Below are 55,321 nucleotides of genomic sequence, written 5' to 3'. Positions count from 1 at the left end.
ACCCCTAAAACCAGCCCCCTGCTCCTGCCCCTGTCCCACCATCATCCCATGAGAGGCAGGGAGGTTAAAACCACCCCACGAGGGGTAAAAATGGATCAGTGCGGTGACGAGGCGGGGTGGAGGTTCTGCTGTTGTATTTTATTTAAACCAAGCTGTTACAAAACCCAAGAGTGGAGCCCAAGAGGGCCCAGCTGGCAGGGTGATGTTTCCTCGCCGGCACGCGCTGGCTCCACGCCGCTGCAGATCTCGAGGTATCCCCAGAGTCGCCCTTTAGAGATAACTCATCTCGGGGCCTCCACCACCCACACGGGAGAGGAGAGATTTCCTGGCGCGTGGGTGGGTGCCTCTGCCTTTTCTTCTGCAGAAAACCCAGGTTTTACTCATCTTTCACCCTCTCCCATCGAGCCGGGGCCCCCCCTGGGGTCTGAGGCTCTCTCCCAGCTCCTCCATCCCTTGCTGTTGCTGGCTCATCACCATTCAGCCCCGGCCAAGCCCTTTCTGCTGCCACCTCCCTGCAATTCCTGGCCAAAATTCTTAATTTTTACTTTGAAGGCATTAACAGAGATAAAGTGTGAGGTTGTTGAAAGCTGCAGCCGCCTCAGTAATTAGTCAGGTGCACACTAATGAAGCAGCAGTCCTGGTCCCCCTCCTTGGGGTCACCCGCAGCAATGTCACTTGCCCCATTAGGAACAATAAAAATAACTTTAAATATACAGTAACAGGTCCCAAATTCACTGGTGGTAGCAAGGAACCCAAGTGCCACCCCCCTGCCCAGCCCAGGGACCACTCAGGTCACAACAGGACCATTCTTGTCACTTGATTCACCCCCACATCACTGTCACTGCTGTGGATGTGTGGAGATCCCCCAGAGAGGGTTTGGGGGTTTCTTTAACTAAAATACACTTTTTTTTTAACAAAACCCACCTGTTCTTATCTCTATCCAACCTTTGCTGTTCAAGCACCCCCACGCTGATGACACAGGGTTTGATTTTGGGTTGGTGTTTGAAATTGGGAGCTCTGTAAAGGTCAGGCTCCAAGCCTGGCTCAGAAAAAGCCTCGTGCTTGAGGCTCAAACCTGATTTTATCTGGCAGCACGAGTGAAGTAACATTTGTCATGATGGGTGCAGGAGAAGGAGAACAAGGTGTCATTTTTTTCCGTTGGTGCTTTGTTCAGGTCAGAATGGGTTTGGTGAGCACCTGCTGGCTGGGGAGGAGGGCTTGGGGGTGGTTTTCCCTGGGGGTTTTCAGGGCACTGTGAGGAGTCTGTTCCCTCCAGCCAGGCTCCATCTTCTTTGCTCCAACCTCCTCCCTGCCTGCTTCCCAGTGGCAGGGATAGCCTGCTGGGATTGGACTGGGCTCCACGATCTGGGAGGTTGTTTCCAACCAAAGCGATTCTGTGATGGCACAGAGGGTTGGCTGGGTGGGAGATGCCACAACTGGAGTGCTGCAGCAGCATGGGATCCCTTCCATCCTCCTCCATCCCTCTCCCTTCTCCCTCCTCATTTCCATGTGGGACGTGGGAAAGCTCCCTGCCCATGGATGCTGATGGGTGCGCAGGAGGGCTGGGATGGGGCATTCCCAAACAGCATTCCCAGGGAGCTGGGGATGGATGCTGCAGGGCCTGAGGCAGTGTTGAGGGGCAGGTTTCAACTCCCCCTCCCTCAATCTGTGCCAAAATGAAGGACTTTGGGATGGGCTTCGGTGTGAATTCCTCCAAGATGGCTCACGACAAGAGGAACAAGGATAACATCGAAACGGGTTTCTTCCGTGAGGCTGGACCCATGATTCACAGTGGGAAAATGCACTTGGTGCCTGTCCTGGCTCTCCAAAATCCTGAGGGCAGGAGGAGAAGGGCCAGCTCAAGGCTGGGTGCTGGAAAGGCCAGGCTGCTCCCCATCCCCTTTCTGCTCGTGTGAGCCGCCCACGCAGAAACGAAAACGACCCAGGAGGAGAAAATAGACTCAACATCTGCTGGCTGGCCCCGTGTCCTGGCAGCCCAGGTGCCTCCAGAGTGTCCCCCTCGCTCTGCGCCACCACCACAGGATGCTCTGCAGGCCCCAGCCAAGGGGAAAAGCCTCGGGTGGCTCCTGGATCCAAGGGAAGCGGGGCCTTGTGGAGCCCCACCAGCACCATGCTGTGGGTACCACTGCTGGAGGGCTGGGAAAAGAGGAACAAGCCTGATTTTCAGCCCTGCTTCTCCCTCACTTTTCTGGTGTGGAAAGGTGATGGCCAGGCCTTTTTAGCCCTTCCCTTCTGCTGCTGGTCCCTGTCTTCAATTTTTTCCCTAATATGCCTTCCTAACAAGTTTCCCTAATTATTTTTGCCCACTCAAACACCCGCAGACACTTTTCCTTCCCCGCCCATTGGAGAGGCGTGAAGGGGGTGGGAACAGAGCCGGAGCAGCCAGGGATGCTCCAAGCGGTGTGTGAGACCATCCCTGGCTGAAGTGAGGGACACGGGGATGGGATGGAATGGGGGAGCTGTGGCCACCCCGGAATCTGCTCCAGCAGCACCGCTCAGCCCCTGTGGTGGATAGGCCAGGTTCTCCCTCTCCATAAGGCTTCTTCCACCCCGTGGTCCTTCCTACCCCTCCATGGTCTTCCCCTCCACAGCTGTGTTTCTCCACGGGCTGGAGATGCTGCTGCTGCTCGAGGGATGCACCAGTGCTGGGTGTGTGTGCACACGCATGTGCAAGGGGTGCAGCAGGAGGGGTTGTAGGGCGCAGGAGATGCCCTGTAGCAGGTGTGTGTGTGTAAAGTGCGTGTGAAGAGCAAGCACCTGGGTGTGAGGTGTGTGTGCACATGGGGGTGCAACAAGGCGCGCCTGGGGCGTGTAAGAGGTGTGCGGGTAAGGGGAGCACCCACAGTACACGGGGTGTGTGTAGGGGAGAACCCCGCGGGGTGAGTATTGTGTGTGCAAGGCGAGAGTGCGTGCTGCAGGGTGGGAAGGGTGAAGGTATCAGGACGCAGCTCTGGGCTGTGTTTGTGTGGGATGTGCGTGTGTGTGTGTGTTTGTGTGCGATGTGTGCGATGTGTGTGTGTGTGTGAGGCTGGCAATGCACGTGTGCGTGTGTAAGGCCGTGCCGTGCCCCGGGCTGTGTTTATCAGTCCCTGAGCGTGTGTAAGGCTGTACCCGAGCCCAGCCGGGCGCTCCCCGCGGGCGGGGCCGGGGCCGGGGCCGGGGCCGGGGCGGGCGCGGGGCGGCGCCGAGGCCGGGGCGGTGCCGGGGCCGGGGCGGTGCCGGGCCGGGGGAGGCCGGGGCGGTGCTGGCTCTGTAAACACGGGGCGGAGCGGGGCCGGGGCCGCTCCCGCGCACACCCGAGCGCAGCCGCGGCCGGGGCCGCTCCAGCGGCGGCAGCACCGTGAGCGGGGCCGGGGGCGCGGGGCGGGGGCCCGGGCCGGGGCCGGGGCCGGGGCGGGGGCGCGCTCGGCAGAACAATGGGGCGGGCGGACGGGCGGGGGCCGGGCCGGCCTGGGCGCGCTCGGCCGCTCACCGCGCTCCGCTCCCCGCAGGCAGCCCCGATGGCCAAGCAGCCCCCCGAGGTGAAGGCGCGACGCGACGGCGAGGGCGGGCGGCTGCCGGCGGCGGAGGGGCCGGGCCCGGGCGCGCAGCTGCGCCCCGGCGCTCCCGCTGCCCTGCCCGGGGCTGGCCCGGTGTCCGCGGCCGCCGCGGCGCGGGGCCCGCCCGCCAGCCCCGGCCCCTTCGCCACCCGCTCGCCGCTCTTCATCTTCGTGCGGAGGTCGCCGCTGCTGCCGCGCTCCTCCAGCGGGTACTTCTCGTTCGAAGCCGAGCGCAGCCCCGCGCCCCTGAGCTGCGACAAGGCCACGCAGACCCCCAGCCCGCCCTGCCAGGCGCTCAGCCACTGCCTCAGCGCCATGGGTAAGCTCTGGGGCGCGGCTCTCCATCCTCCTCCTCCTCGTCGTCGTCGCCTCCCCTCCCCGCCGGGCTCGGCTGCCCTCGCTCCCCCTCCTCACCTGGCGTGGCTTTCCTCAGAGCAGAGTTGCTGTGGGGGCGTGCGAAGGTGTGAAAGTGAAGTGCCGGGGGAGATGTGTGGAGGGAGAATACGCTGGTCAGGGGTAGCTTGAAAGTGCTGGAGCGCTTTTCCGACCCTTCACCTGGCTTGGCTTTCCTCGCCTTCCCCTCCTCACCTGGCTTGGCTTTCCTCGCCTTCCCCTCCTCACCTGGCTTGGCTTTCCTCAGAAGCGTGGAAAACACGGATTCTCGTGGGGTGTGTGAAGGGCCGGGGTTTGTGTACAGGTGTGGATGAAGAGGAGAGGGGTGTGAAAAGCTGTGAGCGCACAGTGCCAGGGGGTTGTCGAGGGGTGCGTGAGGGGTCCTGTCCTTTGGCTTCCCTTGGAAGGATGGAGAACGCAGGTAGCCACGCCAGGCACCTGCAGCAGCACCTCCCGCATCCCACCCACCCCGTGGATTTTGGGAGCAGCCGTGCCGCGGGCGGGAGGCTCTCCCGGCGCTCTGGGATTTGTGGAAGCTGGCCGGGGCCGCGGGCAAACACAGCGCCGGGGAACTCCCGCGCGTCCAGCGCCGGGGTTTTTATTACTATGATGTTTATTCTTTTCCGGGCTCGGTCAGTCGCTGCCAGGGGAGGAGGGGACAAGGGTTGTTGAGTCCAGTTTTCTGCTCAGGGCTCGCTGTCCCAGGATGTTTTGCCAAGCAAGTGGCTCCTGGCTCGTGTGCCGCTGCCGGCTCTCCCATCGATCGGTGGCGGAGGTGCTGGGGTCATGCATCCCGAAATCCCGCCGGGAAGCGGCCCGGAGGCGGGCGGGGGCGTGTTTACGAGTGGCTTTGCCAGGTGAAGCCTCTCCAGCAGGGAAAACCTGCCCGCGGGAGCTTGCATGAGTGTCCAGCATTCCCCTCTCCTGATGAATTCCCTGGTGAATTGGAGGAAACCTTTGAACTTGCACCAGGGCACGGTGGGAGTGAGGCATGGGGATAACAAACAGCAGCTCCGAGCTTTTTTGGGATCTCAGCACCATCTTTTTTGGTTGGTGGTGTTTTTGCTCCCTCCTGGCTCTGGCTGCAGAGGCCTGGCTGTAACGTGCCCTTAGGATAGATTTTGTGACATTATTGCAGTAATTACAGCTTAATTCGTGTTTCACAACCTCGCCCTGGCATGGCCAGGCAGGGATGCTCCCGGAATTCCTCACTGGGAGTGCCAAGGCTTCAATTTCTTTTATCTGGGAAGAAATTGAAGTTTTCCCTGATTTTTTTTTTTTTTTCCCCAAATTCCTGTGCTCTCATCAGCTGTTTTATTGGAGCCTTTGCTCTGTGAGTGTTGCTAGGGGCATCATCCTAAACAACTATAAGCAAATGGAAAATCCTCAGTGCTGTTTAACTGGGACTCTTGGATACTCCTGAACGGATTAAGCTGGGAACGTGGAGCTACAGAGCTGTTTTATCCCCAGGCTGTGACTTCCCATGCAGCTCTCCTTGGGAAATATCCATGCCTTTGCCCTGCACACCTCCTCCTCAATCCCTGTGCCTTGGCAGTGTCCAGCTGGATGCGTGCCGTGGAGTTTTCCACATGGAAGCGGGTCAGTCCCTCGGGAAGGAAGCAAAGGAGATATTTTTGTTGTGCTTTTACCCACTGATTTTATCTGTTGTGAGCAGAGGCTCACGAGGTGGAGAGTTTCTCTCGGAAGCATAAGCAATAATAATAATAATTATTATTTTTATTAAAATAAACAGGCGTTTCCTGCGAGCAGAAAGAAGCGACGGATGCTCCCGGCCTCTCCCATGGGCAGTGGGGAACTGCTCCAAGGCTGCTCCAGCACGGCGAGCTCATGCTCTGCCTCAAAAGTCCCTCTCTAAATCTTGCAAAACCTTCCCCAAAGGTTTTGATGAGGGCAAATAAAGGTGGAGGCAGCCCTTGGGAATGCCCGGGGTTGTGTAAGGAAGAGCTGTTGGTGTAGAGGTTTTGGGAAGTGATGCTTTGGGCTGTGCCGCCTTTCTGACAGTTCAGGGGATGCATCCAGCTGCCTCCAAAGCTGTTTCTTTTGGGAAATGAGACAAAAGCAGCGAGGGGATGCTCTGGGATGAAAGGGAACAAGGGCTGCAGTGCCAGCCTGGAATGTGCAGGATGATGCTTTTGGGGGTGGGACGGAGAGGAGCAAGGGTGAGTTGATTTGTTTGTTCTGGGGAAGAGGTTGGCAGGGATGGGGAATTCCCAGCTGGGAGTGTAAGTCACCCAAGGCAAACTCACTCTTTCTGGAGGGGTTGGGTGACTCTGTTCGTGGTATTTCGTGTCTCTCCTTCATTTCCTTCCATCGGATTTTTGGTCTGAAGGCAACGTGTTTGTTTGCATGCGGATTTTGGGAATGTGGCTGGAGCAGGTGCTCTGGAAATGGGCTTTCCCAGTGCTGGTTTGATCCCAGTGTATATTCCTATGAGGAGAGAAGCAGTATAAACCTGTTGCTCTCAAAGGAGATTCCAAATAGTTGGGTTTAAGAGGAAAACCTTGAGCTGGGAATCTGCTGGTGATGTCCTGATGCTCTTGTTTTGGAGTCGCTGCTGTTTTCTCCCGGCTCTCCAAGATTTCCTTCGGTGAGGGGTTGGATACCTAACCCAGGAGCTGACGTTGCAATTTGGGCTTGGTTTCTTTGCCCTTCCGAGCCGGAACCGCAGCAATTCCATCCTGGAGCATCCCACGGGCCGGAGCCAGGCGTGGCTTCCCGGCGGTGCCGGTGCCCCGGGCTTGTCACCCTCGGTGGTGGCTCACGCTATGACTGTGTCCCCCCGCCCCCGAAAGCGCCCGTGACTGGTTTGGGGACCCGGTTATGACTGGCCCCTTTCGCTCGGCAGCGCCGCAGAAAGTCCTTTCTGAAAACCTCAGCCCGATTTCGCTCTCAGCCACCGAGCCCAGCCCGAGTCTCTGGGGCGGGAGGGAGGATGGCACGCCGGGGAAAGGATGGAGCGGCAGCAGCAGCGGCAGCGCGGCTCCCTCGCGTGGTTCTCCTCACGTCCCCGGCGCTCCTCGCCTCTTCCTGCCCGGGCTGGCCGCGTGTTTTTGTTTGCCCGGCCGGGCCGGGGTGGGATTTGGGAAGCGGCTCCGCCCCGGCCGGTCCCGCCTGGCTCCGGCGGGATCGCGAGCGCCGCGCGTGGCGCGCCCGGCGGCGGGAGGGAGGGGGCGGGCGGCGGGCGCTGCTACTACAGCGTGAAAACAAAACACATCCCCCGGCCAAGCGGCGCTGCTTGGCTCGGAAACGCATTTTCCAATCAGGTTGGAGCCAGGCTTTTATTTAATTTCTTTCTTTTTTTTTTTCTTTCTTTTTTTTTTTTTTTTTCCCTAACTGCCCTACTAATCCTTTGAATGTTTGGAAGATTGGAAGCTATTCCTGTTCCCTTGTGATTCCTCCGAAGCTGTCGTGCCAAAACACTGCTTTGTTTTGTGCAGTGTTTTTTGGTTTTTTTGGTTGTTTTATTTTTATTTTTTTTAGTTTGGTTTTTCTTTTTTTTTTCTTTTTTTTTCTTTTTTTTTTTTTTAATATTCCTCAAGGCTGCAGTTCCTGCTTGGATCCTGAACTTTAAGGAAGGGGGTATGAGGTGGTGCTGGGTATCATACATATGTCCTGTTTCTTTTTTTTTTTTTTTTTTTTTTTTCCCTGGCTATTTGCAGGATTTATCACATGTTTAATAACTTTTTAAGATGGAGCTCTAAATAATTCTGTATCCTGCAGTATAATAAACACATTAACTCTTTCTTTTCTCTTTCAAGCCAGCACTTGGATTTGCTGGAAGTGTGGTTTCTCCACACATAAATCCAACTGTGGCTTTCTCCTCCCTATGACAAACCCATTGGTTTTCCTTGTTGGGCACTTGAGGATGATTTGGGGAAGAAATGTGAAAATTGAATGAGGCAGAGGGTTTTTAAGGTTAGGGAAGGAGTTGCTGGTGAAGGAAAAAAAGTGGGAAGAGGAGGTTTGGTGAGGGAAGAAAATTGGAGAGTGGCATCTTGGCTCTTATCCCTGTTTAATAAGAGTGACCAAAGCTTGGAGATGCTCCCATGGACAGCTTACAATTAATAAATAAAAGCCTAATAGCAGTAATAATAATAATAATACAGAAATAACCAGGAACAAAAGCCTGTTCATTGTACGCAGCGAGCCCCCACATGAGCCCCTGCGGTTTAAGAGAGTTAAAATATAATAGTGATAAAAAACAGGAATAAAATGGCAAGAGCTGATGGGTTACTGGAGAGTTTTATGTAGTAAATTCTGTACAATTTGTTTTCCTTCCTGGGTTTCCAACTCTCCTGTTCCATGCCCCGCAGCTTCCCGGTGGCAGTCCCACTCTCCGGCCGAAGAGGTGCAGCCAGAGATCTGGATCGCGCAGGAGCTGCGGCGCATCGGCGACGAGTTCAATGCCTCCTATTGTCCACGCAGGGTAACTTTCCCCTCTTCACCTCCCGTTTCTCTCGAAGGGAAGGGCTGAATCATTTCTGGAAACTCTCTCTGCGGTGAGCATTTCGCTCACTCAGACGAGAAAAGGCTGCGCGGGCGGGGGGTGGCCTGGACCAGGCAAATCAGCGGCGGCGGCCTCAAATCAATGAAAAATAACCTTTAAGTCAATTGAAAATAACCTTGAAATCAGGGCTGGAAGCTTTAGGGCACCAGGTTTGTGCAGGGGTTTTGGGGCAGAGGTGTTGGGTGCGGCCTGGACCTGATGGTGACGAGGAAACTTTTAGAAAGGAAGAGGCAGGGAAAGTTTGGGGATTTTGGGGGATGCACTGCCTGGCACCATTACTTTTAGGGAAGCTTTCAGTGGGATTCCCAGCCCAGCTCCCAAATCCCAGCTGCTGCAAAGAAGAAACTTGGTCCTAGAACTTACTTCTCTTGCAAAGACTGTTTTGAAAGAGTTTTTATAAGCCCATGAACTCGCTCACCTTGGGGTGTTGCAACCCGAATCGATGCAGTAATGCCCCAGAGGAGCCCAATCCCAAGCCCAAGGCAGCCCAGCCCGGGGGTGAAGCAGGATGGGCTCGCCAGGATGAGCTGCTGCATGTCCCTGCTTGTGGGTTCTGCTCCATCCACTCGGGCTCGGCTGTGGGAAGAGGGGCCAGGAGCAGTTTTGGCGATGGAATGCTGGCTGCTGGATCCTTATCCATCCTCTTCAGCTCCCAAATAGCTCCTGCAGTGTGTCCTTGCTGCTCCCAGGGTTGGCTTTCCCACAAAATGGGGATCAGGCTGCTATGATCCTGCTTTTTCCACATCATCTCCAGCTGCTCCACTTTTCCCAAATGCCCTGGCAGTCCTGACCTGCGACAAAATGGTGATAAGCTGATACCCTAATCCAGAACTCAAAATCCAGAATGCGCATCTTCAGACCTCCCCCACCCAGGCTGATCCCTTGTGATGCAGAGTGGCTGCTTTTTGGGATGAAAGGGCATCTTTTCAATGAAAGGGAGGGAGCAGGCTGTCCAGAAAGCTGGAGGCACCTGGTAGCAGCAGGCAGATCCAGAGGAGCTGGAAGAAATGCAGAGTGCCCTGGAATATCCTGAGCTGGAAGTGACCCACAAGGATAATCCAAGTCCAAACTCCTTGCCCTGCACAGCCCCAGCAATCCCACCCTGTTCCTGAGAGCATTGTCCACATATTCCTTGAACTCTGGCAGCCTCGGGGCTGTGACCATTCCCTGGGGAGCCTGTTCAGTGCTACCCATCTCCCACCTCCTCCCTGCCTCCCGGAGCAGTGCCTTAAATTTGGAGCACTTTGTGAGGAGCAGGAACATCCTCCCAGCATTATCCTGGCTCCTTTGGTGCTGGGAATCTCTGGGCACATCCTGCTGCTCCCTACAACCCTACAACAACTATGTGGTGGATAAGGGGGTGAATTTAATGGGATTGGGGGTGTTTCCCAGGCAGCAGCAGGGTGAGGTGCAGGGAGCATCCCCCAGGGTCGCACGAGGCTGTTTCCAGTGCCAAGGCTGCAATTCCAACCCAGGGCTGGCCCAGGGCGAGGAGTGGAACACAGGGGACACGTCCTGCCTGCTCAGGTGACGCGAGCAGGGGACGTCATGCGTGACCCTAAAAACACTTTGTACCTGGTGCAGCCAGCATGTGACAAATTCTCACTCCCTGCACCCAAAACTGGGGAGGTTTCGGAGCATTTCAGGCACTGTGTAATTATCATCCCTGAGGCACTTGGTGGAAAAGGTCCCTTTTCCTTCTGGAAGCGTTCTGGCTGCTCCTGAGCTGCCTGGGCTCCGGAGGGGAGGGTGGAAGGGCTCGTGCCTGCCGGCCCTGCCTGGCTCTGAGGTTTGCCCTTTCAGCCTGAGGTTAGAAATGGGGAACTGCAGCAGTGCCAGAGCTGCACTCGCCGGGCAGGTCGGGGCTGTCGGACGGGTCCCGGCGCCTTCCCTGTCACGTTCCCCAGGGCGTGGCCTCCCCCCGGGACCGTTTCTCGGACAGGGAAATCGGGCAATTCATCATCCAGCCGCTCCTTGTCCCAACAAGGCTCCTGGGTCCCAGGCTTTTCCTGGAAGAGGGGGCATCCCCTGACTGCCGTCACAAGCCCCAGGCTCTGCTGGCTGCAGTGTTAAACACTTTGTGCCTCTGGAATATTTTCCAGGCATTCATATAGCATGGGGGGCTTCATGCTGGGAATTAAAGTCACCACTTCGTTTTGGTTTTTCTCCTTTTTTTTTTTCCTTTTTTTTGTTTTCCCCTCCCCTCTCTGGGAAACCCCCAGGTCATGATCTTGCGCCTGCTGCGTTACATCATCAGCCGCATCTGGAGGCTCCAGTGAGAGCGCCCGGCGCATCCCGAGCCACCAGGACTGAATTCCTCGCTGGGAAAGCCCGGGAAGGACGGACTCATGGATGGATGTGGGGCTCCCACCCTGCCTCTCTCACCCCCAGGACACGTGGCAGGATGAGGGTGGACATCCCATTCCGACTGCGGCGTTCTTATGGCAGAGTGGTGTTTACTTGGTGTTTCTCTCCACTCTTTTTATTAATTTTTTTGCCTTTTTTTTTTCCCCCAAAAGAGTCTCAGCGAAAATGTGGAATCATGTTTTGTCATCGTTCCTGGAATTCTGTGGCATGAGCCCATGGCAGGAATGAGGGAAACCTGAGCCAGCTGATGGGCAGAGCCCTCGGAGTTTGCCTTGCAGAGGCTCAGATTCCTCCCCTCTCCCTTTGCCTCTGGGGCGTTTGTCCCCAAAAAAGGCTGGAAAAAGGGCAGAGGGATTTAATATCAGCACTTCTTTTACCTGTAAATACCTAATGCTACCCCAAATCCAACTTCATTTGCATAATGCAAATCAGCCTATTTCCTGCTGACTGATTTTTTAATTTTTTTTTTTTTGCGTTTTGATATCTCTATTTTTTTGATCCACTCTGAATTTCAAGACTTTGCTGTCGAACTCCAGGGTCCAAACCATCACAACCAACCAACCAACCAAACCCCAAGCCACCAGGTTGCCTTTTTTTAAAGAAATTCTTTCTATAAAACGTGTGAAAACGCTTCTGTAGTGTCTGCTATCAGATGTGGGGGACTGAGTAATCCAGCAATAAACCGTTCCGGAGGCAGGGAGCAGCTCCCGGAGCGCCGCAGCCGGAGGCGACGGCAGCAGGACCTGTTGGGAGTCGTGGCTGTCAAAAGAGGTTTCCAAGATTGTGTTTTCCTGGGATCCTCTCCGTGTTTGGACGGGGATGAGCACCCAGATGCAGATGGAAGGATGCCAGCCCGACACGGATCTATCCAGGACATTCCAAGGGGATCTGACTGCTCTGTGTCCTCCCAGAGAAGTTCCCAGGTGCTCCATGTCCCAGGGCCTCTCCCCTTCCCTCCCTGGAGTCATGGATCCACGGGTATTCCCCTTCCCAGCAGATGTTTTTGGGGGATTGGCTGCTCCAGCCATCCCATATCTATGCACAAACATCCCCCTTCCCTCAGGCTGGTGCAGGTGCTCCCCAAAAGCTGCGGGGTTGTTTCCGGTCTCACCAGCAGCATAGGAAAAGAAAAGAAGGAAAACCCCATCCCAAGCCCCCCTTGGAGTGGTTCTTCCCACAGGGAGAAGCTGCTGAGTGCCATGGATGGTAATTAGTGTTAATTAATGATGGACAGACCCCAGTGGGACCTCTCTGCCTGGCGGGTCGGAGCGGGGCCTCCCCTCCTGCTCCTGGAGGATCATGGAGGTGGTTTTAACCTCGATTGCCAATTTTATTCCCTTTTTTTCCTTGGAAGTGCAAGGTGAGCAGCGGTTGCAGGAGCAGGGAGTGTTTTGGGAAGGGCATTTTGGAGCCCTTTGTGGGGAACCTTTGCACTGGTGGAGAGTGAGCGGTTCAAATAACGAGAGAGCTTGGCCAGGGCAGATCCTGCTCCTCATCCCTTGGGATTTACCTCTGGCTTTGGCTCACCGTGGCTGTGCTGCCCCAGTCAGCCCTACCAGCTGCCACCAGGGATTTCCCATGGAATTCCACTGGTAAAATTAGAATTAAAGGATAAAACTTGGCAGCAGGGGCGGGGAGACCCAGTGAGATGATTTTTCTTTTTTCCTCCCAGTTGAGTTCCATCATTGCTGGTGGATGAAATGGTGCTTTGGGATCTCCCAGCTTTGGGCATCCCAGAATGTGTCCCTTGGAGTACACCAAAGAATCACCAAAGAGCACTTTACCCTGTCCTCCCATGGAGACAAATTCATTTTAATGAAAAAAAAAAAAATTCAATATATTGGCAAAGTCTCCCAGGGCCTTCTCCACAGGAGGAGTTCCCAGCCAAAAATCATAGGAAAAGGAACCCTCAAAAAATAGGATTCCTGTGGCATTGTGAGGTTTAGTGAGAAAAAGCCCCCAAAAAAGCCTCAAAACAGAAGAATGATACAAAACAGGGATTTATGCTCCTTTCAGCCATGTTGGCTGCCTGCTCTGGGTCGTGTTTAAGTGTAGCCTGTGCTCTGTGTTGCACCAAAAGGATGAAGAGTTTTCCTTGGAAACCAGATTGATCCTGTTCTTGCTTCTCCTCTTTTGCACCAAACTGTAAATACTCAAATATTTATTAGAGTAGAGTACCGTATTATTTTCATCATCTGAGCCAAATATCTGTGTGCAATGTACTCCCTCTCCTTTCTCTCCTGTAAGTTTTGTACAGCTTAGAAATACTTTAAAAAAAAACTAAAAAAATTTTTAAAAAAAGTTCCTGTTTTTTTCCTACACTTTTTTAGAGTGGAATTGGTAAATACTGTAGGTCCTTTTTTTGTTTGTTTTTTTTTCTTGGTTTTTTCCTTGTGTAATTAATGCACTCTACTGTTTAATGCTGTAACTTGTAGAAATGTTGTATATTTATTTCCTGCTTATTTAAGTTCCTGTGAAGATTCGGTTTCCTCCCTGCCAGAAGTGTTGGATCCCCTTCCAAAGCCATCGTGGTGTGGATAACAAGATTTTAATCTTATTTTTCTCCAAGTGCCTAAGTCTCCACTTCCCAGGAGTGATTTAGGCACATCAAAGACTTCAGCATTAGTGAAATTCAGTGGGAATTTGGAATTTGGTTCCTCCACCCCCCGGGATTGCTCCAGCCAGGTTTTCCTGGAGCAGCCATCCCATGGGATCCCGTGAATCACTAAATCGTGTCGCAGGACCCAGCTAATGTAGCATTTTTGACTGCAATTTCCCTGCCTTCCTTGTGTTTTGCACTGATGAATTTTGGACAGGGTAATTGCCACTTTACTTGTGCAATACTGCTGTAAATAATTGCAAGAGCCTTGTTTTTTGGGGGTTGTTTTTTGGTTTTGTTTTTAAGAATCTTTTATGTTCTTTAATATGAGTTTTATATGAATAAAAACTTTCAACTATTTGTCCTGAGTGCTGGTTCTTTGTGGGGATTGAGGTTCTCCTGAGAAGAGGATATTTATGGCTTTATCACCAATTTTCCCCATTTTTCACCCATTCTCCCTCCAGACCTGGTGTTCCCCTCTCCATTTTGGTGTCCTGGAGCTCCAAGATACTTCAGGCCACCCAGAATGCAGCTCTTGAATGAATTTGCTTTATCAGGTGCTGCCCTGAGTGTATCCAACCCCAAAAGCTGCTCCAGCTGGGAGTTATCTGGGGATTCCTTGGAAGTTTTTTGCTTTTCCTCACATTTCTGTGGTCATGGACTCAAGCCCAGCTGCTGGGCACCTTCCATGCACTTCTTGTCCCCAGCTGGTTTTCACTGGCATTGAAGAAGTTTTGGGGGTTATTTTATACTGTATGTCTTGTTTTATTTTTATTTTTTTATTTAATGCATTTATTAACATTATTTTGATTTTGTTATGGAACATCACTATTTCTTCTCTTTTATTATTTCACATGGCAGTTTTTATTTTGCAGTTTTAAATCTGCTCCTAAAAATTCCCATCCCACCTTCCTTCTGCCTGGACCCTCCATCCCATTTGTCCCTCCAGCCCTTCCTATCCCTCAGGAAGGGATATTATTCCTCAGCACTCACCACGTGGAAGGGATTTAAAAACAACCCCACCAGGTCCTACTTGATAAACAACCTAAAAAAATTCTGGATTTTTTTTTTTTTGTTTTGTTCTTGAGTGTGTTTCAAATTACAGAAGTTCCTGAAAGGGAAGTTTATTGGTTTCAGGTGCTATTTTGGGGGCTTCTTTAACTCACAAAAAAAAGGTTTAATTGCCCAGCCGAGCCTGTGGCAGCTGCTGGCTCTGCTCTCCCGGTGCCTCTGCGCTCCTGTTGGGATTTGGGAGCTCATGGATGTGTCCAGGTGAGTTGTCACACCTGGGAGGTGGCCCTGCTGTGACTCAGGCTGGGAGGAGCTCACGCCCTGCCTGAACCCGGTGACCTCGGTGGCGCCGCGGGAGGGAAGCGCTGCCCCTCATTGGGATCTGCCCTCGGCACCAGGTGCCAGGCCCAGCCTGGCCAAGGCCAGCTCCAAGGGGGTCATGGCCACCTCAGAGGTGTTCCCAGCCTGGTTTGGCCAGGGCCAGGCTCAGCTTGGCCTCAGCCCACGCTGGACATGGCCAAATCCAAGGTGGTCACGGTCCGGGTTGGCCAAGGCCGAGTCCAAGGGCGTCATGGCCACCTTGGAGGTGTTCACATCCCAGTTTGGCCATGACCAGGCTCAGCTTACCCACAGCCCATGCTGGCCATGGCCAAACCCAGGTGGTCATGGTTTAGGTGGGCCAAGGCCAAGGTGCTCCTGGCCAAGACAAGGTGGTCGTGGCCTGTTGGTCGTGGCCAAGCCCAAAATGGTCACGGATCCACCAAACTCAGCTTGGCCTCAGCCCATGCTGGCCATGGCCAAATCCAAGGTGGTCGTGGTTTAGGTTGGCCAAGGCCAACTCCAAGGTGTTCCTGGCCAAGACAAAGGTGGTAGTGGCCTGTTGGTCATGGCCAAGCCCAAAATGGTCCACCAAACTCAGGTTGGCCTCAGCCCACACTGGACATGGCCAAATCCAAGGTGGTCACGGTCCAGGTTGGCCAAGACTGAGTCCAAGGGGTTCATGGCCACCTTGGAGGTGTTCCCAGCCCAGCTTGGCCATGGCCAGGCTCAGCTTGGCCTCAGCCCACGCTGGACATGGCCAAATCCAAGGAGGTCACGGTTTAGGTTGGCCAAGGCAAACTCCAAGATGTTCCTGGCCCAAACAAGGTGGTTGTGGCCTGTTGGTCGTGGCCAAGCCCAAAGTGGTCACGGGTCCACCAAACTCAGCTTGGCCTCAGCCACGCTGGCCACGGCTCAGGCCCACCAAAGCCACATCACCAGCCAGGCCCTTTCCATGCTCTTAAATTCTAGGAGCTCATAAAACCCCCCACACAATTGTTTTAAGGATGACAAATGGCCGTTATTCCTTGAAAAGGAGCAAACTCCCAGATTTTATAAATGGAAAGAGCCACAGCTCCCTGTGTCCGTCAGAGCTGGACACTCGTGGCTGCCATGTGCTCATGCTGTTGGGGACACACAAAACTGGGACATTCCTGCACTCCCACACCCCTGCTGGCCTCAGGAATGCCGAGCAACCCAAGCTGAGGATGATTCCAGTCATCCAGAGCCACGGGAGCGACACCAGTCTCTCCCCACACACAGAAATAAATAGAAATTTTTTTTTCCAATGACTCGCCACTGACCTTTCAAACACCTGTGCAGCCTAAACCAGCTAAAAATACCCCCCGAGCTTTGCATTTGATTTTCATATTGCAACAAAGCTCACTCTTTCCAGCGGCTTTTCTGCCTTTCTGGCAGCTCCTTGGATGCTCAACCTCTCCTAGGGTAACACCCGGCGCAGACAGAGATGGGAACTATTGGATACCAGGGAGGTCCCTAAAAGCAATAAAAAGATGCTAAAAGTGTTCTAGCAGGGTTTTTATAGGGTGTAAGACAAGCTCAGGGATGGCTGGACCAAGGGGACCTTCCTGCTGCCCTTCCTGAGCATCCCAAACCTCTTTTCTGTGGAATTTTGAAAAATTAAACCCTGCAACCCAAGGAAAGGCAGACAATGAGGTTACCCCTGATGGAGACACTGCTGTTCCAACAAAAGCTGGTCCTGTGGAGCTCAGGGGGCCTCACACAGCCCTTGTGGGGATACAGGGCCTGTTCTTCCTGGATTTGATGGATTTCTCCTGGCTGGGTTTGTGACAGGCTCCTCCATCCCTTTTCCCAGGAGCACACACAGGTATCCAGTGCTTCCCGGCCTGGCAGGCTGCTCATTAACCCACACCTCAATTATGGGCAGAGCGGGCTGAGCCAACCCTGTTTTGACAATCCCACACTTCTCCTGGCTGGTAATTAATGAAAATCAGGCTGGAAGATGGCACAGAGGCCATTCCCTAAGGATGGAAGGGATGGTGAGTGCTGCAGCTCTGCCTGTCCACATCCTCACACCACGTGTGACCCCACGCTGAAAAAGTCAGGATTTTCAGAAATCCTTCTGGTTCTCACACAAATAATCCCCCTGAGATTTGAGGGGAGAGCCGTGGGATGCCCTCAGCCCACATTCCAATGCCTATCCCTCCTGGAGCCACCAGAGTCCCCCTGCCAGCCAGGGGCAGAGGGGACAGTCACACGCGCCTGCTATTACCATTCAAATGACTTATTGGCAGAAATGGGTTTAAAAATAGGGGTTTTATGATAAACAAGGTAACCTCATACAGGAAGTGAGCTGCAAATACTAAAACATGTTGTACAAAGGTGGTAGAGAACAGAGCTGCCCCACAGAACCGAAAAAACAACAACAAAACCCAAGCCCTGCAAGGGGGGAGTCCAACATTTTCTTGGGGTTTTTTTAAAATATGTTTTTTGAAGGAGGGAAAAGGGGTGAACTGAGGGGAGAAAAGGGCTGGGGACTGAGATAATTTCTCCTCCCCACATGGCCCTGAAATAAAGGTGATGCCAAGGCAGCTCCGCGATGCGAGCCCCGAGTCTGAGTGTGCCGGGACTTCAAAAAGTGTCGGGTGCTGCTGCTGCTGCAAAGGTTAAGAAGTTTTCCTCCCGAAACCCCAAGTGTGGGCTGTGAAAGAACATGGTAATGAAGAAAAATTTCCCCAGGGCTGCTCTTTGATTATCACCAAAGCCATCGAGTTTCAGTTTGAGTGATTTGTATTTATTTATAAAAACAAAGACGAAATAAGTAGAACGAAAACAAAAACCTCATCCTAATTTCTGAGCTGGAGCCTGATTTATTCGAGCAGAGACATTCAGGTAGAGCAGCCTGGGTTGAGAAAATGAGCTGAGTTACCCACGTGCTGCAGGGCACATTTTGAAGGTTAAAAAATGCCATAAACCTCCCCCAAAATGCATCCAACCACCCTCACCAGTGCCAAAATGCCGATTTGCGAGTCCCTGGGCTGGGCAGGAGCTCCGGCCATGGGGTTCAACCCTGGTTTGATGCCGGAGCATCTTAATTCAAGTGAGAGAACAAAAGACATTTCTCTTTTCATGTGTTTTCACTTCCATCGTGAGAGAGCTGGTTAAAAAAACACACAAAAAAGCCCTTCAGTGGTCTCTCAGCCTCCACCGTGTTGTTTTTCTACCTATTTTCTGTTGTTGGCTTTTGTTATCAGTCTCATCTGCAATTTGTGGCCGATTCTGACATGTTTCAGGCAGACAACGTGTTCCCAAAACTGCTTGCAGTACAGTGGCGAGGACAGGCGCAGCAGAACCACAGCACAACGAGAAAAAGGGCAGATTTAACCCCAAAATCAGCGTTTGCCCAAATCTGTGTCCCCCAGGCAGGGACGAGCCCCAGGGCAGTGCTGGGTGACACCAAACCAGCCCCTGCCCACCCCCTCAGTTTAATAGGAATTAATTCCATTCCCCCTCGCAGCAGAAGCCAAACTCAGCCCTGCGTGACACACTGGATTCTTCCTGATCCCAAACAGCGTTTCCCAGCATTTTCCCACCCGTGGGCACAACCCCATCCCAAATACCCCCAAATATCCCAAACACCCCGGGGCGAGCCCGGGTTTTGGCAGCAGAGCGTGGATTAAATCAGTGGGGCTGTGAATTACCACCGAAAGCCAACGCCGCCGACCTCGCAGCCCTTCAACATTAATAGCGAAACCAAAAAGCAAATTAATACCGCAGGAGCAAGCGGGAATTTGGCAATTTGGCTGAAATTCAAGCAGAGTCACCCCGGTGCACGCCACGCTCGGTGTGGGAGGCGATGCTGGCTGCCAGAACCAGCAGCTCGGGAGGAGCAGAGGGGATAACCCGAGGGTTTTTTGGGGAGCTGGGGCTGCAGGGGAAGGCTCGGGGCTGTCCCCCCGCAGGGCCGGGCTCGGGGATGCCGCAGCAGCCGCGGCTCCCCGGGCGCGCCGCCGAGGGAAGCGCCGCGCCGAGCGGCCCCTGCCTGGGCACGGAGAAAACCAATTTCGGGCTTTTTCAGGGCAAGGGGCGGCTCGGCTCGGGCTGCCCGGCCGGGGAAGGGCTGAGCCATTGTGAAACGCCGCTCCTTTTCCTGAGGCTGCGGCTGCCGGCGGGAGGGAGCCCGGGGGATCCCGGGCAGCGGCTCCAAACGGATTCCCGGAGCCGGGACACCCCCGGCCGCCCGCCCCGCCAGCCAAGCACGGCACAATTTCGGGCTCCCCCGAGCGGGGAGCAGCAGCCAGCAGCTCCCTCAGGAAGGGCTGCCTCCAGCCCACAAACCCCTCCAGCCCCACATCTCCCCATTCGGGTAACTGGGAATGGGGGGGGTCGCACCGCCCTGATCCTCCCATCCCGATCCCCCCCGGCTTCCACCGGGCACCGATCCACGCCATCGGCTCGGCCGGGAAAACGCTAAAATACAGAATTTCAAGTCAATGTCTCAGGGCTCTCCCAAAGCTCTCTCCACTTCCTGTGACAAAACAAAACACGCTTCGTTTGAAACTTATTCTTCCTCTATTTAGTGCCGAGAAACGATGACCAAAAGCGCCCTCAAAACCCTCCCGGGATGCTGCTCCCTTTCCCGAGCCACCCACAGCCCAGGCAGAGCACGGAGGGGGCTGGGGCAGCCTCAGCAAGGCGCGGAATCTTTCATTTCAAACGATTTCATTTCAAATCTCGAGCTGGGCTGAATTTCCACGTCGCTATTTTCGTCTCGAGTCAAACGCTCCCCCTCCTTCCCCCCTCCTTCCCCACGTCACTGATCTCAGACCTGAGCCAAAGGTGGCAAAAGGAGGGGACAGGGGAGAAATCTGGGGGTTGGCTCATCCACTTCCCTGCGCCGGGGTCAAACAGGCTGGGAATATTTGCAGAGAAGGAAAATCGAGGCAAATCTGCTTGCTTTGACTCGTGTGGGGAGAGTGGAGCACTGAGAGCCCCCCAAATCCTCAGGCTTTTCCCACTCCGTTCACCACGGGTGAAGAAAACAGATTTTTTGGGAAATTCAGCACCAGGAATTGGACTTTGATAATCCTTGTATGTCCATTTCAACTCGGGATATTCTATCAGTCACATTTCCAGCACTTCTGGGCTGCCCTCCTGCCAACACTGCTCCCTGAGCATCCCTTGGGCAGCTGAATGGGAAAATAAGGGAGAAAAGGGAATTTGTGGCTGATCTGATTTTGCTCCATCGTAATTTTTCAGTGGATGCTTGAGGGGGATCCCTCTGACCTGAGGGGGAATGGGTTTTATCCTGGGAAAAAGGTAACAGTTGGCTTAAAAATGTCCCACCCAGAAAATCGTACAGGATTTCCCCAGGGGCTGGGAAAATGCCTCTGAGATTTAAGCTGAAAAATTCAATATCATATCAAGAAACCCAGCTGGAAAATCAAACAGGCCTTTCCCAGAGACTGGGATTTGCCTCTAGGAATTAATCTGGAAAATTCAATACCCAGAAACCCACCTGCCATGATTCTCTCAGCAGTAGCCATTAAATCTGTGGGTGCTTCCATTTATTCCCAATCCTTGAATTTATTCCCAATCCTTGCATTTACTCCCAATGCTTCCATTTATTCCCAATCCTTTCCCATTATAAAAACAATCATTTTTTTACCTTTTTTTTTTTTAATTAACTCCACACTTGGCTTAATTTATACCATTAAGGACATAATTGCTATTATATGAATTATATTATTTTAATTATATTTATCACATTACATTAATTCTATCTCTTCTATCACACTCTGTTATTAAATTTAATTTAATAGATATATTTTAATATATTTTAACTTTATTTAAGAAACAAATATTTTGATGCATTAATAACCATATTATTCAATAAACATACAAACATGTGAGAATACATTTAATAATTTTATTTGAACAGAAATAAATGTCTTTGTATGCAATATGTAAATATATAAAAATAAATTCACGTATAAATAGAAATATATTTACATAAATTCAATTTTTATATGAATATACAAATATAGGATTTATTTAAATATAAAAAGCAGGGGAATGTTGGGAGCTGCTGGATTTTAATTAATTGCCCTGATAGATTTTAATTAATTGCCTTGCTGGATTTTAATTGCCTTTCCTGACTTAAATTCCCCTCCCTGATTTTAATGCCATGGAAAAGTGTGGAAGAGCTCCGAGAACCTGGGAAGGGGCACCTTCATGCCAGGACTTGGTCCCAAAAATTTGGCAAATATATTCAAAAGAAAATAAATCCCAAACATCTGGAAAGCCCCAAATCCCTAAAACATAGCCTGGGTGCCCTTGGAATCACAACACCACAGGAATGGGCTCCAGAGGGACCTGGCTTGGACCTGGGTGCTGGGATGGACATGGCAAAATCCCTGTATGGGATTCCTGGGAATTCCCAGCGGGGGAAAAGATCAGCTGCCCAAAAGTCCTGGAAATGGGCACAGGGAGAGGAGCAGCTGGGAGATGAGGAACCCCAGTATCCACACCGGCACCACCAGGACCAGCAGTAAAACCAGAACCAGCAGCACCAGCACCACAGCACCAGCATCACCAGTATAACCAGAACCAGCAAACCCAGGGAAACCAGAACCAGCAGCAAACCCAGGAAAACCAGAACCAGCAGCAAACCCAGTACAACCAGAACCAGCCCCAGCAAACCCCGCAGCCCCCACAGAACCAGCCCTGGCAGCCACCCAGTCACTGCTGACTCATTTTCAGCCGGAGCCTCCCGGCGCTGCTGCTCCGTGGGGTTTTCCCTTCCTCCTCTGCCACCAAATTACCCAACCCCCCCATGACGTGGGGCTGCAGTTCCAGGAACTGCTCAGCCCCCCACAGCCCAGTTTCCAGCCCAGGAGCCGAGCTGGTGCTGCTGGAAGTGCTGGTGGCACCCACAGCCTCGCTCCAGCAGCGGGATGCGGATCAGGCGCCCGGGATTCCCAGGCTGGGCCTCTCAGCTCGGTACTCTGCACCCCAAAAACTCATCCCAAAGCCACTCCCTGCCCTTCCCACAGAGACACTCATCCATCCCATGGAGGCACTCACCAGATCCACGGCTCCTTCCCCACATCCTCTGGAGCGTCTGAGACAGGAAGAGGGAACATCCAGAACTGGGTATGTTTTCATGGGAGTGGGTGGAAAAATCCCAGAGTGCTGACTGCACTTGTTTCCCACCATTAAATAATTGGGAAGGGGACAAGATCCCCCTTTCCAGTCTTAATCCCAGCAGGACAGCCATGCTTCTGCTGATTCCCTGGAGAAAAGTAAGGAAAAAAGGCTTTTTTTTAGTTTATGCTGCTCCAAAAACCTCCACTGCTTCTTCTGTTCCAGAAAGAGGGAATCACCTATGGAGGAAGCAGCACTGGGAATGCTGGAAGCAGGAGAAGAGCAGGATTTCTGCCCCTTGGCTCCCAGGTTTATGCCGGTGGGTTTTGGGCTGCAGGGTGGGAATGATCCCTGGCTTTGTGCCCCTGGGATCACAGGCAGGATGCTCCACCACAGGGATTCATCCCTGTGCTTCCCACACTTCTCCTTCCACAGCCATTTGATGGCAAGGGGTGAGGATCAGCTTCCCTGGAAAAGCCCAGCCCCATCCAGCACATGCTGGAATGTCATGAAGGGTTTGATATTGAGGATTAATGGGAATGATGGGGGGATGTTGGGATGAGAGCAGAAACCTTGGCTCCAGCCTCCTTCCCTGGGCTGCAGGAATTGTGCAGGCAGAGCAAAGGACAGATAAAAAATCCATCAGCCAGGGAAAACTGTAAGAATTCCACTAATTTCAGTCTCACTTTCCCTCTGCTCAGAGCCCCCACCTTCCCAAGCACAGGAGCATCCCCTGGAGCAAATTCCCCACACCCCAGTTCCCGAAGCCACCCATGGGATCCCTCCATGGATCCCAGAGCAGACCAGATCCATGCCCCATCCTACCTGGCCTCTCCTCGGTGCAGCTCCCAGCCCGGGATGTGCCGAGGGCTTTTATGGCCCTGTCCCTCCCGCCAGGATGTGGGGAAGGAGATTTTCCCATGGCCCAGGGGCTCTCCCACTTGCCCCATCGGGAGAGGATCAGGGAGTTTTTTCTCATCAGAAAGAGCTTTTGCTGGGAAAGGTCTCGTTTCCCAGGGCCTGGAGCCAAATCCATGGGGACTGTTGGCTGAGGAGCTTGGGAAGGGGATGAGACGTCCCAGAACAGGAGCGGGAGGCTCTTTCACCCAGGGAATGCATCCCTGAGCTCTCAGGCACCTTGGATATTCTTCCAGCCTGGAAAACCCCATTTTACCCCCATTCCCATCTAACAGAAGCCGTGACCTCCCAGCAAATCCCCCAGGAAAGGCTCTGGCTGCACGTGAGGGATGGAAACCATCCCCATTCCCCAGGGAACAGTTCCGGAGATGCTCACCCCACTCCAAGCCCTTTCCCTCCCAGCTAAGGGACCTTTTCCCTCTCTCCTGCAGCACGGGGGTGGCTGTCACCCTGCTGCTGTCCCCACTTTGGGTTTTTCCCACCACATTTCTGTTCCACGTGCTCTGGAGCTGCTGTACTTCGGGAAAACAACGCACCCCATGGTCAGCTTGGGGCAGGCCCGTGCTCCTGGGTCCAGCTGGAGTTTGGAGATGACTCAGGGGCACAAGCAGCCCTGAGAGCAGTGACACAGCAGGGAGGGGGAGCCCCGGGGGCTGGCAGAGGGAAGGGGGAGCTCTGGGAACCTTTAATCAGCCTTTTCCCAATCCACACTAATCACACTCGGATTTATGGCACCGGAGAGGCAGCTGGGATGCAGAGGGGTTTGGCACTGAGTGCTCCATGGCTATGCTATGGTCCAGCTGAGCATTCCAACCTCAATCCCTGTCTTCAGGACCTGCTGGAAGGGCTTTAACCCTTCCAGCACCATCACCGCAGTGCAAGGACAAACCCAGCAGTGCCTGAGGGAGCTGACATGGGACGAGCGATAGCCTGGCTCAGCTGAAGGAGGAAAACCACCCAAAACCATCCCCTTTTGTCCTCATCTGTGGCTTTCACCCATTTCCCATCCAGCTCCCTCGCCCGAGACTCCAGGGATCACAAACCTCCAAATGAACCCAGGAACTGTGGAATTTCGGAGGCGTTGGAGCACCACACTGGCTACAGTGGCACCAAATGCTTGGCTACTCCCCCCAAAAAACTGGGAGATGGATGGTCCTCTTTGTCCAGTGCTTCCCACCAACATCCCTGGAGCTCCTCCCAGCGCAGCACAAGCTGGTGGGAAATGCCCTTCCTGGAAGAAATAACATCACGAGCATCCTCTGGGAAGGAGGAACATGAGGATTGGGAGTATTTTCCACTGTGGTGGGAAAACACTCAGCCTGCTCCCTTTCCACTTTTTATTCCCCCCAATATTGCAACTAAACAGGAAAATGTCCTGGCAGTCATTAGCATCTCCCTGGAAAATGCCAGCCCAGCTTCCAGATCCAACTCTCCAGAAACGCCCCGGAGTGGCTGCAAGCTCTAGGGAATGCCAGAATCATCATCAAAAATCCCATTTTCCTTCTAAAAAACAGCGTGTGGAAACTGCTCCTGCTGGATATTCCCAGTGGGATGGAATATCTGCTGCAGGAGGCAGATCCCAAAAGAATCATGTCACACCACTGCCTGCACCACCCGTGGGGTTCAGCCACATCCACCTGGGCAGCACAGCACCCCAAAGTATCCCTCGGGATAGCTGGAATCCCACGGGATCCGGCTGCTTTGCCGGGCATGCCGGCACCTGCCATCCCGCAGAGCGAACAAACAAGTTGCTAAGTCACAGCAAAACCATGAAAGCAAAACCACAGAGCCCCAAAGCGCCTCTGAGTCACTCCCCGGCCGCCGCCACGGCCCCACAGCCCTCCCAAAATTCGCCGCCACCTGCAGCTGCTGATCCGTGCTCCAAAGGGCTGCTCCAGAGGTGCTGGGAAGCGTTTCCCGGCAGGGAAAGCCTCTCTGAGTGCGCACAGGATGGATGGAGGAGCCGAGGTGATGCCCAGACCAACCTGGCAGCCCCCACTCATCCCTTTTTTCCCGTAACCTCACCTGGATTTTTTATTTTGGTTGTTATTGGACGATGCCAAACGCTGGCGGGGACGGGGAAGGAACGGAGCCCCGGGCAGAGAGCGCTCCCGGGATTAGTCACCGGCGGCTGCAGCGCTGCTGACATGAGTCACGGAGGTTTGGCCGCCCAGTAAACCCGGGATTTTCGGGTTCCCGGCTCCGGGGTTGTCCTGGGGACACCTTTCGGTAAGCGGTGCCCCGCTCTCGCAGCCGCCTCCCGGCGCCGCTGCTTTGCCGTGGGATTCCGCAGCGGCTGGAGCGGCGGGAGCGGTCCCAAATGACCGCGTCCCGTTCGTGCCTGAGGTGGGAATTGCGATGGAGTTGTGGGATGCGGGCGGGTGACAGCGGGGCCGGTGGCCCCGGTGGCGATGCCGACAGAGGTCACTGTTGCCGAAAAGTTGCGAGCCCCAGCCAAAAAAAACCCCGAAGGGAACTCGGTGGGGAAGGCGGCGATGGGGCCGGGCTGGAACGGACAGCGCGTCCCAGCTGTGGGACCTTCCCGGGAATGCTGCACCGGGAAAAGCACCGCGATCCATGGGATGGGATGAGCTGGAGGAGCCGCGCTCTGCCCGCAGCCACCGCGGGACACCCCTGGACTAAAGAAGGATCAGGAGGATAATTCCCCCCTGGAGAGGGAATGTGCTGCCGCTGGATGATCCCGAGGGCGAAAGCGGAGCCAGAGCAGGAGAAGGAGGGAGCCCGGGGATGCGGAGCCCCTGGCAGAGTCCCTCAGCTCCGGGACAGCCCACGGGACACACAGGGAACCGCAGTTTGGGATGTACCGGGTGGCGGGAGAGGCAGGAGGGGAACTCGCTGCTCCCTTCCCCTGCCCAAATCCCAAAGGAGAGCACAGAACGGCGGGAGAGGGCGGCACAAAATGCCCCAAAAAGGTGACTAAGCACTGTGGGGGCAGCATGACGCCAGCGGAGCCCGGCCTCCGCTCCCAGCTGTGCCATTATCAACGGTACCAGGGAATGACTGGGGTGGGAATGTTCCATAAAGCCCATCCCGTTCCACCCCTTGCCATGGGCAGCGCCACCTTCCCCTCGCCGAGGTTGCTCCAAGCCCCGTCCAACCTGGCCTGGGACACTTCCAGGGATGGGGAATGGAGTTACCCGGGCGCAGGAGAACCTCCACATCCCACCTCCCCCTTCTCCGTGCCCGAGCAGCGCTGCTTCCCTCCCTAAATTCCTCCCAGCCCCACACCGCCTCCAGCAGATCCCTGCGGGGCGATGCACCCCGCGCCAAATCCCAAACCTTCCCGCTGCTTCCACGGGGTGTCTTTTTATCCCCCGCAATTCCCGGCAGCAGGCGAAGGGAGCAGCGCCTTACCGTGGGCGGTGTGCCCGGGCCGCCCCCGTGCCGGGGGTTCCCGGTGTTCCCGGTGTTCCCAGGCGGAGCCGGGAAGCGCCGCGGCGGGGCCGTAACGGGCGCGGGCGGCCCGGGCGCGCTGTGCCCCGATCATTGGTCCAGCTCACGGCAGCCGCTGCTTTCAAATTCTGCTCGGAAGGAAACAGGAAGCCCCAGAGCTCCTCGCCAGAGCCTCCCGCGCCCACCCCCGCCCACGAGCTCGCCTCCCTGGCCAAACGCTGGGAATGGGGCTTTTCCCGCATCCGGCGGAAACCGGGAGCATCCCGAGGCCGAGGTCCCGGCAGGGAGGTGCTGGAGATGCTGGGCTTTGTGTTGCTCGTCATTTTTCATCGTATCCGTGGTGAAATGAGTCGTCGCCTTTCAGCTTGCCCGGCCACAAGGCAGCATCACCCTGGGAACGCGGGATAAACCCTGTGGATCCATCGGGACAGTCAGAGGGTTTAGGACACCTCCAGGTTTCTCAGCTTTCCACCCCAAATCCAGCGTTTGGATTTTCGGCTCTTTGTCCAGCTGAGATAAACCCGGAGGTTCATTCTGGGGCTGGGGTAGAGGCTTGAGGAGGCAAAAAAAGTACCTGTCCTTGGAAAAGTCGTGGGGAATTTAATTCCCCATCCCTGGAAGTGTTTGAGGCCGGTGTTGGATGGGGCTTTAAGGAAGGTGTCCCTGCTCCTGGTCTTTAAGGTCCTTTCCAACCCAAACCATTCCAGGATGCCATGAAAGCCCAGTGTCATTCCCTCTGGAAAATCAGCACTTCATGCTTCCCATTTCCTCCGTTTAAAAGGAACTTCCCTAAGCTGCACCCAATTCCTAGGGGAAGGAACATCCAGGATTGCCCCATGAGACCTCCTGGCTCCTCTGATTTCCCATCTGCTCATGGGTTCATTGAATTCACATAAGGAAGGTGCTTGTGGAGGAGGTGTGATAAATTAATTAAACTGTTTTTATTAAATTAGAGAAGTTTCTGAACAGCTTAAAAAAAAAAAAAGGGATGAGGGTTGGAATTTGGCACAGGCTCTGCCTCCTTCAGGACACTTCAAGCAATCAGAAAACCTCAGTTAATACACAATAAATTTGTTTTTATAAGAATCAGGTTTGCATCATTTTCCTGCTTTTGCTCTCTTTTTAATCACTTGGTTGTCCTCCTCCCTCCATTTGACCCTTTGCAAAATCCTTGAGGATTTGGGAAAAAACAGAGAGAAATTGGCACAAATCCCACAGAACAGGATTAAATTTGGAACAACAATAATCAGAATCCAAGCCTTTTGCTCTGGCTGAGTAATCCCTCAACCTCTGGCTGCTTTTTATGGAGTAATTCCACGTGTTTGGTGACAAATTAAGGATCAGCTCTGCCTGGAACCAACAAGGAATGAGCCCTGCTCCAAGTTCATCCAGGGGGATACACAAGGAGGAAGGGAACACAAAGTGTTTAAACCAGGAATTATTTCCATTGTCTGGAAAAAAGATCCACCACAAGCAAAGGAGTTATACAGCCAAGGAAAAGCACCATTCCCAGCCAAGGTCTTTCCCAAATTCCCCACAGAAACCACACATTTACAAACAAGCCTTCGTTACAAAAGTAAATTTATTATGACCTCACTTTTATAGCTCTTTTTTTTAAATTCCTCATAACAATTTATAAATAACTCCTGGTCGTGGGTTGCCACAGCTGGGGGTGAGTCTGCTGTTTGGGAAGGTACAAAAAGAAGGAGAATTTTGGGAAGCTTGGTGGGACTAGAGCACCATGGCCTGGGGGTTCCCGAGGAGCAGCGGGGCCAGGCGCAGGAGCGCCCGCACGGGCACGTGCAGCCTCCTCAGCTTCAGCAGCAGCTCCGAGAAGTTCCTGCTCCCTAAAAACATCCAAAGCAAAGGAAAAGTGTAAAAACAAGAAAAGTTTTGTCAAAATTGGAGGGGGAAGCTCCAGAGAGCTCTGGAGGTGTCATCCCATGGATCCGTTTGTTGTGCGCTGGTTGGAAAGTGAAGTTCTACCAGAGATCTCAAATCTCTTTGAAAAGGGATCCCAAATCCAGGAAGAAGGAGAACACAGAGGAAAAGAACAGCCAGAAGAGAGTTGTGTAACAGGTAACTGGAATCTTCCATGCCCAGACACAGGAATTTGTGGCCCACACAAGATTCCTGGGATAGGCTCCCGATCCCTCATGGATGTGGTGACATTGCTGCCCCAGCCCTAAGCAAGGAACAGAGCTCCCAAAATTAAGGTCCAGCTGCCTTTCCTTTCCCTTAGTAACCTCAGGACTGGTGTATTCCCAGGCTGCTGGAGAGCAAGGAAAAGCTGCCCAGTGAAAGGATCCAGGATTTCCCCAAATTCCAGTTCCAGACTCACCTTCCAGGCCTCCAGCTGCCAGCTGCCCCGGTGTGGGCACAGAGTGGTAAATCAGGAAGCACGCCAGCATGCTCAGCTGGGATTCCTCTGGAGCCTGCCCGCTCAGGTAGGAATGCAGGGACACGTCCCCTCCGGCTGCAAGGGACAAGGAATATCTTTGGTGACATTTGGGAAGCAGGATTTCCACAGAGAGATCCCACTGAAGTCTCCATTGCCCACAGAAGGTGGGCTTGGGAGGTTGTTTTCTGACCTCCTTCCTTCTGCCATTATGACCCTGCTGTGGTCACCCTTTGCTTTTGCTCTGGGAAAATTCTCCCTGTGCAAGATGAGGAAGGAATTTTCCCTGGGAAACATCACCTTCCCTGCTAAAAACCCCCCATCACTCCAGGCAAACACAATTCTACAGGGAATGTTCCACACCACACTGAAAACACCCTCCCTTCCCTCATCAGGTTTCCACACTTTTGAGGCAAAAATCAAAATGGATTAGCAAGGCAAGAACCAGGTTAACAACAGGGGATGGAATGAGATGGTCTTTAAGGTCCCTTCCTACCCAAACCTTTCCAGGATTCCAACACTGGCTGGATTGAAATTCCTCCTTACCTTGAAGCCACTGATCCAAGGTGTTATCTATGGTGCACTTCATCACTGGCAGGAATTCCGAGTTCATGAAGAGCCCTCGGGTTGGATTCCTGCTCATCCTCTCCTGGTGGCTCCGGGAGCTGAAGAATTCCAGCACCAGCTTCATCTGCCACAGCTCAAAGGTCTCGGACATTTCCCGCCTTTCCAGCCTCCTCACGGCCTGGCAGCGGGAATTGGAGCAGGAATGAAACAAGCAAATTACTCCTCAACCCCTGCCCTCACTCCTCTGGAAAAGCACACGGAATGGCCACTATTGCCCCCCAAGAAGTGGGAAAAAGTGCTGTTTCCAACAGGAACAGGAGTTTCCTACCTGGTCGATGGCGATGTACGTGGGCAGCATCTCTGGATTCTCCTGGGTCACGCACTCGTAAAGGATGGAGGAGAAAAGATCCAGGATTTCCTGTTTCTGAAGAAAGACAGGTGTCAAGCACAATTTATTCCAGGTTCCTGCCTGGAATTAATTAACTGATTAATTAACTGAAGTTAATCCATGCAGTGGCATCACAGGAATTTGGGATAATTAATGACACCACTTGACTTCTTCCTTGGGATAATTAAACTGGGTTTTATGCCCTCCCTTAAATAATTTTAAAAGAAATTCCATAAAAATCACCTTCTGTGACTTCCCCTAAATGTTTCATGGCTCTCTGGGTTTGTTAACACATTCCTTAATGAATGGGACAAAAAAATCCCAGTATCAAACCAACGGGAATCAGAGGATCACCACTGTATTACACAACATCTTGCAGGATATTCCCTGCTCCTGCTGATTGCAGGGCTAAATTCTGCTCTAGAGTTTAAGGCAGGTTTTCCCTAGTTTTTAATCCATGGAATAAGTGTTGGTCCACACCAACACATCCTACCTGTCCCATGTCCATAGTCGGTTTGCAAAAATAATCAGCGAAGGAAAAGAGAGCGGGATCGGAAGTGAAAGCGGAAATTGCTTCTGGCTGGAAAAAAAAAGGGATCAAAATGAACTTTTTGAGTTTGTGCACAAAGGTAGCAACAACTGATTTCCAAAGTGTCCAGAACACGAGGGAGAAAACTGGAACCCACGCCAAAGGTTGGAATCCATGCCTAAAGGTTGGATTCAATGATCTAAAAGCTGGACTCAATTTAAAGGCTAGACTAGATGATCTAAAGGCTGGACTCAGTGATCTAAAATTTTGATTCAATGACCTAAAGGTTGGACTCCATGATCTAAAGGCTGGATGCAATCTAAAAGTTGGATTCCACGATCTAAAGGCTGGACTCCATGATCTAAAATTTGGATTCAACGATGTAAAGGTTGGACTCCATGACCCTGGAGGACTTTTCCACCCTAACAGATTGCATGATCAAGCACTTCATGGGCAGGACGTGTCCAACACTTGTGTCTGCCCACGGCAGATGCACCACACATGGTTGTCCTGTGAAAGCCCACCAGAATTCCCTCCCTCAGCAGCATTCCTGGCAGGAAGCACCCTGGGAGCAGTACCTTGAAGGCCCGTGCTTCGGAGTTGCGGTGGGTGACGGTCTGTGCCAGGAGGCTGCGCCATCCCATGGGATCCTCCTTGTAGGAGAGCTGCCCAGCCCGGAGCTTCACGTACAGGATGCCACCCTTGGAAAGGATCGACCTGGAATGCCACAACAGGGCCCATTTACAGAATCGGTTCAAAGAGAGGAAGTTCAAACTGGATTATTGGGAAGGAATTCTTCCCTGCGAGGGTGTGGAGGCCCTGGCACAGGTTTTCCAGAGAAGCTGCGGCTGCCCCATGCCTGGAAGTGTCCAAAGCCAGGTTGGATGGGGCTTGGAGAAACCTGGGGTAGTGGAAGGGGTGGCACTGGGTGATCCTTAAATCCCTCCCAACCCAAAGCATGCTGCACTAATGGACTGAGTTCAATTTAATCCTTCCATTGGACAAGAGGGCAATCAATGATTGGACTCATTATCTTGGAGGTCTTTTCCAACCTAAATGATTGTGGGACTGATCAATGGCAAGTAAATGACCTAAAGGCACCCTGTTGCTGAGCAAAGACCGAGCTGGTTTCTCCCACCCCTCACTGGGGAGTGCAAAGATGAGAGTGATTTCCACACCCTCCCTCCACCCCAGATCCTGTGTTCCGGTAAAATCTCCGGTTCCCACAGCTGCCCGCCACGTTTCGAGCGCGTCACAAGGGTGGGTGGCACTCTGTGACATGGGGTGACACAAGAAAAAGCATTTCACAGGGCTTTGTAACAGTCCCCAACAGTCTGGGAAATGTGATATCACCACCACTCAAAACCAAACCAAAACCATGAGTTGTAGCTGCTCTCCGGTGCCTCCATCCCACTGCCAGCCTCTGTGGGTTTTACTATCAGGTTTTCCCCGACCCTGTTTTTTTGCATGAATTATTCACCTCAATGGGTGAAACCCAACTCTGCAGTTTCTTTCTTCCCCCCTAAAGTGCTGTCAGATGCATAACAGTGACTTGATGAAACCCAGGTTTCAACCCAGAGCTGTGGGAGGGTTTAAAAAAAACATGAAATACGATTACTACGAGGTCATGATTCAGTTGAGCATTAAAAAAACACTTACTGGAGATGAGTCGTTCCCTTGCTTAAATCTATTAATAATTCCCAGTACCGGGGGCCCTTCACTCTGATCTGTCAATAGAAACATTTTATTACTAAATATAACCAGAATCATTGAATTAAGAGGCTTCTACTTTTTTTTTTCAGGGTTGTTTTATAGTGTTGCCCACACAGAAAATTCAGGAGGAGGTTTGTGTCTCCTACAGGGAATTCCCTGCTGCATCAGATCTTGGGAGATCTTGATCAAGACAGAAGACAGAGAATTGTCTTTGGAATCGTAATGGGACAATGTCATCCAGAGTCAGGATAAGGAATCAAAACCCATCAGATCTCAGCTCTTGAGTCCTGTGATGCAAAATCCAGGTGATTTTCCATTAAAACAGAGATTTCCTCTACCTGCTTCAGTAAGTGGAGCTCTGGGAGAAGCGTGGGTGCCATCAGCTCCTCGGTGGCCTCCCCGTACCACTGCGTGCCCTGCAGAACATCACGGGAGCCACAGGTTAGAAATGCTCATTTCCATGGGAAAAGGAAGGAAAAGGGCACCTCGTGGGGAACAACTGCCCTGGCAGCAGGCAGGGGGTTCTGTTCCTAAGTAAACACAGGACTCATGTCAGGAAACATGGACTTCCCAAGCTGTATTTTCCATGGATGGATGGATGAACACCTAACACTGGGCAAGGCCAAAACGTGAAGGTTTGGGAAGCAAGCTGTAATGGGAACATGGAGAATCCTTGCCAGAATCACAGAGATGCACCTCTTCTCCCTAAAAATTCCAGGAACTCAATTCTGAGCATCTCCCTTCTCCCATATAAAATAAATCCCACAGAAAGGACTCTTCCCTGAAGGACACCTGATGGAAGCACCAAGGAGAAACACCAAGTTGCTCATCTCAGAATTAGGAGAAGGCCTGGAAAACCACAAATGGTTCCAGCTACCTCTGAGCCTTTGGAAATCCTTCTGAAGAGAGAGAAGAACCTGGGTCAGTCAGGACACCCTTGAAGACTCTGGTGACTCTCCCTGTCCTCCCTTCTGCTCTCCAGGTGCAACCAAAGCACACCTGAGGTGTGAGTGGGTTCAGCCCAACCCTTCACTTATTTGTGCAGAATTCGCCTCGTCTCCACCACAGCTTGAAACCAAACCCAAGACTGGAGGCCGCTCCAACGAAAACTGGGATAAATCCGAGTGTTTGGTCATCCCACAGCCCCTCGGGGCCTCTCAGCCACGTTACCTTGTAGGTGACCTCTATGAGGGCGTAGCAGGGGGTGTTGGTGTCCACGTCCACGGGAGTGAGGAGCCTGGGCTCGGCCGCCAGCACGTACAGGTGACGCAGAGCCTGCAGGTGGTACCTGCGGTGGGAACCGGGAGCTCAGCACGGGCTAGGAACGATCCCAGACACCCAATTCCTGCTCCACACCCAAATACAGCTCCTGTAGCCATGGTATTGGTTAATTAATAGAACAGGGCTTAATGGAGCAGAAGCAAAAGTAATTGAAGGTCATAAATGGACAGATCTTTCACAAAAATCTTTCCAGCTGAGCAAACTGGAGCGGCCACATCACGGCAGCACAGCAGAGCTGGTGTTTCCTCGCTGCCCAAAGATCCCTACCATTGTCATTTACTTCTTCCATTTCCCACTTTTTTTTTTTTTACGGAGAACCTTCAGAAATTGATTTTTGGTAAAAATCCATCATTTGTCTTTTGTAAGAAGATGGTTCAGCTAAAGGAAATGGGATCCCCATGGAAGCCTTACCGATTGTCCGTGCTGTGAACAGGGAAGTGAGGGTACAGAGCACAGAGAAGAGCAGCAATGGAGGAGTTGGAAGTGCTCAGGGAGTATCTGTAGGAAAAAACCAGATTTCCTTCTAAAAAACACAGGAGGCCAAAATAATTTGGTGGGATGAGGAAAGGAATTTCCAAAAGTGCACAAAGACAACAAGACTTTCTCTGCCAACAGAAGACGCCTTCGTGCATCCATATATTAAAAAAAGAGAAATGGAGGAAATGGAAATAAGGGTTGAGATGTGCCTTTGGAGCAGGCCCATTACCTTCCTCCTCCCAGGAAGAGGAGCCCCAAAGCCATGTGGTGAGCCAGGTGGAAGCCGTAGTTCATCTCTCCCCCCGTCTTCTTGTGCATGAAACGGCAGAGCTGGAGCACTTTGAGGTTCCCAGAGCCGGCCATGACCATGGCCAGGGCCAGGAGAAGGACACTCAGGCACGTTTCCAGGTTATAGTGACCTGTCTTCAAGCACAACAGAGAGATTTCATCACAATTCCATGGCCAACAGCACATTCCAGGTGGGATGATCCACCACTTTCTACCCCGAGCTTGAAAACCACATTCCCCAAAAGGAGGGAGAGCCAGCAAAATCCTTCAATGATGCGCAGCTATGCCACATCCTATATATCATGTGTAATCCAGGAAATTAAAAGGGCTGGGTTGGTTTCCATTGAGGTTTTGCTGAGGATCACACAAAGCCATCTTTTTGCTTGGAAAAACTTACTATGGATGCTGTCGGAGCCGACAAGCACTTCAGGAAATCCGTGGCGTATTTGTACTAGAAAGAAAAGGAATGCCCAGTGAATATGGATCCAAAAGGTGTGACAGCTCCCTGGGAAGTGAATGGAATCAAATAACCTTCCTCTTACCAGGCACTGAAATGCTGCCAGATTTTCTGAGCCGGCAAAACGAAATCCCAGGGATAAACACGCTCCGGCGATGATGTAGACGTGAGCTTGCCTAAGGAACAACACAAATGGGATATGACAAATGCTCCTCTTCTCCTCGTCTGAATACACAGCACAAACCCCTTCATCCCTTAAAAATAAAAGGGAAGAGGCTCATCCTTTATAGGATATCCCATATAACAAAACTCTCCTTTACAGGACAGTAAAATTCCCTCGGAGGAGATTTTTGGGACACTCACGCCAGTGTTTCCAAGCTCAGGTCTTCAGAAGAAGGCAGCTCTGTTGCATGAAGAGAGATAATGTTCTCTCTTATGATCTGTAAAAAGCAGGAAAGGAAAATAAATCCAAGGGAAAACTGATGACTCATTGAAACTCTGGCCATCAAGAGCTCATAAGTGATACCAAACAGGTCTAAGGGAAGGAAAGGCTGTTTTTTCCCCAACAGAGACCATCAGCATCCTGTAGATCTTATAGGTATTGAGCTCATTTGGTCTTAAAAATTCCATACAATATTTTGGAATATCGCTGATTCCACTGTTGGGAAGTTATTCCTCCATGCACCAGTTTTGGACCTGGCAATGCAGGGAAAAGTTTAATCCTTTCCTTTCCCTGACATCATTTTGTGTCTGGAACAATCCCATCTCTCCTCAATCATCTCCTTTCCAGTCCCTGGTGCTCCTAAAATCCAGGGATCCCAGGGGACAGTCACCTCTGTCATGTTAATGCTCATTTCCTTGTGCTCCTGACATGACTATGGAAATACCCACATGGAAAACAACCCAGGGAGGTGTAAAATTGAGAAGCAAACACACCACACATAAACAAACACCTACCTGAGGCACGTTGCTGTTGACCCACTTGGAATTGGGCAGGATGTCATCCCACAAAATCAGGCATCGAGCCAGGGTCTGGAAAAAGGGAGAAAATTTATCTATGGAACTGGGAAAAGCTATAAAAATACACCTAACAATTAATGTGACATTCCCCATAAATTTTGTCTTTCATCTGTTTCTCCCTAAATTCTGTCTCCATGGCAAGGAAGCTGCCACACTACAAAGAGGAACTGTTGGAAGGGGTGAGTTTGGATGGGAAGCAAAGAATTCTGGACGATGGGCATGCTGGGCTGGAATTCCTAAACATCATTTAAATGGACGAGGAATGAACCCAAGGGAAATCTTACCCTCAACAAAAGGAATTCTGGTTTGACAAAGTCCAGCAGATACATGGTGTCTGGTGCTTTGAGCCAGTCAGCAATGGATCTGCAGGGCATGGCAAAAGAAAAGGGTTTCCAGGTCACATTCCAGCAATTCCAAACCCCAGCAGAGCCAACACTAAGGCAGTTTCAGCCTGCAGGAATTCCCTGGTCAATACCTGTTGTTGGTCTTCAGGTAAATCATGGCAAGTGCAAGGGTGGCACCTGGACACGTCACATCCACGTTGATGGTGTCTCCTTCCTGGGAAAACACAGGGAACACTTCCCACAGGTTCACTTGGAAAGGAATGATGCTCCCAAAGTCATGGAGACATCTCCCAGAATTCCAGCTTTAATGAGGCAGCATTGGCACCACGTACCTTGATTTGGTAACTGGGAGATTTGTGCTTCTCCCTGTGCATTCCTGCCTGGAATCTCCTGTGTCCCCCCACCATGTACTGGTAGAGCTGCTCGGGAACGTTGAGGTCTGACATCCCAATCAGGTTACTGCCATGCTAAGGAATGGAGAGAAGGAAAACATGGAAGTGCCTTCCTCTAGGAGAAAAACCCACAGGCGGCAGGGAGCCAAGGATGGAACAGCTCTTGGAATGCCATCCCAATGGATAATGAGTCTCCTAATTGCAGCTGACTTACCCCAAGGCACACCATTCCCAAGGCCAGCCCTGATGCCAGGGAATAGGACTCTCTGTCCGTGCAATATTCCATTTCTGGGCCGGGGGGACGCCCTGGGGAAAACCAAACCAGCAAAATTCATCTTTGAAAATCCCAGCTTATTGCTTAATTCCTACTGAAAGGAGAAAAAAAATATCTGTCCATCTTTAGGGAAGTCCTCAGTGGAATGGCAAAGAGCTGGCAGTTCATCCATCCACTCCCAAATAGCAACTCCCTCCTGAATGTCATGGTTGGAGTTTAGAGCCATGGTTTAAAAACGCCATAAAAATGCCAAGTTTAACTGAGGATACTTTAAGATCCTGAACCAATCCAAATGCTGCTGCTAAAAAAGGATTGCACATATCCAATTTCTAGAAACACAACAATCTCACCCTTAAAATTTATCCCATTCCCTGTCAAATAAACCACACAGTCTCCAAGTATAGTCCCATGTAAACATGGAGAAAAGCTGTTACAAATTAACTCAGAACGAGAGCACAAGTGAGATCACAAATCTGCTGTTCACATCAGCTCTTAAGGCCTAGTGGTTAAAAACCCTTAAAATCCCAAACAGGGGAATTTAGGACACCAAATTTCCAAGTGGAAGAAGCAGGAACAGTAATGATGCTGCCACCTTTCTTTTCCTAAACCCAGTGACTTTCCTTTTTATGCTGCACAAGCTCCCAAGAGGAACCATGAGGTTTGGGAAAACGGGAAGAAAATGTGGTGGGAAAAGGCGCCAAGGTTACAATCCCAACTCCCTGGTGCACACGGCGACTATCCCAGCCCTCATCCTGTTTTTCCAGCGTTGGCACCCACCTATCTCAGCCAGCAGCACCTCAGCAGTGTGCCTGTGGGCAGTGCCCTGGTAGACCAGGCCTATGCCGACCACGGCAGCCACCTGGACGTTGTGGGGCACATCCAGCTCCGTGGAGGTGGGGGGCAGCAGGGCAGGGATGTGGATGCTCAGCAGGCGGGTGATGGCCATGTCCATGGTGCCCAGCTTGGCAGCGGAGACGCCGAGCAGGAGCCCGATGCTCGTCATCTCGTGGCCCTGGGTCAAGGGGACAAGGAGCAGTGAGGCACATTCCCAGTGAGGAATGAGAAAACCCCTGTCCCAGTGCTCCAGTGGCCTATCCCAATGAGCTGTGTGCAGGGTGGAGATCTGGTGGTAACACTGCTGAAAATCTTTGAACAGAAATGGAGGTTCCTCATTTTGCAGAATGCCAGAATATTTAGGATTGGAAGGGATCTCTGGAGATCATCCAGTCTATCCCCCCTGCTCGCTCAGAGCAGGTGACACAGGAATGCATCCAGGTGGGTTTGGAATGGAGTTTATTCAGAGGCTCCATGCCCTCCCTGGACAGCCAGTTCTCCACCACTTCCTTGGAGAGAAGTCCTTCCTCACATTGAGAAAGGAACCTTCCAACCCAAACCATGCACCATGACCACAACAAAGCAACTCAGACATTCTCCCACACCAGGAAACTCCCAATGCAGCAGTTCAAAGAAACCTTCCTTGTTTTGCCTAAAGAATCCAATCCCACCGGGATCTGCCTCTTGGATGTGCCAGAACTCCTCACCTTTGTCAGGTAGTCGTGGATGTTGAGGGTGGCCAGCTTGGTGAGGTGCCCGTTGAGGCCCAGGGCCATGAGGAACCCCGCGTACTCGTTGGCCAGCTCGGCGATTTTGGGCTTGTTGTAGACGATCCAGGCGGAGTCGATCTGGGAAGCGGGAGCGATCTTCAGGCCGGCGGCCACGCCGTTGTGGAAGCTGGCCCAGCAGGCCATGTTGGGCGGGACATCGATGTTGCCACTGTTCAGATCCACAGTGGTGTTCCTCGGAGGGGCACGGCCTGCCATGGGAGAGGGGGTAACAGCGGTCAGGAGAAGCCGAGCTCCTCATCCAGTGCCAAGAGAGGGAACAGTTCCGATCCAAGAATGTTCAGGAATGTCAGGACAGCCCTTTGCAGGATCTCCATCCTGTATGACCTCAGCACTGCTTATGCCATTTTTCCACTCCTCTCTCCTTCTGTACCTAATAAAAGGTTTCAGTGTTTGATAACACCGGCCCTGACCATTCCAGAAGGATCTTCCACCATTCTAGGTGGCAGATTCAAAGCCCAAAGGAGCTGCTTCCCCACAAAACCCACACTTGAGCCGTGAAATCCTTGGTGGAGAAGATGTTATAAAAATGACTGTAATAGGATAACAGCTGGAAGAAAGCCCATCCTGCTCTGGGATGGACTGGGAAGGAACCCCTGACCAACATACCAGTGAGGTTCAGCTTAGGGATGGGCAGCTGCTCCGTAGGCACAGGATGGTAGGAGAACAGGGTGAACATTCCTCGTCCAACTGGGAGTGCCATGGTTCGCTGGCACAGCTGCAGCAACCTGGTGGGGAGGTGAATCCAAAAACCACATGGAAAATTTTCCCAAATATAAACACCTACAAACAACGGGCACTGGACAGAACCATTTTTCCCTCATTGTGACTCCTTCCTTCTCCTTTTGAACCAAATCTTTGGTCCTTACAAGGTTCATCTCCAAGATACCTTCTGGCTGTTGGAACCTTGCACTACTTTTCCCTTAAAGCTGGTTCAATAAATCCATTCCACAGACACTTCCCAGCCGTGCTGGAAGCGAGGTGAGGGGAGAAAGCCAAGTAAAGGCGGTTGCCCTGCGGGATCCTGCAATGAGTGGTGATAACACCGAGTAATAACCCGCGTACAGAGGTGATAAGGTGCTTCCAAGAATGCCGACCACAATTCTCTACGATTTAGTCTGGAAACACTTTCTAAACTCCTTAGATTACTCAGCTCCCTAGGTCAGACTCAGTACATGTTGCAGGGTAATGGTGTTCTCGGGTTTGCTTTTTAATTTGGTTTTTAAAGAAGAGGTTTTCAAACCCCCCCCCCCCCCCCCCCCAAAAAATGAATAAAGCAGGACAGGGATAATCGAGGCCACTGGACACAGGTTTCAAAGGAATGGGATGCGACAGTGAATGTGCTTTCTGTGGAATTCCAAGGTCCCCTGGCTCAAGACCAGCCTATCACAAAGGGTTCTCCGGCTTTAGGCAGGGCATGGATGGTTTGGTCTCTACACAGGAGGTCCTGCTTATATTTCACATTTTTTGGGCAGAGGAAAGTGCTACAAAATCCCTTCAAATCCAACTGACCTCAATGTGCTGTCTGTCCTTCCCAAGAGCCCCCTACTCCAACACAGCAGAGCTTTGATCCACGCAACTCCAAAGACTTGGATTAGGATTTTTTTTTTTAAATTAGATTCTGAGCCTCCAAAAATATCCCCACAACCTTTCAGCTGAATGAAATACTGGGGAATAGAAACAGCTGGAAATGGAGAAATTTCCAATTTTATATATGGGGCTTGGAGCAACCTGGGATAGTGGAAGGTATCCATGGCGATGGCAGAGCTTGGAATGAGATGAGCTTTAAGGTCCATCCAAACCCAACCCAAGCCAAGGCATTCCATGCTTCCAGGACTCCTTACCTGTTTTCCTTCTCCTCGATGTACTCGTGGTCACTGGCCTCTGGCATCTGCACCACGTTGACGCGGACGGGCCGGGCGCTCTGGAGGAGCCTCCTCACCTCCTGCACCCTCAGGTCCTCGCTCCAGATCAGGGACATCACCTCCTCATTCATGTCGTTCATGCCATCCTCATCCTCCTCCGACTCGGCCGCTGACGGAATGTCCGAGGACAGCACCGTGCCCACGGACTGCAAGGGAAAGGGAAAAGACAATTCCAGGGGAGGGGAAAACTGTCAGGAAGGCACCACAACCTGAACTCACCCAGCACAATGTGATGGGTCTGTACACAGGAGGGATGGACACACCGATGGAGGGTCACGGCATTCCCATGCTCCTTACAGGAATTAAAAGGCCTGGAGGATTTCCAAAGATGGAAATCAAGTACTTCTGCACAACCAAATGGGATAAATAACTAAAGACAAGAGGATATGACACCCCAAATGCATTGAGGAGGTGACGTGTGATGAAGTTCTTGTCCTTTCAAAATCTTTCCTTGTTTTGAAGCAGTTGTAGGAAAGGGTTTCCCTTTCCCTGCCTACTCCATCAGCCCAGTTCATGATTATCCCAATTTGTGATCACTCCAACCAGAGCTGCTGTTCTGCAGATTCTGCTCCAAACCCTGTGTTATTTTTTAAAGTGTTGATGTTTCCACACATTAATTTGGATTCCCTCCACAACCACCTTGGAAAAGCAAATTACCCATTAAAACAAACAGCCCGCACAGCAGAAAATCCCAAAATTCCTCACTATCAGAAAACTTGGGATTCATCACAGCACCAGAATGGTTTTGGAACTTCCACACATGAACAGAAAAGCACTAAAGCTTAGGAGGACTCTTGGAAAACCCTTTTTCCATGCAAGGTTTAAGAAATGCTTTTCTAAAACTCTGCTCTCCTGTTTGCTCACATCACACAAGTGATGAGAGGACCCAAAGGGAACAGATCTTCCCGTGGTTCTCTGGGAACATGTGGCCCCTGGAAGGCAAGTAAATGAAGAGCTGATGAATGAAACCCAATTTCTTCTGGTAAATCCACACTCAATCTCAACACACAACTGCACCACCCAGAGCAGCAGCGTCCGTTCTGAAACAGGAAACTCCACCCTGCCCTCCTGAGAAATGACAAACAATTTGGGGTTTGAAGCTCACTTTGGCCTTTTAAGGTCACATCAATTCGAGGCATTGTTATAAAGTCAGTGATAAAATCAAATTTATCATCGTTTTCGATGATTTGTGAGGGTTTCGGTTGGGCACAGCTTCCACCGGCAGCAAACAAAAAGGATTTTTTGTGTGGTGGCAGGTGGGAGTTTGACCTGGAGTTAATGAACCTTTCTGCCAAATTAATTACAGTTTTGATATGCAATTAGTCATATAGCCTTTGCTGCAGAAAACTGGAATAACTTTAATATCCCTTCCAAAGCTGAGACAGCAAAAAAGGATCTTGACCAAGATGGACTTGAGATTTCAATTCCAGTTCCTGACTTTGGAAAAGGCTCCAATCTTTTGCCATGATGGGGTTTTATGCCAGCCTTAGGAAGATTTTTGGTTTTCAACAAAGGACATTTCAGTGAGAAACAATTCCTTGGGATGCTGGTGATAGCCACCATCAGAAGGAAGAGAAAAACATCACATTGTTTTTTAAATCATTTTACCTCAAGATACAAATAACTAAAACCCTTTTTGGGAAAAAAAGAGAAATGTGGCAAGTGTATTTCCAAATCCAGCTCTTCTAGTGGAAAGGAGGATGCCAGCCATGCCAACACAATGAGCCTCTGACAAATACCCACTTCCTTCTCCTTCTGCCATGGTTTGATGGCAGAGCCTCTGGAGAAAGCACCAAAGAATGGGAGGAGGAGGAATCCAACAGCTCTGGAGGTAAAACTTTTGTCTAAATTTAAAAATGTGATTTATCTTGAGTTTTCCCAGCTATTCATGATTATCCACCCCTGCTGGACGTTGCTTTTCACACCAAAACCCTTGAACATGTAAATCTTCCATTTTGTCGCCCTCAGTTTGGGAATTAATCTGGAAATCCCTGAGCTGCTTGCTCTGCCCAAACCCTGGGATTGGGAAATCCCTTTGTGGCCATACTCACGGATTTTCCCTTCTGCAGGCTCCCTTCCCAGGCCTGCTTGGAAAGATCCTGGCGGCCGATGAGGAGGCAAACGGCTTCCGGCCAGTCCGAGGCCGGCTGCTCCCGGCACTGGTAGATGGCATCCCGGATGGGAAGGGCCACACCGAAGGGAAGAGATTCCAGATCCCTCAAGGTGAAACCTTAAAATTAAGGAGGGGGAAAAAAAAATCCTAAATAAGTGTTATCAATCCCAGACAAAGAGTGCTTCTTGTTATCCAAGCACAAGGTTATTTGGGAATGTTGTTGTTTCGCTCTTACCAACACTGGTCATCCAAAGGACCAATTTTTCAGCCAGGCTGGAAACAGAAGTGCTGGATTTGAAATTGCACCTGGAAAATTAAGGAGAAGCCAATAAAAGCTCACCCAGAAGTCAGCAGGAAGTCACAAACTCAATAAAACAGCACCAAAAGTTTCCATACCGATTGTCATCCTGCTCCATCTGCTGCTTCCGTTGGCCTAGGAAAGACAAGGCTGTGTTAATTCCATGTTTTCCAAGCTTGAGACACTCCCAGGATGGAGTCAAAGCATCCTTACCTGATGTGATCTTGTACAAATAATGGGAGGCCTCATTCAGCACAGCACTCTCATCCCCAAGGATGTACAAAGCCACACTCTGGGGAGGAGAAATACCAAAAAAAAGTCGTTTTGGCAGCTGATATTCCTTTGCTTCCCAGAAAAACAGGCAGGAAGTAACTGCAACACAACCTCAGAAGTGGTGCAGGTGTATTGTGAAAGGTGACTGAAACAACTGAACAACAACAAACTTTGAAGCTTTGAATTTTGGGGGAAAAAATCCACCCTGAAACAATGCACTGAATTTTCCCTCACTGCTCCAGAGATAAAAGATAAATATCTTCCCAACAGAAAAACATGTTCCCAGTTATCCTTCTAGTGTTTCTCACATGCCATTTCTCCTGCAGGACACACACGTTTTCCACGTGGTCTCCTCCCCATCTTGGATATTTTGTGAAGGCTCCAAGTGAAAAGCTGTTGGGTCCAGCCAGCAAAATCCAAGGGATCAGTCATTATATTTTGAAAATTCTGGGAAAAATCACATCCAGGTAAAATGCTCTTGTGGGCTTTATGAAGATCTTTTAACTCTGAGCTCTGCAAGGGCAGATCAGGCAGGGACAGGAAGAAAATAGATCCTGGCTTTTTCTCCCTGTTTTTCTCCTTAGGCACCTCAGGCTTGACACCTCTGCTCCCAGTTGGAAGGGTTTTCCCATCAATGAGTAAGGAAGTGATGCTGACCAGGAGATACCATCAGCACTCACAGGACTAAATATTGATGTTGGGGCATGCCCAAGGAGAAAAAATGGGGGAATTCTCATTCCCTAAACACAGATAATTCCAAGTTCCATTATTACTTTGCACAAACCACAGAAAAACACAGAAGTGGTGAAGCTGCTCGGCTCCAATACATCCAGTAAATGAATCCCTCTGTTATTTCACCCTCCTTTAGAGATGCTTCACTCCCAGGAAATTCAGCAGCTGGAGCAAGCCCTGCCCACAGGGCAGTGCTGACAGAACAAGGCACATTCCCTGTCTTCCCTGTCCCCCAGTACTCACCAGTACCACCAGTTTGCTCCTTTCACAGATCCCTGGTAAGTAGGGATAAGGCTGCACTCCCTCTCCCTTCAGGCAGGAACTCAGCCACTGGAAGATACTTGGAGGCTCAGCAGAAAAAAAGGAGGGATGGAGCATGAAACCTGTTTGGACTTAAGACGAACAGCAAAGACCGTGAGCTCAGGGAAAAGGCACAAGAATTCCTCACCATTCCCAATTCCTCCGGCATTTCCTTCAACAAGACAAATCCAGCATTTCCCCACAAAATGTTACAGATCCCTCCTGTCAGATGGGATTTTATGACAGGAATGAAAACTCAAGGCATCTATTTAAGGAAGAAAAATTACTTCAAAGGAATAAGCAGGGGATAATCCTCCAGAATGAGGGGAATGTTAGAAACAAAGGGACTATCCAAGTATCACAGAATAGCCAAAGGCTTGAACTCACCCTGGTCAATTATGCAGGTCTGCCTGGAGGTTTTGACAAGGGCTGGGTAGTCCCTGTAGTAATAATCCATGTAAGCTTCCAGTTTCAAATCCCTGGAATGAGAGAGAGGGGAGTCACAGACTGGGAAAAAAAATATTCCAACCTCTTAGATGCCACCTTTGGGCAGCTGCTGCTACTGGGGAAGAATTTAGAGCCATGGAACAATTAGGAAGGGTTTTAAATACTCCTTTCTTTCAAATACAGAGCAAGTTTGCTCCAATTTGGGCAATCCCACCAAAACAAACAATTTTCCAGTGGGAATACCTCGCCAGCTGAACCAGGAGAACCACGAGGGAGCGGAGTCCTTCTCCCATCAGACTGTTCAGTTTGAGCTCCTCATAGATGAGGTGGAGAACAAAGAAAATGGCAGGGATGTGGGAGAAAAGGAGGGTGGAGGAATCCAAACTGAGGCTCTGGGAAAAGTCATCCCTGGAAGCTGAAACTTCCAGAGGGTCCAGGCGCAGAGCTTTGGCAATGGGATGAGACTCGAAATTCCTGTGGTAGTCAGAGCTCAGGAGATATTCCCAGTCCTAGAGCAAAGAAACAGGAAAGAAAGACAAGAGGATCCATGGTGAACATAATTTCCAGAAAGGAATTCCAAAGCACTGTTACAGAGGAATTTTTTCCCTAAAAACCAATCCAAATATAACAGAGGGAACCGTTTCTTACCTCATCTGACCCAGTTTCTGATGGCCTTGCCTTCTTTGGAGCAATGACTGGGGAGAGTGATCCTTCAAAATCGAGCTGCAACAAATTTAAGAAAAAGAAATAAAAATAAAAGAAATAAATAGAAAAATCAAATTAAATAAAGAGGTTTTTTTTGTGATTTCTTAGGAACCAGGGTTTCTTGTGATTTCTTTGGAACCAAGGTTTCCTAGGTGAATCACAACATCTGAACTCAAGCCAAGTAGGACATGATGTGGCTTGAGGTATTTCTGGATTTGCTGAACAATCCCCAGAAACACAAAATCCTCTTTAGGGAACAACAACCTGAGCTGTGACCTGTGTTTAAACTCAGAATCGATTTATTATGTATGAGATTAACCAAATTTAATATAGCAGTGTTACGTGTTGAGGTGGAATCAAATCTCCTTCTTTTTTTTTTTTTTTTTTTTTTTTATAATAAGCACCTTGTAAATGTACCTCATGATAAAGACAGAATAAAACAGGCCTGAAAACTAGAAGTGAAGAATGGATTTGCTCACATTCCGTGTCCAGCAGAGCCTCTCGGTGTTGTAACCCATCATGTTCATGAGACAGGTGACAAATAAATTCCACTCTGAGTGGTAGCTGGGCCCTCCTGGGGCGTTGTAGGCGTTGTACCACTTCACCAACATCTGCACAGCTGTTTCCTTGGGCAGGATGGCTTTCACCCCCTGCAGGCATCTCTTCACTGTTGGAAAAGAAGGAAATCATCCATCAGCTCTGCTGTCCTGGGATTTGCTTCATCAGTGGTGGAAATCTCCAAGGTTCATCTTGCTGCGCCTGCTTTCAACTCTAAATAGAGCCACAAAACTCCAACAGCTCTTCCTTGAGTCGAGCACAAATCCTCCGATTTGGAACAAAAATAAGGAAAAATACTCCTTTTTTTGCTCATTACTGAAACCAGCCACGTCTGAACTGGCACCTCAGCCCTTTCCCAAGCAAAGCAAAAGCCACCTAAAGCTTTGGAACCCTACCTAATTCCGAGGTGGCGATTTCAGGAATACTGATCCGAACCATGGTGTTATTGCTGAGCTCCTGGAAAATCCAACAAAAGTGGAAACAAATCAGGAAATGCATCAAGGAAATGCAGGCAGAGTCATTTTCTATCAACTCAGAACTCTTTAGTGGGTGAAGATATTCCCGAATCTTGGCTTATGCTACATTAAGATATGGAATTCAGGTGCCAGCTCTGTGAAACACTGGAAATCTTGGAATTATCTTGAATAATCTTTGCTATCAAAAGTGTTGCCCCAAATGACAGGAAAATACCTACTAAAGTTACTCTGTTGTGGACAGGATCCCTCAGAGCTTGGATGAAAGTCCCAAGCTGCTGGAAAGTGCAGTCCTCAACGTAGGGGGAGTCATGGAGCTTGGAAGAATCCCTTAATTCCGGAACTGGTGACAAAAGCACGCTCTGGAAAGTGGGAAAAACGAGCCCATTTTAGAGTTCAAATTGAAGTGGAATTCAGAAATAAAGTGGATCTGATCAAAGAACAGCTATAATTGTTGGGTTTGAAGTACTAACAAGAATCTTGGAAATGACTACAGATCTTTCCAATCCCTGCCTTGGAAGGGTTATGGCAAACAGAAATAAATAAACAGGGCAGCACCACAGAAATCTTCTTTAAATACAGTTTATTCAGAGGATTTACAAAACAAGAAGGAAAGATTCAACTGCAAAAGTCACCTTAGAAGATAAAAAACCACCAATCATTAGAAGAAAAGGAATATTTCCTTATTTGTTACCTCTTCCAGGGGCCCCAGGTGCTTGTTCAAAGGCTTGGATGGAGTACTGACACTATCCAAGGGAGTGCTTGGCCGAGGCATTGGGTTGGACATTGTCAGGGATGGAGCAGGAAGCCCAGGAATAAAAACCTTCCCCACCTTTTTGGTGGAAAAGGGAAACAAAAAGTTAAGTTTTTCTCTAAAAACACCCTCCACAAAAATTACTTAATTGTCCCATTAATGCTATGGATGCTTCAGAACTCTCAGCACTGCACATAAATTAGGGAAGGAAAAGGTGTCGCTTACCCGAACCACTCCGGAATAAAGCACCAGATTCCCACTGCCTTCCAGAACCAGCAGTGTGTCAATTCCCTGGAATAATCAAGCAGCACATTCAGCTCCCTGTGTTTAATTAAGGAGGCAGCAGCTGCATGACAAGGACATTCCACAGGTAACAGTACCTCCACTGGAGCTGCATCCTTTGCTGGAATATTGGTGACAGATCCAAAGATCAGCTGTGATTTATCGTTGCTCTCTTGGAATTTTACACACCTAGGGATTAGAAGGAACAGGAAACATAAAAGATTTGTCCTGGGTGTTGTTACAGAAAGAAAACACAGACTTCCAACAGTGCAGTGGATTTTTCCTGAGTTTTGTGCTTCCTTCTTTGTTTTCCCTGCTTTGCCCAAAAGAAATCAACTTATTTTTAATTTTCTAGTTAATTAAAACCCCTGATGTACTTCCAGCTGGGAATTTCTGGAGTGCTTCTCCTGGTTCACCTGTCCCCAAGGAATGCTCACCTCAGCTGGAGCTGGGATTCCACTAAAAAGCACAGGAATTTCTGCCCACAAAGGTCAGTGGAAATGAACACTTTGGATGCCTGGGAATTCTTCTCTCTGGAAAAGAGACACAAGGACCAGGTTAGAACCTGATTTCCTTTGGAGACTCCATGAAACCATTCAGAAAGCCTGGAATAACACACCAGGAAAAACTGGTCTGAGTGCTCAGTTCTCTGCAAGGGAGCCGGGCACCTAGGGAGCACCATTTCCCCCCCAAAAAAATCAGGGAGTGCAAGTCCATGAAGGCTCCAAGATGGCTCCAATTGCAGAAAAACTACTCAAATAAGCTGTGTTTTCACTTTGATTCCTGCTTCCCAACTCTCATCCCAAGAAAACCAGCTGACCTCATGCTTGGGACTGTTTCTGTCCACAGGTGGTCGATGCAGAGCTCAGGAACGATCGGCTCCGTCTCCGGCACGAGGAAGGAGTCGTTGGAAATGGAATTTGGGGAATGGGTAACGCTGGGTCTCCTTGGGGACTGGGCACTACTGGAGAAGTTGAACCTCTGCACTCCAGAGAAGGAATGGACTCCCAGGGCTGGGGAATGGGAACGGCTGTAGGCAGAGACAGGATATGGATGAGGAGGGGATCTTCAAAATCATAGAAAAATCAGATATTGATGCAGTCAAAAAGTGGATCTTCAAATTCAGGGAGAACCCCAGGGAGCTTATCCACTGACTTCAAAAACTCAACCAAACCATAAACCAGGAACTAGCTCACTGTTGATTTCCTTTAGTTTTCTAGCACAGGAAAACAATTCTCTAATTATTTTCCGGGCATCTCTGTCCAAATCCAACAGATGAGATTTCAAAAGGATTTCAGATGGTCCATTCCATCAAAAATCCCTCCTAACCCCTTCCTTCTAATTTCTTTAGAGAAGCCAGCCCAAAACACTCCTGGGACTCAAACATCCCACAGACATTCCTTGATCCACGACAGAGCAGCCTCCTGGCTCTGGCACAGGCCTCACTCCCCTCCTGTAATACTGGGATAATGGCACAGGGAGGGCATTCCAAGGGAAATTGCAGGTGCTGCAACACAAGAGGCACCAGAGCCTTGGATGGAAAGACGGAGAGCAAAATGTGTCCATGCTATTCCATGGGTGCCATCCTTTGGGATTTGCTGTGGGTGCTCACCTCAAAGCAGCCATGTTGGAGATGGTGGGAGAGCGGGATTGCAGGTTGGGAGAGGAGCTGGATCTGCTCTGGCTGTGGATGGATGAGTAGTTCTGGAAAGGGGAGCCCCCAGGGGAGTCTCCTTTGGAGAGGCTCCGGAGATGAGCGGTCAGGGAGCTGCTGGTGGCCATGTGCTGGGGGGTGCCCCCCTGCTCTGGGAATTTCAGCACCAGGCTCTGCTCCTGGGAGGAAAACCAATGGCATGTGGGCAAGGACAGCCAGGGAGAGGCTTTTCCAACAGCTTTTCCCATCAGTTACATGTTACAAATTCATGCTCAGCCTACTGAGTTAATCCCATTCACCCTGCTCTTCCACTCCCACAGAAACTGCTCCAATGTTTTTTGGGGTTTTTTTTCCACAAAATCACAGGATTTGGTTGGAAAAGACCTTAATGCCCAGCCAGTTCCACCCTCTGCCATGGGAACACCCTCCCCTATCCCAAGCACACTGTCCAACCTGGAACATTTCCAGGAATGGAGCAGCCACAGATTCTCTGGGAAACTCTGCCAGGGCCTCACAACCCTCACTGTTAAAGTTTTCATGGCACTAAGTTACTTTCCACTTTCCTTAAGCCTTCTGGTCCAATGTAGGGAATAATATGTTAATAACATAATCCATGACCCCATGATCCTCCTGCTCCAGGCAAATCCATGGAAAAAAATGTCTTAAAAACCAAAAGAACCAGCCCCACCAAACATCCTACTCTTACAAATGAAACAAATCCCAAAATCCAGGCACTCCTAACGCACATCAGGGCACAGAAACGCACACAGCTGTTTTCCAGGGATCTTCATTCCCCAGGGAACATGTACCTCTGGCTTGACTCTCCTGAGGGCCCAGACTGTGTGTAAGCTCTGCACAGTGTCGTAGGTCATCACAATGGAAGGGTCAGCGCTGAGGAACACGATCCTCAGCGTGTGGTCAGCCACGTACTGCACCCGGGACGATCCAAACACTCCTGGAAAACACGGATGCATCCCAAAGGATCAGCCCCACAACAATCCTATGAGCATTCCCCACACTCTCTTCCATCCACAATCTGGGTTTCTCCCCTGGGCAGCTTCCCTGTTCATGCAGCCACTCTAACTGCATCCTTGGAAGTGACTCTTCCAGAATTTTTTGATACAGGGACACAGTGGGATTTGCTGCCACCCGGAGGGACTCCAGTGACATCCAATGTACCTCCAGACTTCCAGACCAGAGGGGTGATTTCATCCAGGGGGTGCAGCATGCTGAACATCGTCGGCAAAGGCTCCCTAGGGAAAAGCCAGACAAATCAGAGCCTGGAATGTGACAGCAGGGACACAGATTCCATCTCAAAAAGCTTGTTGGATTGACTGAGTAGATTCAACTCTTCAGGACCTGTATTCCTAATCCCAGCTCTTCCAAGGACTAGAGAATCCCAGGGGAAAACACAAAAAGGTGGATAAAAGCTGCTCATCAGTGCATTGTCCAGCTGCTTCCTTTGGGATCCACAGAGGGCTTCCACAGGGGCTGGGAGCCTCAGCCTACAGGGAATGGGATCCCCACCAAAGAGGAGTTTGGATCCAGCAGCTGAGAGAAAATGTCTCGATGACAATCACTCAGTGACTCTCCCAGCTGTCCCTGACAGCCTGGAATCAATTCCTAGGACAGACCTTAATGGAATCAGGCTGGTGCTTCCCAGATCCTATTCCCAGGACCAGCACTCCCAGATAGTTTTTAACACTCAGCTTTGAGTGTGCTCAAGCAGAGTCACTGGGATGGGATAAAAAGACTGGAAGAAGCACATCAATAAAATCCCAGAATGGTTTGGGTAGGAAGGGATCTTAAAATGATCCCATTCCACTCTCTGCCACAGGCAGGGACACTTCCACTATCTCAGGCTGCTCCAAACCCCATCCAAGCTGTCCTTGAACACTTTCAGGGAAGGGCCAAACATAACTTCCTCCTTTTCCACCCAATTTCATCTTTTCCTATCAGAAACACACGGATCTTTCACCACTGCCCTCCAACTCCTCCATTCCTTATTAGATTATCCAACAGGAAACCACCCAAATTCCTCATCCCATACCTGGGTGGACTTGGAGGCACCTCGTGGGAAGAACTGCTGCGCTCAAATAACAACCCATATTTGGTTGGCCAGACATTTGCAACCTATAAAAAAAAATATCGATTTGTGGTGGGATAAAAAAATCAACCATGTGCTGCGTTGATGATGTTTGAGGGTCTTATAGGAAAATAAGATGTTCAGGCTTTTTATGCAGAGCAGGGAAACGTAAACGTGGACAGATGCACCAGTTGTGGACAAAAAGCGTGGCAGAAGTTACCTGGAAAGGCAGAGCAGCGATGTAATCCTTCCCCTCCATGCTGTGCACGTTTATGCAGGAGTTCTGCAAAATGCAGATACATTTCTCCACTGTTTCCTCACTGCCTGGCACTGGAAAGGAAGGAAGAAAACAATTACACGGTGAAGTTTCACTCTGTTCCAGATATCCTTTATAATCAAAAAGAAAATTCTGACATTTCAAGTGGTGGTGAATGAGCTCCTGGAGTGTGTCCAGAGAAGGGAATGGAGCTGGGAAGGGGCTGGAAAACAAGGACTGGCTGAGAAAGCTCAGCCTGGAGAAAAGAAGGCTCAGGGGAGACCTTCTGGCTCTGCACAATTCCCTGACAGGAGGGTGCAGCCAGGTGGGGTCAGGCTCTGCTTCCAGGGAACAAGGGACTGGATGAGAGGAAACAGCCCCGAGTTGCACCAGGGGAGATTCAGGGTGGATAATGGGAAAATTTCTTCCCCAAAAGAGTATCCAGCCCTGACACAGGCACAGGGCTATAAAAGGCACATGGATGTGGCACTTGGGGATGTGGTTTTGTGGTGGCCTTGGCAACAGCCGGACTCAGCAGCCTCTGAGGGCTTTCCCAACCTAAACAATTCCATGATTCCAAGCCAAGGGAGCTGAGCTCTGAGCATTTGGCCAGCAGCACAAGAAGCAGGACACTCACCATCAGCTTTTTCCGATTTTTCCTGGGGGATAATGAAGTCACACCACAAGGCCTGAAACCCAACACAACATCATCAGTTTTCCAGAATGAGCTGCTCCCACACAACATCACCTTCCCGTGTTCCCTGTCTGGAAAGGGTCTGTGGGTTCCCCTAGTGCCCCTTTCCCACATTTCTGTACCTGCAGGACGGGGCTGTCGACGGTGAATGCCTTGTACACGGCGGACGCTTGGCTTCTGCTGCCCTTGCTCCAGATGACCACGTTGCTGGCCACGTACAGCTCCTCATCGTAGTCCACCTCCTCCCCAACATCACTGATGCCTTTCCTCAGCTGCCAGCTTTCCTGGAAAACAGAGGTTTGTCGAGGGAAAGCCACAAGAGCCATGGGTGTGATGAGTTTGGCCAGTTACGAGGTGCTGGCACAGAGATGTTGTGGCTGCTCCATCCCTGGAAGTGTCCCAGGCCAGGCTGGATGGGGCTTGGAGCACCTTGGGATAGTGGAAGGTGTCCCTGATCATGGCAGGGGGTGGAATGAGATGATCCATTAGATCCCTTCCAACCCAAAAAACCCTGGCATTTCATGGTAATGGACAATCAGGATCCATTTAGATTTATTTTGATGGAAACCAGGGAGGAATGGGCAAGGGAGACCCTCTGTAGAGTTCTGAGATATAGAGCGAACCCCCCTTGCTCCCTAAACTCCTTCTCAGAGAGGAGCTGGGATATGGATGGATCCAATCTTAGGCTCGATCTCTATCAGAGCTGGGGATGTTCACCTGGAGAAGTCTCCAAGGAGACCTTAAAACCCCTTCTAGTGCCTAAAGGGGCTCCAAGAGAGCTGGAGTGGGACTTGGACACGAGTCTGGATTGACAGGACAAGGGGAAATGGCTTCCTGCTGCCAGAGGGGAGGGTTAGACAGGACATTGGGAAGGAATTCTCCCCTGGGAGGGTGGTGAGGCCCTGGCAGAGGCTGCCCCATCCCTGGAAGTCAAGGCCAGGCTGGAGGAGGCTTGGAGCAACCCGCTCTGATGGAAGCTGTCCCAGCCCACGGCGGCGGGAGGGAACCGGACGGGCTTTAAGTTCCCTTCCCTCCCAACCCCCGGCTCAGGAAGGCTCGTACCCGGTGCCGGTCGTGGATGGTGACCTCTCGGAGGGAGCCCACGAGCCCTGCGGCGCCGTCGGAGGAGCAGAGCTCCGGCGCGGGCTGCAGCCGCCGCAGCTGCAGGCTCAGGGCGCTCGGGTGCCGCCGGCTCTGCTCGCGGCCCCGCGGCGCGAACTCCTGCAGGTCGCCGGCCGCAATCATCGTCGCCCTCTCGTCACAGTGTTCCGACATGGGGCCCCGATATCCACATTATTTCCGGGACGCTCCGGCGGCTCCCGCGGGCACCGGGACGCGCGTGGAGCGGCACCGGCGGCCCCTCACGCGGGCGCGGCCATCTTGGCGCTCCCGCCCTGCCCCGCGCGCGCCCGCTCCGCCATGGCCGCGCCTCACGTGGGGGGCCCGCGCCGCTCCCCGGGGAGCGCGGCTGCTCCCGGCGTGTCCTGGCGGGAATCCAGCGCCTCTCGGCCCATCCCGAGGGGAGACTTCCCCCAAAATTGCCGTTTCAAAGTGCCACAGTCCCGCCGAGCGCTGCTGGTAGTTGTTGGTGACTGCTGTCCTCCCGTGGCGGCTTCCGTCATGGATCGCCCAGCTCGCAGCCTGGGGCTGTGCTAGACTGTCTTTAAATACGTTTAGACGGGATGCTGGAAAGTTAATTCTTCCCTGTGAGGGCAGTGAGGCACTGGAAGAGTTGCCCAGAGAAGCTATGGCTGCTCCATCTCTGGAAGTGTTCCAGGCCAGGTTGGAGCGACCTAGGATAGTGGAAGGTTTCCCAGCCCATGGCAAGGAACCAGATCTATTTAAAGTTCCTTCCCACCCAAATCATCCCGGCATCTCAGGATAAAGAATAATCAGAATCCATGTAGAGTGGTTGTGATGGAAGCCAGGGGTGTAAAAGGGAGGAAAGGGTAAGGGAGATTCAGAATGAACCCTCTTGTTCCCTGAACTACTTTTCAGAGAGGAGGTGGGGTTGAAGATGTATTCAATCTTAGGCTCAATCTCCATCAGAATTGGGAAAGAGAAGGAGGAGATCTAAAAGAGATCCAGGGAGATCTTAGAGCCCCTTCCAGTGCCTGAAGGGGCTCCGAAATAAAGGAAGAAAAAATTCTGTGCTGACACTCTCTTTTTGTTGTTGTTGTTTTGTCCCAGTGAACTGGAACAAGGGTGTTTGTTCCAGAAAAGCCCTGCCCTACTTCTGCATGGCCCCTTCTCCAGTCACATCTTATTCATTTCCCTGGCCTTTAGCACCAAGGATCCTTGGCCGTTGTTCCCAGCAATCCCCATTTGGCTCCATGGCTCTGTGTTTGAGCCATGGGCATTAGCCCAGAGAATGCCCCATGCCTGGGAGTGTTCCAGGCCAAGGTGACAGGGCTTGGAGCACCCTGGGATAGTGGAAGGTGTCCCTGCCCATGGCAGGGGGTGAGACTGGACCATCTGTAAGGTCCTTTACGACCCAAAACATTCTGGGATTCTGGAATTCTCTGATATGGTGCTTAAGAAACTGCTTTGTGGGACTGATGGGGACTGATGCAGCCACCCCTGGGCGTGGGTACAACCCTGTTCCCAACATTCCACATGCTCGTGATATGGATTAGCATAAATCTGTGTGAGTCTGGGCTCTGCTGACTTATCCCAGCTAAAATCCTGGCTTCTGGCACACAGGAGGGACTGTTCTGTCTGGAGTAGAGGGAGATTGTGCCATCCCCTCTCCCTCCTGGATGGGAGTTAAGGTTGGGAAAGACCTTTCAGATCATCAACCATCTGCCATCACCACCACCATGTTCACTGCTAAACCATGTCCTCAAGTGCCACATCCACAGTTTTTTTAACAGTCCCAGGGATGACGATTCCACCACTTTCCTGGCAGCCTCTTGCAGTGCTTTACAACCCTTTCTGTTTTCATAGGATTTGTGCCCCATTCAACCTGGCCTTGGACACTTCCAGGGATGAGGCAGCCATGGAATCTCTGGACAAGCTGTTCCAGGGCCTCCTCACCCTCACAGGGAAGGATTTCTTCCCAATATCCCATCTAACCCTCCTCTAAAACCTGTATGAAGTAGCTCGATGGGAACTGAAAGGGCAAATGATTTATTTTCATGACATGAGTTTCACAATAATCAAAGAAGGGAGAAGCTGTGGATGAATCGAAAACATACTTGAAACTGGATTTTGGGGTTCTTTGGTTTAAGCTGGGACAGAAGCACTTCTGAGAAAGGAGAAGCAGGATGGGAAAAGCCAATGTCCAACCTTTGTTTTGCAAAGTGAATTGCAGAGCAGGAGAAATTGTTCTGAGCCAAGGGACAGGATGTGCCCGGTAAGAGCTGCAGCGTGTCCCAGTGCCCAGAGCAGGCACAGCAAGAAAAAGACATTTTAGTGGCATCACAAAATGTTCAGTTTTTCCCTGCAAATTGTTTGGGAGCTGCATCCTGTGCCTGGGGTTTAGCACTGAGCACAAACGGGCCAGCTGCCCTCAGCGAAGGACGTGTTGCCAAAGGAGTTTGGCATTTGAATGAACAGGAGCCCCGGCAAATTGAAATAAAAATAGGCCCAAAGAGGAAGCAGAAATAAAGGAATGATTTTGCAAAATGAAAATAAAAACACAGAAATAGCCAGGGGGAAAAAAACATCAGCAGACAAAAGCCCACCAGTCTGATTGCCAAGTGCCATTTCTGCTAAACAGTCCGATTTCCCAAAAGTTGTGTTGACTCCGAGGTCTCCCAAAAGTCTGGTGAGGAAACTGAGTC

General features: G+C 51.1%; 2 protein-coding genes and 1 long non-coding RNA gene across 5 annotated transcripts; 1 reads left to right on the top strand and 2 right to left on the bottom strand.

The window, feature by feature from the left end:
* Window positions 1-3,247: 3,247 nt before the first annotated feature.
* Window positions 3,248-13,807, top strand: BCL2L11 (BCL2 like 11). 2 transcript variants are annotated; one of them, XM_077176197.1, is made up of 4 exons: window positions 3,248-3,361; window positions 3,513-3,879; window positions 8,288-8,400; window positions 10,704-13,807. In XM_077176197.1, exons 2-4 carry the CDS (start codon window positions 3,522-3,524, stop codon window positions 10,758-10,760), a joined length of 528 nt encoding a protein of 175 aa, XP_077032312.1. In that variant the 5' UTR covers window positions 3,248-3,361; window positions 3,513-3,521; the 3' UTR covers window positions 10,761-13,807. The 2 variants fall into 2 exon arrangements, with proteins under 2 accessions (XP_077032312.1, XP_054485416.2); XM_054629441.2 differs by lacking the exon at window positions 3,248-3,361 and having other exon boundaries at window positions 3,399-3,879.
* On the bottom strand, window positions 8,362-26,309 carry LOC143693648 (uncharacterized). Of its 2 annotated transcripts, XR_013181585.1 has the most exons (4): window positions 26,198-26,309; window positions 21,845-22,052; window positions 8,900-9,272; window positions 8,362-8,553 (listed from the first exon to the last, which is right to left on the bottom strand). It is a non-coding gene; the product is annotated as an uncharacterized LOC143693648 (long non-coding RNA). The 2 variants fall into 2 exon arrangements; XR_013181584.1 differs by having other exon boundaries at window positions 8,362-9,272.
* Window positions 26,310-27,800: 1,491 nt separating this feature from the next.
* ANAPC1 (anaphase promoting complex subunit 1) lies at window positions 27,801-53,383 on the bottom strand. The gene is made up of 47 exons (XM_054628739.2): window positions 52,599-53,383; window positions 51,659-51,820; window positions 51,480-51,531; window positions 50,807-50,916; window positions 50,551-50,633; window positions 49,680-49,753; window positions 49,310-49,455; window positions 48,459-48,679; window positions 47,667-47,876; window positions 47,284-47,379; window positions 46,945-47,035; window positions 46,790-46,855; window positions 46,505-46,642; window positions 46,032-46,172; window positions 45,733-45,793; window positions 45,259-45,446; window positions 44,723-44,797; window positions 44,318-44,583; window positions 44,015-44,106; window positions 43,571-43,719; window positions 42,536-42,614; window positions 42,421-42,457; window positions 42,260-42,330; window positions 41,963-42,141; window positions 39,831-40,057; window positions 38,596-38,714; window positions 37,906-38,177; window positions 37,142-37,376; window positions 36,305-36,396; window positions 36,031-36,165; window positions 35,830-35,912; window positions 35,639-35,717; window positions 35,292-35,366; window positions 34,698-34,774; window positions 34,420-34,510; window positions 34,275-34,328; window positions 33,819-34,012; window positions 33,524-33,610; window positions 33,002-33,119; window positions 32,170-32,247; window positions 31,778-31,845; window positions 30,697-30,835; window positions 30,083-30,169; window positions 29,530-29,625; window positions 29,181-29,379; window positions 28,578-28,712; window positions 27,801-28,083 (listed from the first exon to the last, which is right to left on the bottom strand). Exons 1-47 carry the CDS (start codon window positions 52,809-52,811, stop codon window positions 27,968-27,970), a joined length of 5,856 nt encoding a protein of 1,951 aa, XP_054484714.2. The 5' UTR covers window positions 52,812-53,383; the 3' UTR covers window positions 27,801-27,967.
* Between the last annotated feature and the right edge of the window lie 1,938 nt (window positions 53,384-55,321).

This window comes from Agelaius phoeniceus, chromosome 3 (genome assembly GCF_051311805.1).
Source record: "Agelaius phoeniceus isolate bAgePho1 chromosome 3, bAgePho1.hap1, whole genome shotgun sequence".
NCBI classification, from domain to species: Eukaryota; Metazoa; Chordata; class Aves; order Passeriformes; family Icteridae; genus Agelaius; species Agelaius phoeniceus.
Note: the sequence above shows the minus strand (reverse complement) of the source record. Positions and strands in the feature narration are given on the sequence as shown.

Coding starts and splice junctions, on each gene's coding strand:
- BCL2L11 (XM_054629441.2), top strand. CDS start 3,438: ATGGGGCGGGCGGACGGGCGGGGGCCGGGCCGGCCTGGGCGCGCTCGG. Junction 3,880..8,287: donor CCACTGCCTCAGCGCCATGG/GTAAGCTCTGGG, acceptor CATGCCCCGCAG/CTTCCCGGTGGCAGTCCCAC. Junction 8,401..10,703: donor CCTCCTATTGTCCACGCAGG/GTAACTTTCCCC, acceptor GGAAACCCCCAG/GTCATGATCTTGCGCCTGCT.
- ANAPC1 (XM_054628739.2), bottom strand. CDS start 52,811: ATGTCGGAACACTGTGACGAGAGGGCGACGATGATTGCGGCCGGCGAC. Junction 47,036..47,283: donor GAATCCCAGCTCCAGCTGAG/GTGAGCATTCCT, acceptor TCTAATCCCTAG/GTGTGTAAAATTCCAAGAGA. Junction 42,615..43,570: donor GGAGCAAACTGGTGGTACTG/GTGAGTACTGGG, acceptor TCTCCTCCCCAG/AGTGTGGCTTTGTACATCCT.